This window comes from Gymnoscopelus microlampas, assembly GCF_963454915.1.
Source record: "Gymnoscopelus microlampas genome assembly, chromosome: 12".
Taxonomy (NCBI): domain Eukaryota; kingdom Metazoa; phylum Chordata; class Actinopteri; order Myctophiformes; family Myctophidae; genus Gymnoscopelus; species Gymnoscopelus microlampas.
In genome coordinates, this window is record NC_139949.1 from 36,230,374 (window position 1) to 36,281,101 (window position 50,728).

General features: G+C 42.2%; 1 protein-coding gene across 4 annotated transcripts; it reads right to left on the minus strand.

Moving 5' to 3' along the window:
• Window positions 1–25,666: 25,666 nt before the first annotated feature.
• Window positions 25,667–49,533, minus strand: macroh2a1 (macroH2A.1 histone). 4 transcript variants are annotated; one of them, XM_084074990.1, is made up of 9 exons: window positions 49,469–49,533; window positions 47,524–47,724; window positions 47,004–47,110; window positions 45,293–45,484; window positions 42,892–42,999; window positions 37,229–37,319; window positions 34,737–34,826; window positions 29,333–29,507; window positions 25,667–27,961 (listed from the first exon to the last, which is right to left on the minus strand). In XM_084074990.1, the coding sequence occupies exons 2-9, from the start codon at window positions 47,693–47,695 to the stop codon at window positions 27,796–27,798; spliced, it is 1,101 nt and encodes a 366-aa protein (XP_083931116.1). In that variant the 5' UTR covers window positions 47,696–47,724; window positions 49,469–49,533; the 3' UTR covers window positions 25,667–27,795. The 4 variants fall into 4 exon arrangements, with proteins under 4 accessions (XP_083931116.1, XP_083931118.1, XP_083931117.1 ...); XM_084074992.1 differs by lacking the exon at window positions 37,229–37,319 and adding an exon at window positions 38,575–38,674; XM_084074991.1 differs by having other exon boundaries at window positions 42,892–42,996; window positions 47,524–47,727; window positions 49,469–49,523.
• Between the last annotated feature and the right edge of the window lie 1,195 nt (window positions 49,534–50,728).

Consider the following 50,728-nt stretch of genomic DNA (forward strand, 5'->3'; position numbering starts at 1 on the left):
TGCACACTTGCAGACATATACAAGCAAGGAATGCGCGTGCGTGCACGCGCGCACACACACACACACCACACACACACACACACACACACACACACACACACACACACACACACACACACACACACACACACACACACACACACACACACACACACACACACACACACACACACACACACACACACACACACACACATCAGAGCTGCAGCAAAAAAATGAACCCCTTCTCTTCTCACATGCCATGTGCTGTAATAAAAACTTAATACGCAGTCAGATGAATCCCTTCTGCAGATGGATGGATTCCACGGATTCCTTCCGTCAGCAGGCCTATGGGTACATGCGTATGCACGTGCGGGCTTTTGCACGCACAAAGTATTCGTGAGCGCAGCGCAATCAAATGGTGAAGTTACCACTGTATGGAGACGCCATCAAACCCAACTCCCATCCCCTCCTGTCACGGTCTATGTCTCTCTCTCTCTCTCTCTCTCTCTCTATTGTGGACAAAGCACTCAACCTCAGTACTTCAGTATTCGTGGTCAAATATTACTCAACTACAAGTGAAAGCTGCTTAGTCAAATTTGTACTTGAGTTAAAATGCTAGAGTGCTGCTTTTAAAAATACTTCTTTTTATAATTGAAAAGTACAAATTACGTTTCCTTTTTAATGTCAATGCATTTCTCTATTGAAATGTATACCCCCCCCGCCCCCCCGAAAAAAAAGTTTGTGATCTACATAGGAGTTATAAGCCAGGGGTAGGCTGAGTGGTGGACATTGCTCTTGTCTTTGCATGTCTTTATGTATGTATTTGTATTTTGTTGTTTTCTTGTGTCATGTCAAATGTGTGTACTGTTATATGTTGCATACATGGCTGTTTTCTGGGTCGCAAGACAAAATTTCAGTGCAAACTGACAATAAAGTATTATCGTATCGTATCGTATCGTATAGTGATGGATCAACCCGTAGTAAGCTTGTAGATCAGCTATTGTCACTATTCTTTAAATAGGGTTTAAGTAGTTAAATTCATGTATTCCATGTATTTTTGTAAGTTTGAGTCCCAGCGGGGTCCCTTCTTAGACAGTGGAGTCAAAAGTACTATGGTTTATTTGTCTTCTAAATGTAATGGAGTTAGTAAGCTAGTAAATGTACTTTGTTACTGTCCACCCCCATGCTCTCTTGCCCCCTCTGTGTGTCTCTGGGTCCAGCTGGGGGCCACGAGGAACAGAGCAAATCTTATAAATGCTATCATTGAGTAAGGGAATGTACCTTAACTAGGTAACTCTAGATGGCGCGTCGGGCCGGCCAATGTGGACCAGCTGTGCGGGCTAATCCGTCACCTTACAGGGATTTGGGGCGGCCATGTCAAGTTTAATTGAGCATTAATTACAAACAGTGCAATTTCCCGACGAGATGGGCCCGGTGTGTGATTAGGGTGGGGGGTCTGATTTGGACCATGCCCTGAAGAGACACAGATACGCCCCATGTGGACACACACATACCACACACACACACACACACACAGCTTGTCTCTCTCTTTTCTCTTATATCTGGTTACTTACTACTGCACATGTGTTCGTTTTTGCCATTATTACCAATATTGGTTCGGTGAAATGAAAAGGATGATTTGTGTGACGCACACACGGACACAGAGGCTGGATTTCAAAGCGGACGATCTGCTCTGTCCGGGATGTAAACCACTGTTATTTTAGCCCATTGAGATGTCTTATTCTCCTAATGCAAACCACACATTTAGAAATCAGCTCAATGGAAATCATCTCTGAATACAGTCTGTGTGAGCAGAGAAGCATGACACTCCAGCGTTGTGTTGTAACAACAGAACTAGGCAACTTACGCACATGGACGCACAACTGGACGCTCAGAATGTATGGATCACAAATGGAAAAAAGCCTTGGGGGGGGGGGGGGGGGGTTTGTGTCATCTAATTGCCGTGTTTTTAACTTGTTGTACCTTTAACCACTTCTATACATTCTGGGGAAACATTAGCCAAAAATAGCCAATCTACAAGCTCCCAACCAACGCATGGCATCGTGACGCATTGGGAGCTTGTAGATCGGCTATGTTTGGAAAAGAGATACAAGTACAAAGTCTACAGTTTTAAGTGGTTAAAAATGTATGAACTATTCAATCAATCAAAAACATGCACATCTAGCCATGCGTGCACACAGACATCAAGGATGAGTTTTTTGAAAAGCACAGCTTACAACTCCAAGCCTATCAGGTATTGATTGAATGACACGGCATACAGATACAATAAATAGCCTGTTTCCAGATGAATCTGCCATTGCAAAATAAAAAATGCCCTCGGCAGATTAGGTCTGGCCCCTCTCAATAGAGATTGGATTTCTCTCCCTCCGAAGTTGTGAGGGACCAATAAGGGCCCAGTATGCAAATATGGTGCGGGTTTATCACCAAAGGCATTTTTTTTTATTTGCCCCTCGGAAATGCAGGTTCCACACAGAGATTCCAGACTAATATCTACGCAGTGACATGCCAGGCTAAGATACATACAGTATGGACCTACATTCAGACGTGCATGCATACATGCATACACCAAGAATCAAGAAGAATCTAGGTTGTTTTTGTCTCTTACTCATACAGGTAGTGACATGTTCTGCAAAGACTGTGCTAACCCAAGAACACAAGAACGTAACAACAGGATACAAATGTATAATAATAAAAAAGTAACTACTGGATTAGTTAGACAGTTAAAGTACAAGTAGAAAGGCAGTAAAAATCATACAGTTACAATATCGTGTCTCAAAAAGCGAAAGAGTGATTAACAAATAATAAGCTTAATAAGCATCTTATGGACTTATAAATGCCTTTAACTGTTAATTAATGCTTATTACAAGCACCTCAACTTAATGCTGCAGCAATTATAAACTGTATCTTTAACAGTGTCAAACGTGCAAAGAAGGCACACACATACATTAAAAACACTTGTCTATCAAACCCATGCATGCATTCAAGGGTGCAGGCAGTCCCACACAAACACCTATGTCACATAAGGTACCCGCATCATACTGTACACACCCGCGTCATACTGTGTACACACACGCACATACACACAAACAGACCTGTTTTTAGCTACACTGTTTCACACGCTTGACCTGGACCTCTGTGTAGGGTGGGGCGAATGTTTGCATGCGTGTGTCTGTGTGTGTCTGTGTGTGTGTGTGTGTGTGTGTGTGTGTGTGTGTGTGTGTGTGTGTGTGTGTGTGTGTGTGTGTGTGTGTGTGTTGTGTGTGTGTGTGTGGTGTGTGTGTGGTGTGTGTGTGACATTGAATAATATTGTGTCTGAGAGCGTGTTTAAATGAGTGCATGCAATGAGTGCACAAGTCCCTAAATGGGGGCAAGATCTTAAGATACTGACACACATGTACAGCATGTGTTAGTGTGAGCCTGACTGCTGAGCGTGAATGTCTAAATCATCATGCGTGCGTAACATACTGTAACATGCATGGAAATGCCCGCGTGTACCGCTGAGATTTGTGGGTATGTGAAGCTTAACTGTATGACTTGTGTCTGTTTCAGAGGAGATGTGCTCATACTGCACTGTAGTGGGTGGTGGGCCGAGGAAGTGACGCGCGTGTATGTGCGTGTGCGTGTGCGTGTGCGTGTGCGTGTGTGTGTGTGTGTGTGTGAATGTGTGCGTGCGTGCACATGTGTACAATATGTGTGTGTACCCCAGGTCAACCTCAGAGCACTCGCTTCCTCCTATGTAGAGATTTATGGTCTCTTCAGTCAGGGCAGGGCCTCTCTGAGAGAGAGAGAGAGAGAGAGAGAGAGAGAGAGAGAGAGAGAGAGAGAGAGAGAGAGAGAGGAGAGAGAGAGAGAGAGAGAGAGAGAGAGAGAGAGAGAGAGAGAGAGAGAGAGAGAGAGAGAGAGAGAGAGAGCGAGAGAGAGAGAGAGAGAGAGAGAGAGAGAGAGAGAGAGAGAGAGAGAGAGAGAGAGAGAGAGAGAGTGAGAGAGAGAGACTTAAGAGAGGCACAGGGGAAAGAGGAAGTGAGCGAGAAGGAGAGATGGGGAAAGAGATTGAGGGGATGGATGGAAAGAGAGCAGGGAAGGATGGGGTAGACAGAGATCGACAGGGGAAGGAGAGCGGAAGCGAGAGAGAGAGAGAGAGAGAGAGAGAGACGCAGGAGAGCTCACCAAGAACCAGGAGGACAGAGATGAAGGACGAGGAGAAAGAATGGGTGGAGCGATAGAAACAGGAGGCAGGGCAGGCAGAGAGGGCATATCGTTGCTGTCGGGCAGAAACCTTGTATCTCCATATTTCAACGTTTTCTTTCTCATAAATTAAACATTGTCATACTACAGTCAGTGTCATAAAAGAGTAGAAAAAAATTGCGGATTGCGAAAGTGGTTTAAGTGTGTCTGTGGGTTTTATAAATATTTAACCAATGGGAAAGTATTAACAAGAGCTTGTGAGTAAATAAATAACTACATTATATCCATTGGAACATGGGTTCTTTGTTTCCATCTCCTATAAAGTAACAGTTTTGGAGATACAAGGTTCCCACCCTGACAGCGACGACATGGAGGACGGGAGTGTTGGTTTATCTCTGAGTGGTGGCCCCCCCCTCAGTCAAATATACACGTCTGACCCCAATCCTTTCATCTGCCCTCATAGAGACTTATAACCACGCTGCCAGCGCTGCATATACAGTGAGAAACACACTCGACTCGGCTAAAATAGGCACGGAAGGGCCGACCGCCCCCCCCCGAGAACAAGAGGCGGGAAATGGCAGGGTGTTAAAGAGTAAACACAAGTCGATCCCGTGTGTGCCATGATGTATTGTTTGTGAAGAGAGCAGTCAAACTACGTGTGTTAGATTATGAGTGTTTCCCCTTTACGTTCAGCTGGTTCTAAGGGGCTTTTCCTACCGAGGAGAATTCTGACGTCGCACTGTGCCTTGCTCAGTTGGTAGAGAGCACTGCCGCAGGTTAGCGGATTTCACATTCGTTAAAGGTACACACTGCAAAGAAGTGTACCATGAATGATGCACAGGAATGTGATTATCTGACATGGACTCGCACTTAATGCTTCAAAGGCAATTGACATAATAAATAAAAGACTGATGCCACAGGCTGGCCATGTGAAGTCCGAGATCCACATTGGAGCCGCGCCGTTCCAGTATGGATCCTGAAATCCACAATATATTTTTTGGGCTGGCAGCGATTTTCCATCACCTTTACGAGACAGAGTTATTAAGTGTTATGACAGATGTTCGTGTCATCCTCACAACAAAATGAAAGGATCCAGGTTAAAAATCTGCAAGAGTGGCATGGAGGTAAAACACTCCACAACAGAGTACACCGAGTAATTGTCCAGCGAATTTCAGGGCCCCCCACCATGGTCTATGATAAACATAGGGACTGCATTCGGAGAGGCTTGTTTCATTAGAAGCTGACATTATATCCGGTTCATTTTAACAAGACCCGATCATAGCACAATATAACACGGGAAGGAGGAGTAAAATGTATCCTAATTAAATGCCTATAACTTGCTGGCCATGGGGTAAACAAATACATTACAGTACGTTTCCCAGACTGTGTTATCTTTTATTGGAGAAAGCAGAACGTGGATATAAGGTACTGCCTGTTTGCAGTGTTGACTGTAAAGTAGGCTACTGTACATCATTTGTGATGAGCTGCGACAAGCTCTGGGATTGCAGACCGACATACAGACCGAGTGGCTTAGCTTTTAACCACTTGAGCCCTATATACAGTTACTTATAACCGATGTGACGTGTTGTGAGTTTGTAGATCTGCTATTTTTGCTATTTTTAAAAAGGTAGTGAATAAGCTTACGCTGCTTATTCCGATCTCACTTGTAAGTCACTGTGGTATGAAAACTAAAGATGAAATTTTGCTATATAGAGACACAGCTACTGTAAAACAAAATTTGTGTATAGCATGAGGGAGCAACTGCCATGCATTCATGTTTCAACAATGGGGACTCATGCGCGCACAGCACACACACGCACGCGCGCGCGTTCCTTGTTTACATTTGGATGTAGTACTCAGTAATAAATAAACAGGAACATAAACATAAATCTAAGAGTCCCTCCCTGGACGCGGGGTGGTGAAAGGGTCCTTGGGGCCTTCTGGCTCATCCTGAGTGATTTATGCGTTGTATGGCTGCGGTAGAAGATGAAGTGTTGCTGTACAGTTTATATTTATTTTCTACGTCTTTTGTGGTTTTGATGAGCGGGGGCCAGGTGGCTGCTGGAAGTGGGGGCAAATGTATGTAAACCAACAAGGTGTTTTTGATGATGAAGCTGTGTGGCCTGCAGCATGTGCAGTATGCTGCAGCTGCCTTGCTGCCCACAGTAATGTACATGTCTACTTAAGACACACAAAGAAAGGCTCTGTTGTATGGAACAGACCATATGACTTTGGGCGAGCCATGGCTTTTAACAGCAATGCACACACTTAATAGAATGTGAAATACCGTGGGAGATGACGTGTTTCGGACGCTATGCATGTTGGGAACGATGAAGTCGGGAATATTGTACATGCTCACCCGTTTGTGCAATACTCCGTTAGGCTTAGTCTCAGGCTTATCTCACATGCTCAAGACTCAGCCAATCAATGAAGCCGATGAGTCGGGCCAGCCAATCAGTGAAGCCAATGAGTCGGGCCAGCCAATCAGGGAAGCCGGTGCCCACACCCCTCCCAAGCACACAGCGATTTGGTGCGTCCTCTGCAGATACACGGCCAGATAGATATCGGTGGTTTTTCGGTTCTCGGAAACTGTTGGTCCGATCGAATTGCCACTCGGCACTGCACACACATGCCAGGTTTGAGGCCGTTTGATCGGACAGTGCCCGAGTTATGCCTGGGACAGCCAGCCAGCCAGCCAGCCAAACAGACACAAGTTTTGTGAATTAAGATTTATCTTCTTCCTGCTCCATTTCATTTGTGGAATATGTTAAGGAATAAAAGGGGGGGGGGGAGGAAATGATCATGTAATCATGTAAAACCATGAATGAAATACCAAGGATGAAATTAAATTAATAGATAGATAATGTCAAAAACGTATACTTTTCACGGTGCTTTAAACATTCAGTAGTGATCTTTCAGTTCACTTCCTCCTAGTCTTGAATGATTTCTAGACAAAACAAAACATCAAATTGTTCTCATCATGTTGTAATAGCTCTACTGTGGGTCCGTGGCTGAGGGGTATTAGTTACAGACTAATGACCTTCATCAGCAAAAGATCCATCTTTCGAAATACAAAGAGAGAGAGAGACGGAGTCAGAGGGAGTGACAGACACAGAAACATGACAACAGAGGAACATCATTCATGCCATTTGCCACGCCTGACCGTCACATCATCCACTGCTCTGCGCCTGCCTATCTGCCATCCCTCCACTCCTCCTACCCATAGACATAATATAATGTAGACGCTGGCACTGGCCGGTGTATTGTATGTCAATGTCGCTGCCAAATTGGCAGGGAAACCTGGCCATTACTCCACTGCAAGAAGATACCTGAGATTAAAACTGTTTTAATAACCATTACCGTTACTATCTAGTATGTAAGATAAGGTGTTTTGGTATGAACAGCCAAATTATTTTCTTATTTAACCCATTAAGACCAGGAAAGCATCATGTGTCATTTTAGATTTTATACTTATGAAAATAGCAGGTCTACAAGCTCATAGCACGGCACTTGAGCTAGTAGATCTGCTATTTTTGAATAGCCAAATAAATCTAAAATGATTTCACGGATTGAATGGGTTAACCAAGTATCCTACTATATATCATAACATACAGTAACTATGTCAGACATTTGCAATAAACCAAACCACTTGAAAATAAGTTGAGAATTCAGGGAGTTATGATGATTTTAATTGTATTGGGACCTCCTGCTTCAGTAGACATGCTGTACATGAGGCATTAGGAGGCAGGGCTTACCCTTATACCCATATGGCGGCCGCATTGACGCATCACTCCAATCGCTTCAAAAGAAGGCCAATGCGGTATCTACGTGTATATATCTATGCTCCAACCATCCCGTCCCTCCTCCTCCTCTCCTCCTCGCACCCTCCCTACTCCCCTCCCACCATCCCTCAGTGTCGGCTTCTAAGATGTCGTTTAACAGCACAGTGAAGATGATCCGGTCAGGCCTCTTGGAAAAACTCTCTGTCACGTCGTCTAGACCACCTCTTCTAGGCTATGTCATCTGTGACGCTCCTATGGGGGGGAGGGGGGGGGGGGGTACGGTACCATATGCTTGTGCTTGTCCAGACCTCAGTCTTTTTTCGAACACATGTTCCACCGGCTGTGTTGGGTGATGATATACTACTACGCATGTAAACTGATCAGCACTTTGATGTGGTGTAATTGTGGGGGGGTTGTTTTAATTTCTTTAAAATTGCTGACCTAAAACAACATTATTCTCCTATGGGACAGACAGTACCCCTATGGCAGTGGTTCTCAAACCTTTTCATGTCAAGGACACCCAAACTGATATGTATTTGGCCGGGGACCAGCATCTCAAAAGATTTTGTGCCAAGGACCCCCAGAAGAGAAGATTTGTTAAAAACACAAAACAAAATTATTCAAAGTTTTCAAGATTTTTTTCAAAATAGCCAAAGCATAAAATATGGTTAAAGTGGTTGAAATGAGTGTGATGCTATATTAACTAATTTAGCTGAGGACGCCCTGGAAACCCCCCCCCCAGGGACCCCTGGGGGTCCCCGAACTCCACTTTGAGAACCACTGCCCTATGGTATCGTGCGTCCACTAATCTGGCAAGCGACAGAACAATATTATGGTTTGATTATACGATGACACAGTCAGTCTACTGCCCCGCTTGTGTTTCAGGACTGTGGTCTGATTACTTTGCTGATGAACCGTGACGTTGATAAAACCTCACAGCGTGCTATTGTTATTGTATACTGTATTTGTTATCTTCGCCAGGATGAAGGCCAGGGGGCCGGAGATTAAGGTTTTCACCCCGTCTGTGTGTCAGGAGCTAATCTCGCAAACTTTGGATTCCTTGGATCCTTGGATCCAACTCCTCATATAAGGTATATGCTCTAACTATATTTTTGTCCATTTTACATTTTCTTCAACACACTTGCTACTCCTCCAATAGATTTTGTCCAAAAGTCACACAAATTGCTACACATGATCTCTGGCCTTCTGTGATAAAACTGTCATAGAGATTGGCCTATTTTACACAAAATGCCAAGAATGATGAACACATTGTCCGATCGACCCCAAGTCATATACTGATCGGCCTCTAAACATTGTATAGTCAAAAGCAATTTAACTTTGACCCAAGGGCCCAGCTTGAGAGTTGTGCATTGAGTCTAAGAATGGCCTGTAGTTTTGCTGTTTTACCCCTGCTGGTGTCAGAAAGATTTTTTTTTCAACGCAAGCGGATGGGTTTTTGACAAACTTTAGACTTGATTTTCTTACCTTAATATACATTGTCATAAATACTATATACTTCCAGTCGCTAGTTTAAAGTCTTCTTTCAATCATCATGATATGCGTTTTGGTAAATTATGGTCGCATTTATTTAAAAATTTACGATAAAGTAGCTTATGATCTAGGAGGGTGGGATGATTTGATTGACAAGCTACACAACCAATAGCATTCATTCCTTGCCCCCGCTCTCATTCAAAATGAAGACATTCATTTTTGGAGATCGATCTTTATCAATTTAGGTAGTCTAATATCTACCTAATTTGGGGGAACAAGGTCAGAGGAGCTTCATCTGGTGTTATGCCAACAATTACATATCATGAATAGCAAAGTCAAAATATGCTTCGGACGTGAGCCCGCTACATTACATGGCTCTTAACAGGTCAAGAATGGCCATCGCAACGTGACATTCCAAACAGCCCATGCGCTGCTCTCTCTTGAGACCGTGTAATGTTAACGTACGGCTTCAGAGGCTGGGGCCAATGCATTGTGAAGGACAAACATGACACAATACCCCTTCAACCCCCCCCCCCCCCCGTACTATCAATGTATCATCCCTTCCATATGCATGTCTAGTCGGCCTTCTCAAAGTTCCCATGCCTTGGATCCATGTCCAGATCCAGAGCCTAATGTTATGTAGCTATGCAGTCCCTCAATGTGGACTTTGAACCACCATACAGTATGTCACTATGTCAAGGTAATGATGTCAGTTGTGTTGCATTTATCATACTGTGCGTGCCATTTAAGCCCTATATATTTCTTCGGGAGATGAATAGCGAAAATAGAAGATCAATGGTGAGCTTGTAGTATTTTTTTAATGTTAAACATTTTCCTTTAATGACATGCCCAAAATAGTAACGCCAGGTTGAAAGTCGCAAAGTTCTGATGTAAGAAATGTTTTATTATAAAGCGAGATATTAACCCCTTGAAAAATAATTGTGATATCTTCACTAACCGGATGATGCCCTACCATGAAAATGTATTAGTGCTTAGCTTGCAAAGTATTAATATGGTTTGTCTGCTTAGTATTAGTGGTAGAAGTGGTAAGTTGTCTTGTTGTTGTTGTTGTTTTATTATCATCACCAAACTAATGACCACTACCACCATTATAGTTATAAGCAGTGGTTCTTAAAGTGAGGTCCAGGGACCCTTAGGGTTCCTTGAGGGGGTTCCAAATGGACCCTTACAGGTCTGTAACTCTGAGAGCGTACAAATGGAACCCGTTACGGGTCCGTTTCCGTTTTCAGCTTTTTCAGTGTTTTCACCCAGCTGATTGCTGCCCAGCCTGCCCAAGTGGTCAGACCTGAGCGCCAGGGGTGGGGCAGTTAGGCGTTACATCTCTTCCTCATGGGACACCTCGACACATTACCGGGGCCAGGAATCGAACCTGGGACCCTCCACTTCCCAGGCGGGCTCTCTACCCATTCAGCTATGGCTGAGTAATATGATGCGGGTTGGACCAGATCTTGTGTGTGTGATACGTGCCTTATGTTTTTAGTGTAATGAATGAGGGGTGGTGGTGGTTGGGGGTGGGTCAGTGGGTCTTTAGTTTCAGATTGATTCAGCTGCATGTTTCTGAGGATTAGAACCAGTAGCCAGCCAGTCTAGACTGCTCTCCTGTTACACTGGACTCAGACAATGACTGCGACACATAGACACCAACGGAGGGGACACTATAGATAATATATTAAATGGGCGGGTAGGGGCTGAAAATATGTGTGTGTGTGTGTGTGTGTGTGTGTGTGTGTGTGTGTGTGTGTGTGTGTGTGTGTGTGTGTGTGTGTGTGTGTGTGTGTGTGTGTGTTAGGGCAGACAGGTGGTATTTTCGCAAATTATTTTTGCAGCGAGGGTAGGTGGGGGTTTGTGAAACGTCACACTCCAATCATACACAAGCACGTACACATATGTATGGACTTCCATATACACACATTCAAGCGTACACACAGGACAGTGGCTTATGTATCATCGGACATACAGTAAACATCATAACTGGACTAGAATAACCAATGATTAATGCAAATGTTAGTGAGCGGACACTGGTTAAGTTTACACACAGCCTACAGCCTATGCTATACAAGTGGAAACAAATAAACTACTGGTGTATGTGGTAAAACAAAAAACATGGTTTCACTCCAGTACCAGACATGTAAGCTAACCAGAAACAAATTCTGTGGCCTCTGGCGGCCATTTTGGATCCAAACCCTTACAATTAAGAGGAATTGAAGGCAACAATTAAACGCTCTGGCTTTCTGCGCCTGTTATCACATTTAGGGCTTATTAACTCCTTCACTGCTGATATGAAAAGCTTTTCGTATACAAGCTTGTAGCGTGCGATGCAATAACAGGAGCTTTGTTCCCAATTGAGACAAGCTTACCTGGAAGAGTTAACACCCTATTTCTTTACGCACCAAACATCTAAACAAACTAAATCAAGTTCTACTTTAAAGGATAGTAAATAACAGTAGCTAAACACTTACACAGACTGAACACTATGTCCCGTATCAATCCTATTTTCTATATCAATTTAATAACAAACTCCCGGCTTTTCTTTAATGGATAAACTGCGTTTAGCACCGGAAGGCTTTAATTACGCTTACATGCCCTGACAGTGACAGAATGAGTACTTTTCCATCTCCGATGAGGACCACCTAGGTCAGCAAAAAAAAAAAGAAGTAATTATCCTAACGGTAAGCTACCCTTTACACTGATCCCAACCACTCCAAGACATTCCAGCGCCTCCATTATCTCTGATTGAGCGTGTTTTCTTATTCTCTTTTCCGATCTAAAAACCCTTCATTCTTAAAAGGAAGGAATGAATGAACGAGAAAGTGAGAGAAAGGGAGATGTGGGGGGTTGCAGGAGGATGAGCAAGGAAGAGATGTTGGGAAAAGGAGAGGAGAAGAGACAAGGAAATAATGGACACGCATTCACAATCCCACAACTCCGATGCTGATTCCGATTTCTAGACCGAGTCCTAGACCACCGATTGCGTCTTGAACGATATTTTCTCAAATAGTGCCAAATCATTTCTAATCAATTTGAGAAACCTTCAAGCTCACAACGTGCTGTGTTGCGACAATACATTTCACCTAGAATGACATTCCCAAAATAGGGATGCCGGATTGAAAGTGCTAAAAAAAATAACTCGGGACACATTGGCTGCATAATTGCCGATACCAATTTCATAAAAATCTAATAAAAATATAATAATGGCCGATATATCAACCTGACTCTAGAATTGACACCAGGAAAAGGAGAGCAGAAGTGACAGGGAAATAATGGACATGCACTCGCATTCACATGTCGCGTGCACATATACACACACACACACACGCACGCACACACCCCCACACACACACACACACACACACACACAGGATTGTTGGTACACTTCACTCTGAGTGTCCATCAGCCAGGCAGTGACAGGTCCAGATCCCCTCTATAAGCTCCTAATTGTGTCTCATTGTTGCGATGGACTTTGAACTGTGAGGGTAGTAATAGATGACACCCAGGTCTGCTGACTCCAGAACCCTGTCTCACTGGCACTATGGGGTGTGTGTGTGTGTGTGGGCCTAAGGTCCTGTCTCATTGGAGGTATGGGAGGTCAAGGGAAAAAAGGCTTTGAGACTTTTGTCAGGGTGTGTCAAGACCTTCAGACCCCAAGCGCACACACGAGTGCGCACGCATGCACACACACACTCGTACAATGTCATACGTTGTACATGCGTGGGCCTGGGCCTACGCACAAATGATAAGAGACCAGGCAGAAATACAATATGCATGGACATGTGTGTGCAAGCGCACTATGTACTTACAAACATACATACGTATGCATTTATGTACTTACATAAATTAGTGTGTGCATATACACACACATCCCATTTCACCCACCTTGGCCAGACCCCCCAAGCCAAGGACCACCAGGTCGGCCTGGCCTGTCCATCTCCCTTTAGAGATTTACCTAGACCTAATCTGTCTTTTCAGCAAGACACAGATCCGGTGGCATTCATTTACCACCGTGTGATGTCTGTCTGTCTGTCTGTATGCCTGGACTGAGGTACTCTCATCACCACAGTACATTTACTATCAGTCAAGAGGAAAGCAGGTTTCATGATAGGACAAAGCTACTAGGTTGTTTTTACCTCGTATTATCTACTGGAGGGATAGAAAACTCAAATTTGTCCAGCCTTAGAGGCCAACTCCACACGGTCTGATCTATTATCCACTATAGACAGGTCAATAGGGCTTACCGTTTACAAAACTATGAAAATAACACGTCAAATCGTGATGCGTTGTGGACTTGTAGATCTGCTATTCTCCCTATGTTTGAATAACTTTTTTGGGGGGAAAATAAGCTCAAAATAGGGACGCCAGGCTGGTTAACATAGATTATTTTCTATAAATCTGATATTATCAAACATAAATACCAAACATAAATAGTCTAGATTTCTCTAGACTTGATCCCCATCCCCACTGGCGCTACGAATGAATGACCAGAGGGGGTCATATCAAAAGAGGCATGGACCCCCCCCCACCAGCAAATCAAACCCTGGGACAGACATACTGTGCTGTACATACATAAATACAGACAAGCCGTGTTCCAGTGAGCAGTGGCCTGGCCAGGGCGTCTTCCTGGTCAGAGAGGCTGCTCCACAACCGTCTTTGAACAGACACTTTGACAGGAGAGAGAGACATACTGCATGAAAACAAAAACCAGCCTGTGTCTGTAGCCCTCGGTCCGTTCATGTGGGTTCTGACATATTGGTGTCTGAGGATCAATGAGCTTGTCTTCACCCAGCTGGATGCCTGACAGCCTCTGACTTATACGGCAATCTGTCCAAGGGAAGATGGAGATCTAATGCATTGTAAACGGCTGTTATGGAATACTAGCCTGCGTTTTGTCGCTCCACTCTAGAACAGATTTTGACATTAACTGGGTCTCGTCTCTGTGTTAAATTTACTCATCATTGTTACGGCAAAGGAGTCAACTGGTCTTTCAAGAGTGCTTGGTTATACTGTACTGTAAGTAGACAATAGGAGAATACTGACACTATTTATGGTATTATATTTTGGTGGATAATTTTGCCGTTTATTTATGGTCCTTATACACAGCTTCATACGTATTGTATACCGTAACAAAGTCTCTGGATTGTGTATAAAAAGATATATCCCTGGGAAAAATAAATGTATGAATCCTTTTCACACTACAGTGTAGTACCATTAGTCCTACATAGTGTTGTGTAACATGACTGTCCCGTGTACCACAAATCCCACATAAGTGCTACAATATTAATATTGACAGGTGTAATAAACTGATATGAAATATAGGCTTATCTGACCATCATTAACAAATCTGTGGCCCTTTCGAGGTTTATGAGGATTTCAAAAGTCCAGTTCCGCGGCGCCAACATCTATGGAAATATTGCCTTTAACTATAGGTTGAGAAATGAATACGTGTGTGAGATTTGAAGGTTTGCATTGTAGGGACCAGGTGCAGGCGCGTTCGCTGCCAGCTAGCCATCACTGATTTCATCAACTATCTCATCTGGTCTCTGGGAAAATAAATCCCAACAGCCCCGCGTTGCCAACCACATTCATAATTTTCCCGCAGGTTTTGATGGTCATCACTCATCACCTGCAATTTAATCACAAACATTTGTTTACCACATGTTGTTTGTCTATGAGGAGGGCTGTATTTTATGTGATACAATTCAATAAACAAGCCCAACAACTGCTTGGTCGGTTAGTCTGCTGACAGCCCAAATGCTAGTTTTAAAAGCTATAATCATGGTTTTTGGGTTGTAGATTTGATGACATTCTCCCCTCAGTTCTATCTCTGGGATATGTTGTGGACGGTGTGAAACAAGTACGGCTACTAACGAAGTATTTACATTTCCTTTTGAGTGTGTGTGGGTGTGGGGATAATTTTAACATAGTAAGTTGTAGACAAGCATTAGGAAAGAACTACAAGGTCTTTTAAGTTGGCAGTCTTTTTAGTGACTAGCAACTTAATTTAAAGGGATAGTTCACCCCCCCCCAAAAAAAAATCTATCGATTGGTCACCCCATGGATACTTGAATTCATGGATATTTTTTTAGTTTTTGTCGCATTCCAAAGCCAATAATTTGATGACCAGGCAGCGGTTCTGGTAGGAGACCCAAAAAAAAGAAATGGGGGGGTGGGGGGGCCTGTGATGACATGACCAAATTAGTGCCACCAGGTAGAAAGAGACTGGTGCACCCATCAGGTACAGTATTCCCAAATAATTAACCTCTTTAACCCTAATTACTTGAATAGATCCCTCTACACCAAATCTCTTTACCGAAAATAGGCACTCTACAAGCTCAATGCGTCATTGTGAGCTTGTAGATCGCTGAATGTTCCCCCCAGAATAGGGACACTAGGGTTCAAGTGGTTAAAATAAGCGTTGCTGTGTGACCCAGGTCTGAACAGTGCTGCTGCTACCAGTGAATGCAGCCTTCCCTCTACAGACACAAACGTTCTTAGAAGTAACCCAGTACTTAGAAGTAACCCAGGCTTGAATCAGATATCTACTGTTTCACTCCCAGGTTCACACTGGAGAGGCACAGTTCACCATTGATCCGCTGTGTCAAATTGTTGTTTTAAGAAAGAGGCCGGACTTAAGGGCCTGTTGGCTTTAGGTTTAATTTGCCTACTGCGTCACAGAGTCCATCTTTCAACCAATATCCCTGACATCCTCTTTCTGAGCCCCTTCATATTGGCTGTACGCACGGGTGCATGAGAAGATGGGCCTGCGATAAGACTAGGGAGAACGTTTTAACCCTTTGCTTTGAGGTGCCGCCAGTGGTGTAAAGTAACTAAGTACATTTCGAGGTATTTGTACTTTACTTGAGAATTTCCAATTTTCAGTACTTTTCCTTCTACTCCACTACATCTCAAAGGCAAATATTGTACTTTTACTCCACTATAATTATTTGAAAACTTTAGTTACTAGCAAATATAAATTATTATATCATAAAACATACATTAACCACTTCAGCCCTATTTTATCCATAGGCTATTTGAAAATAGCCGATCTACAAGCTCACAACGCGTCGCAACGCATTTTGATGCCAATACTTTTGTACTTTTACTCAAGTAACATTTTGAACACAGGCCTTTTACTTTACATTTACTTTAATTTTTATATTGTGGTATTGCTGCTTGTACTTAAGTAAAATACCTGAGTACTTTTTCCACCACTGGGTGCCACGCCTGTTAGGTAGGTGCTTGTTTGGAGCGTTGTGTATTTTATAATGTACATGGCAATGATTTGAAAGTAGAACGCCTATAAAGGTGCAGTAATAGCCTAATTTAGACTTTTCTGACCCTGAGGAAGATCCACCATGGATCATGAAATGTCATCTCAGATCAATAAATAAGTCTAAAATAGGCCTATACCTCGGTGTGAAGGTTCTACTTTGGAATCAGGTTCTGCATATGTACCTCCAAAAAAGCCTCAGAAATAGCAAAAACAGACGATCTACAAACTAAAAAAATGTCACACCATGACGGGTTGTAAGCATGCAGATTGCATATTTTCACCATTCGATGTACAATGAAGCATAATAGGGCGTAAATGGTTAACTAAACCCTCCGTCAATGTATGGCAACGACTTGTGTAGTATATGTGTGTGTATGTATTTCTGTATCAATGTAGTATACATGTATCTATGTATCTGTAGATTGGTCTTCCTGACTAGATAAAGATTAGTTTTTCCACCTTACTATCTGTGTTTTGGGGGATATCCTATTATCCAGATTGTGTCTCCATATCTCCGTCTGTTGCCACCTGACTCCTACTGTAGCCTCTGGTGTTTTCAGGGGTCCCGTCTGCCGTGGACAGTGGCGTCAGTCAGACTGTGACCCACTCTGGAGTGAACTGAGTGGATTTAGGGTCACACCCTGGACATGAAATGAACACCAATCAAGTTTGTCTGTGGCTGGTATGTCCGGGTGTCTGTCATCTGCTAGTAACCGATCACCAGAAGCCTATGCCTTATGTCTTCAAAAAATAACTTCAATTCTGCATCCTCCAGTAAATATGAGGAAAATGGCATTTCACACACAGGTCTCGCCTGTGCCAGGAGGACACACCCTTTTAAAGCAGCTTGGTAGACAAACTCGCTACTGGAAACACAACACACCCACGTCGGCCTGAGCAAATGTGTGCAAGCATGCATGTGTGTGCATGCAAACAGACACATGGACAGGCAAAGGTAAAGAAACACACTCACACACACAATCCTGAGTCACGGCGCCACCGGTAGCCCGAAGGTACAACCTCATCCTACCCCCACCTTTCTTCTCCCATATGCTACCCCCAATCTCCCTTCCTCCCTCTCTCATCTTGGGTGGGGGACACCCCCACCCGAGTCACCTGTCTTCTGAAGGTGTCAAAGCTCCTCTGAAGGAGGCTGAGCTCCCGATCAGCCGCAGGGCAGCCGACCTCCCGCGATCTGTGCAGGACGCCCCTACAGGACACGCAGGCATCTCTGAGGGTCCATGTTGACACTCTCTCAAGAGTTCAACTAACACTGCGGATTTCACTGTGTACAGATGATGGATGAGCTCATTGACAATCAACCAAGAGGTTCAAGCGGCGAGTTCCTCTTTTTCAGAGTGCTCTAGTGGAAACATTACATACGTGGAGGCTTGCTTGTCTCTGTCAAAGCATCTCAGAGAAGATTACCTTCTTTCTATCAGACTCTCATGCTCTCATCTTAACTTAGCCCTCTTTCACTCCCTCTTTTGCTCTCTTACTCTCTCTCTCTCTCTCTCTCTCTCTCTCTCTCTCTTTCTGTCTCTCTCCCTCCCTCCGTGGCGAACCTCCACGCTTTGATACCCTTCATTTAGTACGTCAACGGCGATGACACACGCACCCATTCATCCGCCTCCCTCTTTAGATTGTAAAAGGCGTGTATTCTGAATCAAGCAGGAACAAGCCAGACTCGCTGTGCTCGTTCGGTTATCACCCCCCCCCCCCCCCCCCCCCCCGTTCGATAAAGCCTCCCAAACATTCAACAGCCGGAATATTTGGCCTTTTCAAAAGTCGGAGGATTCCTTTCAGAGATCACTCATACAAAGCAGAGAGACAGTATAATTTGGGCAGTGCGTTGGAGCGAGCGCGCCACAGATCCCATCTTGTCAAAGGTGAAAAGTCTTTTATGTCAAGGGAGCTATTGAGCGGCTCCCACGTCTGGTTCGGAGCATGCGGAGGCTCAAAGCCGAGTGACAGTGTAACGACCGTGTGTCTGCGGCTGAATGGCAGCCAGTTCGACAGCGATGGCTCGGACAAATCCCCCTCTATCTGGCCCAGAATCCTCCGGGGCTCCTCGGCGAGCCGCCGTGAATCACCTTGAGCTTAATCATTCGCAGATATGGCCGAGGGGAGGAGGGTGGGGGGGTGATGGAAGCTCTAGGGCCGAGAGTTTATCTCCTGGACCTGACCCTTTGATCTGGCCCACAGATTAACCCCAAACACAAAGGCAGGGTGGAGATAGGGCTGGGGTGCTTGTCTGTGTGTCTATGCATGTGTGTGTGTGTGTGTGTGTGTGTGTGTGTGTGTGTGTGTGTGTGTGTGTGTGTGTGTGTGTGTGTGTGTGTGTGTGTGTGTGTGTGTGTGTGTGTGTGTGTGTGTGTGTGTGTGAGCCACTGAGAAACCTCAGCCTAACCCTAAGAGACCCTAAGACCCTGGAAAGACCAATAAAAGTCCTTTGGTACAATTTACAACTGTCCAGTGATCTGACCTTGCTGTGCTATTCCCATGCCTTGGTGGTTCTTTAATTTACCCCCTTTCAACCTGGCGTCCCCATTTTGGGCATTATAGGCTGATGTGACATGTGACATCGTTGTATGATTTTCGTTGTATGACACCGTCGTACGACAATGTATAAAATATGGCTTAAGTGGTTAAAATCCCAATCTATTAGATAAAGTAAGTACCATTATCACACCGCTGGATTTGCTCGCACTTTATTAACTAAAAGTGATCGCTTCACCGTGTTGTCTGCCGTCACATAATGAGATGACATTATGTGGCAGTCAATTTTTGTTTGTTTTAGTTGGTAGTGCAGTATTCAGTCTATTTAGGCTGTTTAAATTCATATTGATGATTAATAATGACGTGAAAGAAATGTGTTGTTATGATGGGTTAAGAAATACTTTAAAATCTCAATTTCCAATGCAAATCAATAAAAATGTATTCTCAGCAGTTGCAGAAGAATGTATTGAATATGAATTTAAAGTTTACATTAGAGTAGACTAATCATTTATGTTTTATGACAAGACACATTCTTTTAGTTTTTTCCTGAGAAATTATCTCTTTGTATTTTTCTTGCAACGGCAGTGATTAAGTAAATAATCTCAACATTGTGAAGGTCAAATGAATTCCTGACCCATTAAACCTGTCTTTGGTGGGTGAGTCATAGGTCATGATGCAACATGTTGGAGCAAGCACTGAAACTGCAATTGAAATGTTTTAATGATTAAAATGGGTTGAGTTTTAACTCACTATCAACATACGAGCGGCTGTAAAAGTTTATAGGCCACAGAGACCTGTCAAAAGGTCAAAGAAGTAATGTTTTATCAGTTACAATCAAGCTTGCAATACTTTCAGTCATAGATATATGAGGGGTTGTCTAACTTGTCTGGGTTAACTTCTATTGGATGAAAACCTTGTGTGTGCGAATCAACAAAAAACAAACAAAACATTCAGCATTTTGTTGTGTGTGTGTGTCCGAAGCTAGTCTTGCACACAGCTTGTACGATCAGCTCCAGTTATCTTTTGTGCTTACTGCTAATAGGCAAACTTCACAAAATCTCAGAAAAAAAAATTGCAAATCTAAAACTTTGATTCAAAGTTGCGGTAATAACTGAAACTCCCTCAAGACTAGAGATATGAGCCGTTTTGCACAAGTTGCTATTCGCATTCTTGAGATTATTTACAGTCTACAAAAAAACCTATGGCTTACTTCACCCGGTGGCCAGTTTACTTTATCCCATTGAAATGAAATTCCGCTCCATTTTGACTCCTCACCGAACTGTGGATGAAGAAGACATGGTCCTGGCGACCACCCACCACCATCAATGTATCATAAAGAACAGTACACAGCCGGTGTTTGCCTGCCACTGACAGATAGACAGAGTGAGAGGGAAATGGGACGAGTTGGGGGTAAAGAAAGAGAAGTCAAGAAATTGAGAAAGAATGAGAGAAAGAAAGAAGAAAAAAGACAACGTTTCTGGTCGAGGTTTCTTCTCATCAAAGGGAAGTTTTTCCTTGGCAGTGTTGCCAAATTCTGGCTCAAGGGGTCTTGGCTCTATATGTAAAGTGTCTTGAGACACCTTGTTGTGATTTGGCATTATAATAGAGACAGACAGACAGACAGACAGACAGTCCAGTTGTTACAGTTGACATCATTTTTTAATGTAAACCAACTGGAAAGCAGTAAGAAATTGAGAAGTGCAACTCAATACACACAGTAGTTATTTATTTTACCATGTTGAACGTTGGGTAATTTGCGCATACAGGGGGGACGGTAGTATTGCTACTTAATTGTCCGGAGAATATATATAGTCATCCGTCAGACTGCGTCTCATAATTGGCGCTAACAAGGGGCATTCTACTCTGGTTCATAATCCTCAAATCCCCCTGCAGTGCTGTGCTAGTCACACAACCAAGCGACACGGGGCCAGAGATCAGCAGTCTAAACACATATTACAGCCTTGTTATCCCCTTTTGGACGTAAGACTGGTGGCTCTAGCAAAGTCCCTCACACTGTGACGGGGCATCTGGGATCAGGCCTGAATATTGCAATGGGCGTCTGTCTGTCAGGATGCTGGAATCCAGAGAGAGTCGGGTGTTCTACGGCTGAGCCAGGCATCCTCTGCCTTCCTCTCCCTCTCCAAAGCCAAGGCAAGAGGGCAGCAATTATTCCTCTCCTCCAACCCCTGTCCCCGTCCCATTCGACAGCGGCAACCGTCAACCCTGACTCACACATCATTACGGCCGCTAAAAAAAAACTTTTATATTTCTTCTCCCAAACAACTTTATGTTTTCGTGTGTGCTGTCAGACAAGGTTGATGTGGAGTGGATAGCAGGCACAAAGGAGGGTAAAGTTGGCCCCTCTGAGCTCCACAGATGAAAATGCTAAATCACCATGCCTCTCCGTTGCAGCTGAGGCCTATAGGCGGGGGGATTGAATTTAATTTATTCTCCTAAGCCGGGGAATCAGCCCATCAAAAGGCACCGGGAGATCAGGTTTCCTGCATTAAAAGGCCCAACAGCGTGATGTGGCCAGGCCGGGATTGGACGTAACCCTTCAGAGGTGGCAGGAGAGTGGCAGAGGAGGCAGCCCTCCATGTCGATACTAATTCATCTTCTGACACTTGCAGACCGCAGCCCCCAGTCACACAGGCTCAATAAGGACTTGTGGATTGAAACCGACATGGTGTGAATGGGTGCCACTCCCTCCCAGCCCCTGGTAGCCGTTAGATATCCCTTCTTTAGCCTTGTTTAATGGCTGTGGATCATGGGATTATGGGACATGGAGTTATAGTGGGAAATACTATAGGAGCAGACCTGGCTTCGCTTTACTGTAACATTATGAGAAAATTGATTATTACTTCAATTTTTTGAATTTTAGGCAATTAACCACTTTGAACCTGGGCATCATACAGTAGGTGCAATGTTTTTTTAAACTTCAGAAAATAGTGAAAATATTCTATCTACAATCATACAATGCATCATGTTGCAACATGATGCATTGTATCGGCTATTTATCCCGAGCCAAAGTATAAAATAGGGATTAAGTGGTTAACTATCCGGAGTAATTCACAACAAGGAATCACGCTCTAATTAGCAGGCCACATGGCCAGGGAACACACGCACACGCGCACACACACACACACAAAAAAAATGCATAACTTGGAATTGGAATCAAATCATGTTGTGCAACCATTCAATAAAATATAGGAGTTACCATAAATCAGGCAAGACATAGCACTTGTGAGCATGGAGCGGACAGCCATGTTGGACGTCAGGACAGCTACATCTATCCATGTAAGCCACAACAGAAGTAGCCCCCATGCTGTAGGTTTAGCTTTGATTGAAAGGAAAGTCGCTCGTAATGCCATATTGGCAGTGAGCAGCAACGTCATGCGGTGAATGAGTTAGGAAAAGTCAGCAAAATAAGAGCGAATATATGGTGAAAAAAAATTGTCAGAATGATCAAAGATAAGGTTGATTGGTTGATTATAAGTATGTGGATTACAGTAGGATAAAGATCTGGGGGGAAAACTGTTCACAGAATATATTTTCTATGCTGACTTGGAGCAGAGTCAGAGTAATATAACAACATAAAAAGATAATAAAATGAAATGATTTTACTTTACAGTTCTTCATTGCTTGCTTAACTTATGTGACACTGTTTAGTCACATATACCGAATATCTATATGTGATACTATCTGAATAGTCATTATACAATAAACAAACATCTGGTGCTGAGGGTACATTGAAACAAAGGCAATTTGCAAGTGCTATTTGACCCAGGTCTGACATAGACCAAGATTTTAAAACATTTTTTTTTACATGCTGTCTAATGTGGGTCAAATAAGGTCAGAAATTAGATTTTCTAGGTTCTCGCATAAATCCATCCTTTGAGTTTTCGGAATTTGTCAAGGATCTCATGTGACTTTGTCTCTCACCACATCACAGCAGGCGCTGACCAAAAGCAACCAAAGACTACTTGTTTAAACTTCATTGACAGGCACACCAACATGCTACCGCATCCACAAATATCCTTCACAGCTGCTATATTTGAAATGTGAAAAGTCACTTTACTGCCAGGCTTATGCAGGATTCCGTATTGTAAACTTATTTTAACATGAGATGTAACTGAAAGCTTAGTTTTTGTCAAAGTGAGCTCTGGTGTCTCTCAAGGGTCCTTGAATGGATCCCTGTGGGCCCCCAAAATGAAATGAGCAATAATTAACTAATTTTATGTTCTGTCACAATGAACCAGTGTAGGCTTATGAGAAGATGACCTTATTCCTTGACTTGCTTCACTCTCACTGTAGGGCCTACTGTTAAATCCTCAAACATTAGGAGTTTTGCAATTTTGTAGCAGATCATAGCACAGCCTTCTCCTACAGCACTCCAGTGGACCAGGTCTAATCAAATGGGGCTCCATGGCTTAGTGTGCATCTATTCTGAGCTCCTGGAACTGAAAATGTTCTGGGAATGCCGGCCCTCATCGACTACCTGCCCCTCTCCAACAACAGGAAAGAACTTTGCACTATTTAATGCAACTCAAATAGGACTATGCGGAAATATTGCCAGAGCAGTACTTAGAGAGGTAAATCTGGCTTTCATAGCTTTCATATATGTAGCATAAGCTATATGAAATTGTGGGAGGAGGTTTTAGCACTCACATTATGTTACATAGTGATAGGGATGTCTGTCTTTCTGTTAGTTGGACTTTTAACATTTATTAGACACTACTCCAAAATCACGCAAAACTTTTACAACACATAAAAATGCAGAGCTGCCTTCTCTTTTTATTCATCAACTTCTAAAACCTGGCACACATCACCCAACTAAAACTATGAACCCAATCTAATTGCATTCCGACATGTAGCTAATCATATATTGGGACAATGTGCTTAAAGGGATAAATTGAAATTTCCCATTTTAGTTTAAATCGTGGTTATGCTATGATTTAATCAAGCAATATCTGCATAGGGAACACAGAGACTAATATATATTAAAGGTAATTTCGTCACAGGATAAAATATACATTGGTCTAAGAGGCCATTTACAGGACAACTGAAAGGGCAATCTGTAGAACGTTGTTTTTCTTGGAATTTCTTGGTGAAGAGACGTAACCAAAAAAAGAAAATAAAGTCAAGGTATCCCTTGAAGGGAATAAACCCCTTGAAACAGGCTGTTGTTGTTAAGAACGGCAAAGGTTGGAGTCATAAAGGACATAATATTACATTCTTCTTATGAACACAGATCTCTGATGACCAGCGTCTTACCCCGCGTCTACGCTCCGCCTTGATCTTCTCCTCTGTTTGCTTTACTTTATTTTGTGTTTTGTTCTCTACCCCCGCAAGTAATTTTTTCGTGCAAAGAATAAAATTTCATCTGCGCGGGCTCTGAGAAGCGCGGCCTTTGGATTGGCCCCTGCTCCGTACAGATGCTTTGAATTTACGGGGCTTTTCTGGCCTGCGAGGGGGGGGGAGTAGAGAAGGATGGATGGATGGATGGGACGGAGGGTTGAGTGGAATAGAGAGAGAGAGAAAGAGGATGAGGGTGGGTGGGGGGTTGGGGTGGACCTGCCTGTATTTCCTGTGGATTAGGCCTCAGATGGACGCCCTCAGAGGAGGTCCCGACTCCTGGGTCCCTGCCTCCCTGGCTGGCTGGGAAAGTGACCCCCGGCTGACTCCCTGGTCCTCGGAGTGCCCTGCTAACTTTGCCCTGGGATGGTACTCGGACCCGGGACTCCGTCTATGAATAGTGGACCTCCACCCGGAAGGAAGGCTTGCATGCCACCGCCAGCACATCATGTGGAACTTGTATCTGGAATTGTACAGATACACAGTAAAAGCCTGAGTGTTTATTTAAGTCTGAGGGTAGGGTACAAAGGTTTCCTTTATACACTCTCAGATTTAATGTAGAACTCCGAATTTTATAGTTTAAGTTCGGACTTAGCCACGTACTCACACTACTGAGTGGTCGTCACTTCTGAAGTTCCAAAACGGACTTGGGCCCTCACAACGATAGACCTGCAAGAAAACACACACACACACACACACACACACACACACAATGTTCTTCCGTGGGTTAAGGGTGTACACCTTACGTCATGACTTTCAATGCAGCTGCATGTTATCACTCTGCCATTTGTCCTGTCGCTCTCCATATTATAATATCTAATAAGGCAGAAATGCCATAAAAAAATATTTAAAACACACACATGCAGCTTTTCTCCAGGAGGAATAGTGAAATTTTCTATTAAAACAAAACTTTGCCTGATACTCACCCGCACTTTTTCCACACACATACCGTAGCTTTGAGGGCCAAAGTTATTATTTTTATGGGGCCCAGAACTCTTGGCAGGGTCCCAGCGTCTGCATATAATACAAAATGAGCTCATAATTTCGACAGGAACCATTTCCATGTTTTTTAAAGGCATTTTATTATCGGACTGTGTACAGACCTTGTGTTTGATCATTGATTGTAGCAATTATTTAGAAAGCATTTTACATTTGTCATAAGAAAGTTATTGAAAAGTCCAAATGCAGCAAAGCAGTCAGGTCTCAAGTGTGTGCCCGTTGTGATCCCAAATCCAAGTCAAATCAAACCAATGTCTGGGTAGGACCTCCGCATTGAATGGGTTAAGCCGGCACAGAACATGGCTCAGGTGGAGACTCAATTTCTGATTCGAGAGAGCCATCTAGTGGCGTAGGGAAGATGACCCGTCCTTCAACAAAACAAATGCAATCGCATTTCTTTATGGCTTAACAAAAAAACTCATTAATTTAGCTTTTTTCCCCTTCAACATTACCAGTGCCTTGTAATCAGTGTTAAAATCAAAATATTAAATAAAAATTCTATGTTACAGTTCAAATATTTTACTATAACTTTCACAAGTACTCCATCTATAATAGTACACACAATATAAACCATTTTGTCCTGCAAAAACTTTGTCTCCAATTTGAATCTTTGTGTTAATTGCTAACAGGAGTACAAAATATTTTTATATATTTCTCAGACCAAGACCAATAGTAGTCATTTATGTACATGGGTCTCAATAATCTTATAATTTATTATATTTTTTCTTATTTCTAAAAAGATTACTTTTGGGATATTCAAGGTTCCTGCAGCACACAAATGCAACAAAAATCTTCCTCTCCTGTAAAGAAAGGCAACAAACCGATGGGATTTCACAACACGCAGCACGAAAACTAAATCTCTTCCATCATTCCTTCCATGCCTGTCTCCTGAAGACCAAATAACCGCAAACCTTACGCCTGATTTACACTTCGCTGCATGCCAGTGTCTCACACAGAAAAGGGCGGATCTACAAGCTCACAAAGTGGATCAGTGCGACGCATTGTGAGCTTGTAGATTGGCTATTTTCGGTGCGAGACACGATATGCAACCAGGCATAAATCAGGCTTTATCTTTCAATTATACAGTATAATCAAACGGCAAACCTTTTTATATACACAGCACCATCAACACGAGAGATGTTCCAATAAAGCAAGAACTGATAACCAGAAAGTACACTGTAAGTAAAACAAAAGGTCAGAATATTTTTTGCATTTTGGAGTTCAAAAGAAAGAGGATAGTTACAGCTTATAAACCGCTTGTCACATGCATGAACCCGTATTCATGTTTGGCTTTCTTCCGAAGCCTTGTAACCAAGGACTAGCTATCTTTACGTACAGTATGTCACACTAAACATTACAACAACGGTTCCCAACCTTCGTTTTGGATCAAGGCCCACTTGAAAATCTTCTAAGTTCTGAAAACTATTTTTTCAAGATTTTAAAGAAAAGAACAATGTAAGGAATGATAGCCAGAACTCACGTTCTGTTCAGCTGAGTCATGACACAGCTGAATTGTATCACTTACAGTATGACTACGCTGAGGAAGGCTTTGTCACGTTGCCTGCTTGATTAATAAAATGAGAAGTTCCTGAAATGGACAGAACTGCTGGGTATCATTCCTTACATGATATACATTTGGGCAAGTTATTGATATCGTTTTTGTGCGTAGAGTTTGTGCTCGTATTCCTTCTAGTTTAAAGAAAAAAATACCATGACTTTTTTTTTTTTTTTTTTACATAATAATTTTTATTATTATTAATGTTATCAATGAAGTCTTAGTGTTTTGCCGATTATTTGGGGGCCCACTAGCAATATCTTCACGGGTTGGGAGTCGCTGCATTAGAAGTTTATCCTTAAACTTTAAAAGATAGCTTGGATCTCTTTTGTGGAACACCGTTTGTATGAAAGCTGCAGGAACAGCAGTGCATTTCTACAGTACATTAACACCACAGAGGAAAATAAATCCAGAAAGGATTATAGGAGAAAATAAAAATAAAGACATAATGCAAATCAATATCCCGGCCTCTTTTTTCTTCATCTTCTTTTTTTTTAAACAAACACTCATAAATATCTTTCCCATTTTCTGGCAAAACTAAAAATCTTAAGAAAACTAAAATAATAAATTCCCCGCGCCCGTGACAAGAAGACGAGGGGTATTTGGGAGTGAACAGGAGGGCAACAACAGAAGTTATTTTAGCTCGATTCCAGCTTGGCCATTTCCTGCACATAGATCCCTATGCTTTCACTGTCAAACAGCACAAAGTACACCGTCTTGATGGTGGAGGACATGGTGGCCACGAAGTAGGTAGAGATGGCCTTCAGGATGAGCTGTGCAGCGGTCTGCTTGGGGAAGCCATTCCTACAAAACAACAGGCACCACATCATATGATCTGCATCTAAAGGATGCAACAGTTAATCAAACTAATAGATTTAAATTGATTATGATTGAAAAATAAACCTAATTTATTTGGGCATGTCACGGGCAAAAGAAATCTAAAATTGCTCACAATGTGTCGCTATGTAACATGTTGTGAGCTTGTAGATCGGCTAATTTAAAAAGGTAGGGTAAGTGATTTACTTTTGTTAAAATAGCTCTATATTCTGATAGTACTCATTGCTATAGTGTGTTTGTTCAGTAAAAGGAGTGTCCCATGTCTCTCCAGCTCTTTATTAAACAGAAAATGCATTTTCAGTGCTCTATCCTGATTGGCTTAAATGTTGTCACCTACCTGAAAATGAATTTATATTCTGTTTACTAAAGAGCTGGAGAGACCCCTGTGACCAAACAAACGCTTTATAGCAATGATTACTATCAGAATATAATACTTTAACCTTTAACTATTAAGTGGTTAATCGATTTTTTGATATACTGTAAATGTTTTTAAATATATAAAAAACACAAACTTCTCAATTATTCGATTAATCAAAAATGATCGCTAAGAAAATGCTCGATAGTTGCAGCCCTGGTTGCAACAGACATACATAGCTGTACAGTTTACTTTCCAAACAGTGTGCCGAGAGAGAGGGAAGTTATTATTTTTTAATTTAATATAACAGTGCTTTGGGCACATTCATTCACTAATTTCCAAATACAGAGACAAAGTCTATACCCAAGAGAAATATATTCTAACTGCTTTCAACCTGACGTATTTTGGGCATATCATTATAGGCAAATACTTTAAATTATTATAGGTTTTTTTCCCCCCAGAAATCCAAATCCAAAATAGAAGATCCACAAGTTCACAACACATCACATTACAACACGTTGTGAGCTTGTAGATCAGCTTCTGTCATTATAATTACAGGTGTGCCTTGAGATTTTGACTTCTTCATTGGTGTGCCTTGGGCACAAAAAGTTTTAAAACCACTGGTATATAGCATACTATTGACTAAATGGTGTAAAATACGTACACACAAACATTACCACACACAGCTACATAAGTAACTGGTACATACTGTATGTTGGTGCAATTAATTAGCACATCTACAGTACACTGGCACAAAACAAACATCACAAAAACAAAGCTACCAACATAGCTTGAACCGAAGCTGTTCCAGAAGTGGCATCCACTCCTCCAGATGTTACCAATTTCTTTTCATTAAGAGTTGCAGCAGGCAGTTTGATAATTAGCATGGCAACATATGCAATTCAATACTTCAGTTCAATATAATCCTACTACTCAAGAGTGTGTGTTGTGTCTGTGTATGCGCGCACGCGCTTTCTTCCTACCTCCCACTGCCAATAGACGGGAAGGCCACTGACTTGAGCTTCTTTTCGTCAGCCAGTGCCAAGCAGTTCTTCACCGTTTTATCCAGAAGCTCTTCACACTTGTCAGAGCCCCAACCTGGACTGTTGCAGTGGATGACGTACTTAGCAGGTAGACCGAAGCCAGCAGACAGCACAGCTGAGGGATGACATAAAACATTAACACTTAAACCCTATACTTCATTGGCTGGCCCCATTCTACTAGTCCCTTCCTGTTTTTGCTCTAAACTAAATATCTACAAGGTCACAACACGACAAGTTTTGAGCTTGCCGGTCGGCTATGTTACGGATGTTCACCGCAGAATAGGAACCGCTAGGATTGAAAGTGTTAAGCATTAAGACATTACGACACAGAGCATTAAGACACATTATAAAAGGACATTTGGATACAATTAAAAATAAGACGTTAGGATAAAAAGATTATTGTGCAGATGACATTTTAAAAAACGGGTGTCTTGTTATTTGTTGTTATTTTTTTACTGCACTATTAATACATTATTTTGGGGGCGTGGTGTGCAGACCTTCTCTTTTTCTTTACAGTTTATCCATTTTGCTCCAGCATGCGTCAAAATGTTTGGATGTGCGTGCACCTCTTGACCGCTAACCTTTTAGATTAAGCATACTGGATTTAAATGAATTGCTTTCATTAATTAAGTGAGAGTGCAGTGAGTTGAAAAGAGAAAGAATGCAGAAGAAAAAATGAGAAAGGGAAATGGCAAAATAAAGGAGGAGGTGAGAAAAAAGGGACAGACTGGTAGAAGAAATAAACAGATGAGGTTAAATGAAGGGAATGAAGGGAGAAAGTGAGAGGTGGTAGATAGAGAGGGGAATTAAAGATCAGCATCTTTACATTATCATGACTGCCAAATTCTCTATGCTGACGTTTTCGTCAAAGTCTAAATATAAGCAAAATAATACAATTAAGGCCTTTTGCAGACATTCTTATCCAGAGTGACTTAAAAGTGTGAAGTAAGCAGAGTAAGCATGAACCCTGCTGTATATGCAGTAAGAAAGGGGCTACTGTATGCATTTGTTGCCATGCTTCACATGAATTTCCACAAGGGACCAACCTGCTCATCAAGAGCAGAAAGGGGTTCAGTGTCTTGCTCAAGGACACTTCAATACAAATTCAGGAAGAACCAGGGATCAAATCCGGGACCTTTCAGTTCCCAGACGGCCACTCTACCTCCTGAGTCGCTGCCTGTACACGTTTTAACACAACTGAAAAGCCAAGAGGTCCACCGGGAGAGTCCAACATGTTGAAAGAACAGTTTTCTTTGTGCAGCGAAAGAAGAAAAAAGAAAATTGGAGAGCTTAATGCTGTTGAGACCAGGGTATTAGACAGAGGTGGGCTGGAGAAATCACTTCTGCAGACGAGTTGGAGTGAAGCCACGAGGAGAGGAGTGTAAGGAGAGAAGAATTGAGATTAAAGGAGAAGAAAGATACTGTAAAGGAGGAGGACAGGCAGAAATCTTAGAAGTATGAATGGCAGTGAGAGAAGAGAAGAGAAGAGAAGAGAAGAGAAGAGAAGAGAAGAGAAGAGAAGAGAAGAGAAGAGAAGAGAAGAGAAGAGAAGAGAAGAGAAGAGAAGAGAAGAGAAGAGAAAGCAGACTTGACTCATCGTGATCTTGGAGCCTGGATGTAATTGAGAAACAGTGCAGCTCTGTGCTGGTTCAAACATCTAGGTTTGTCTGCCATCAAACAGCCGGCTGTAAGACACAGTAACTCAGCCAAAGCCCTTGACGCTGTGAAGTGAGAAAGCACTGTAGTCATACTTCATTAGGCCACACCGCTAGCGTGTGACAGGATCGGACCGAATTACAGACTCAAAGTCGGGGACAAGCTGATTTCCAGATGGCACAGAGAGACCTAAGACATGAGAGTGAGTGCCAGTTAGACTGTCTGTGTGATCTTCTTGTGAGGAAAGTGGATTGATGATGATGATTGTATTTTCATGATTGCCTGTAAAGTTGGAACTTGACAAAAAATAAAAAAAATAAACCAGGACGAAACGCATGTAAAACGGGTTGGTGTGCGAATACTGAAGAGTCGAGAATAGACTAGTAAAGACAGAATAAGAACAAAAGAACACCAGTGTGAGTAAAGAATAAGTTAGGAATGGTGCCTACTGCGGTGAAGTGGTGTTTGAGTGGAACATTAGGGGAATATTTCTGGTGTACATCCCCTTGAATTAACCTATAATTATTCAGTTTAAGTTTTAGAACCACTTTGATGTCATGTTTATCGCCAATATATTATTAATTTACAATGGTACTATATGTTATATGGACGCCCCCCCTCCAAACCCAAACACATACAACTTTGGAAAGGGCCTTGATGTTGTACACGATGGGTAAATTATTTTTAATGTTAACTCTTGACCCTGGGTTGTTATTCCTTAGACAGATGTTTGTTTTCTCATTGTCTTGTCTCCTTTCTTTTTGTAACTTGATAATTGTTTTATGTTGCTGATTGCCTGTCTTCTTGTGTGTGATATTGATGTATTTTTTAAATAAAATGACTGAAAGAAAGGAATGACTAATTTTGACATCTGCCTGCTTGCATGTTTATCTCTATATTAAACCTGTCGTTCTTCACTTATGCACTCTGTACTCTGCCTGAGTGAATGGAATTAATTTAAGAGGACTTGATGTCACATCAAAAGCGGAGAGATAAGTGGTAGAGTATTATAATATTTTTTGGAATATTTAGCTACCATAGTCACATGCACATGCATGGCATTAAAAACAGGAAGGTTGCATGCAGTGGCATAAATCAAGTACTACTTTTGTCGATATTTAAGATTGTCTTCACCAATAAATATAAATTAGGTTTTATAAGTCTTAGTGGAAACACTGCCCACGCGGTCATATACAAGAACTAAGTGTACAACCTTGAGTTTCAGAACTGATTTTACTGATGCCTTTTCAAGCCTTACAAGGCCAGGCTCCCATAGTTATTACATTTTACATATGTTAGTCTCTTATAAGCCTGAACACAGCCTGAGATCCTCAACCAAGAAGACTTGTAGGACCCTATTGGTTGTTCATTACCTGGGGGGCAATTGGCCGGCCTGGGCACGAGGCTATGGAAAGCTGTGGTTGATGATCTCAGTAAAATAAAGTAAAATCAATGTCATTTTTTATATCGCCCCTGAAAACGTACTTTTACGTTAATGCTCTTTCATAGGGCTTATTTATTTTGTAACTCCTTTTTTGCCTCTCTGTTATCCATGCTTATCTTCTTAAATGCTGTTTTTATTAGTTTTGATATTTATTTTTATAGTTGTATAGTTTATTATCACATTCTTTATTGTTGTTTTTTTTTATTCTACGGGCAGCTTTCTGGGAGATTTTAATTCAGTATTAAAAGTGTGAACCACAACTCAGTAATTCAAAATCCCGACCTCCCTTCCTTAAAAAAACAGGCATTGTGAGTGAGGGTAGTGCTCAACTTCTTTTTTTCCCCTTCCCTTAAGTATGCTGGGAATTTATTCGACATTTGTTTTGAAGCAGGTCTGGTCCAGTAACATTGGGCTCCAGCAGGCAGAACAATTTCTGACTCCGAAAACCGACCCAGATCCCCCAGAAATCCCTGTCAGGCTCTGCTGGCTTGGGGTTCAGTCACCTGGTAATCTACTTATGATCTCCTCAAGGAGAACCCAGATTAGGACGCCGTGCTAACTTGGCGGCGTGTGTGTGTGTGTGTGAGCGTATGTACGCATGTGTGTGTGTGTGTGTGTGTGAGAGAGAGAGAGTGAGTGAGAGTGCGTGGGTGAAAGACGCAGAAGGAAGGATGAAGGTGTGATGTGTGTCAAAGTATGAGACAGAAGCATAATGAGGGAAAATGAGTAAGAATAAGTGAAGGTCAAGAATAGCTGAAAGCGACAGGGACGATGAATGTGTGTGTGTGTGTGTGTGTGTGTGTATGTGTGTGTGTGCACGTTGGTGACGTACGGTACATGTCCACACACCACAGCAACTGGCAGGAGTGGAGGAGGGCTTATCCATGCAGTTATTATGATATGTAATGAAATGTAATGATGAACAGAAGTAGTTTGGCGTGTTTGGTGTGTTTTGTGGAATACTGTGACATTACCACTGGAGGGCACTCAGTCTAACTAGCGCAACTGCGATATACTGTACTATTTACAAAAAAGGCCACCAATTTTTTACATGTGCACACGCCATGTCACGTTTGCCATCTTGAAAATGTTCATCTCTGCTGGGTACATGATGTACCCAGTCTGATGCATGAAAGGTGCACTATCAGAGTATCCAAACTATGTCACATGGGTTTATATCCAAGATGGTGATGGATGTGGTGAGGATTGACTTTAAGAGACTTCATTTGCCATTTAACAAATGCATAGGAATTCTTTGAGCATAGCTCTCAAAGTCATCATTAAAGAGAGAGGAGAGAGACGAGAAAGAACATACATCCTACAATACTGACCGATAAGAAGTGGACCTTTGGACAGATATCTGGGATTGTAATTGGGAACCTCCCCCGCCCCTCATTGCCCCCAGAACAAGCTATATATATTGATCATATGCCTCTATATACACACTGTACTGCTACCCTCAGTGTGAGTAAGTTTGGTGTGTACTCAATACAAGAGCAATAATTTATTTATTCATACAATTGCACTGTAGAATATAAATTATTGTGTATGCTACTACCCTCTATGTACACTTTAAACATGGGCAATAATTACAATTTCTTTACAGTATTTCTAGTCCAGTCAGTGTATATTGTACTGCATATCATATAATTTTAATACAATTAATATTATTTTCACTTATCTTTAGAATAATTATTTATAGTATAAGAATTTCACTCACTTTAATTTGGGGTTCGGTTTTAACAGGATTTAAAATGAGATTTAAATCAGTTATTGGAAAATAAATACATTTAATTACATACAATTTAATGAAATCTAATTAAATGTACACATCTACAGAATACATAGCTAATGTGTGGATTTGATATCAAGTACGTTCAGGTGGGAACCAAGGCAAATTAGGTTAGCTGTGATTGAACTTAACTGCTTGAACCCTACAGTATATAGTTAATTGACTGGGCTCCCCCAGGGCTCTGTATCAGGGCTGCGCCTGTTTTCAATCTACACAAAATATCTTCGGAAAACAATAGCTGAGCTATACAAGCTGCTAGTAAGATCTGCTTTTTTCGGCGAATTAATAAAGACGCTAAGGGTTCAAGTGGTTTATTTAACATACTGACAACTATGGACATTTTTGCTTACGCCAGCAAGGGCTTGCCTCATTGAAAAGGTCACTAGAGTGGGACACTGGAGTATCTGACTTGAATCCTTTGTACAGGCAAATATTCTTCTACATGCACTTACCACCAGCCACCTCTAGAGGGCCATGTTTCTTCTTCAGCTCCTGGACGGCTTCAACAAACTCCTTACCTCCCTTCTTCTCCAGAGCATTACCTGTGGGGGGGATGAGAGAGGTCTGGGCTCAGTGTGGGTCTATATACTGTAAACAGACCGCCGGTGAGGGAAGGCGCGATGTCCATGCACATGGATGGGAGAAGCAGGAAGGCCGCGCACGCACGCACACACACACACACACACACACGCAAAATGCGGTCACTTCCTCTTGCCCCTTTGAATTTCTGCTTCTGCCATCATACTGTACCTCCCATACAGCAAAGACAGGGATCCGATGAATAGCTACCGTACATGAAACTCTTTGTTTTTTGGACTCTCCAATCCTTAAATCTGTGAACTTTGGTAGAGCCTTGAATCATACAGCTAGCACCACCTACAGTAGGCATGATTAAGTCCGAATTGTGTGTTGATCGATCAATCGATCGATGGATAGACAGTACCGGTATATCCATTCACACAAAACATACACATACATTTTGTTTTTGCTTACTTCACCTACTGGTGTCATCAATCACATCATACTGATAGTGATCTGTTGCAATAGAGAACTTCTATGAAGGGTATTATGAATACAGCCATACACTTCCCCACACTTATGTATGTACCAGTACTAACACACTCTCATTCACACACACACACACACACACACACACACACACACACAAACACACACACACACACACACACACACACATAATGTGTGTGTGTGTGTGTGTGTGTGTGTGTGTGTGTGTGTGTGTGTGTGTGTGTGTGTGTGTGTGTGTGTGTGTGTGTGTGTGTGTGTGTGTGTGTGTGTGTGTGTGTGTGTGTGTGTGTGCGTTCCTCGATCACAGAGCACAGCAGCATTTGGATTAATATCATGATAATGGAGCTGTACAGTACAAACCCAAGGTTCTACTAAAGTTCAACATCACTTCTAATTCATCGCCTCTAATTAAACACGGTCACCCCTGCCACCACTGAGTTGTTTGTATATTATTAGCATGGCATTGATGTTTGTATGTCATTAATTGAAGACACCCCCCATGTCAAATTGATTAATAGAGCTTTACACATAAGGACACCACATGCGATGTCTTCCCAATATTTTGATAGTCGACAAGTTCTTTACACTGGTTTTGTAAGCATTGTAAGCTAAACAGATCTGTTGAAATGTGTATTGAGTTGAAATAATTTGATGCATATATAATTATACATAATATTAAAGTACGTTTTCATACGACAGCAATCTAAATCTTCAAAAATGTGCCAGGAATATAAGAAACTGGAATGTACCCAGATTTCACAAGCACAAACGAATACTAGATTTAGGACCGGATTGATCAAATGTTCTTCTAAAGTTAATATTTATTGAACTGAAACCAAAAGAGAAGGGAAGTGACGGCATCCACACAAACCACATCTGAATGTTCTGGCAACACCGCTGAACAGACACACGAGCAAAGTTAGTAAAAACCTGTTCTTCACCACAGCAGAGTGACAGAGCTAATTAATTCAGATAAACAAATATAACACAAAATCTGCTTTTGAAGTGTTAACAGCTTGTGCTTTAATTGGCTGTGTTAACTCAAACAAACTTCTAGTTGCGAAATGTCCTCTGATGAACCCTGCGGAATTTGATATCTTGAGAAAGAATATTGTATTATTCATAACAGAAGCTGACAGCAGACATCGCTCAAGGAAGGTTAAGCCTGATTCATACTTCGTCACCAGTGTCACATGCCGAAAAATAGCAGATCTACAAGCTCACGACGCTTCGCTCTGCGACGTGTCATGAGCTTGTAAAGATCTGCTATTTTCAGCAAGCAACAACATCTTACGACGGACAATAAATTAAGCATTAGATTGCAAAAGAAAAGAGCGAGACCCCAAACAACCCACACTGCAGTTAATGGGAACAAAAGGACAAACAGCGCGATTCACTGAATTTGACAGTGACGTGACATGATATGAATTACTTACTGTAGCTTGTACTGTAAATGTGCACATGTAGCACAACTAATGTCTCTTTCCATTTCTGCTGACGCCGAATCCTTCTGCCTGAGAAACTACAGCTGAATATTTAATACCATGATTGTACCAGAAGCTGGTACAAGCACTTACACTGTAGTGATAAAAATCTATTGATTACTTTTACTGTGTGACGTATCCACTGCAGGGAGGACACAATGTCGGGACCAATGGTCCCTTTTGCTGATGGACACAATCTTGTAGAGTGTAGAGTCTACAAGATTGTAGACTCTACAATCTTGTAGAGTCCCTCTAAAACATACTGTGTCTTAGACATAATGCTGTGTGAACATTTCGTTCGCAGACTGCAGTGCAAGCTACCAGGAACCTTTTGAGACAGGGAAGGGGAGAGTGGGTGAGAGACAGAGAGAGAGTGAGAGAGAGCAGTGCACGAGCAGCCGTGGTCTCGGAGGTGGCGATGGTTCCATTACCTACTTCACCACCTGTATAGAGGGAGGAGTTGGTCGGGTGAACGACAGCGTCGCTATCCACGATGGAAATGTCGGCTTGCACAACTTGCAACTACAGGTGACAACGACAGTAACAAGAACAACAACAACAGGCGTCATGGTGGTCAAAACACAGCGAGTGACGAGGGGCAACAAGATGACCAAATAAAAAAGAAATATATATGCTGTGACTGAATGGCGTTACAAAAACAGGAAGTAAAGAAGTGTGATCATTCCTTATTGGCTGTTGACATCACAACACTCAAAGAGGCGACTAGGAACCTGGACTTGTGTTCAAGGGTTATTCCAAGGGGCAGGATCACATAGCCAAAAAAAAAAGAAGAGAAAACAGTAGACTTCTTGGCACTCTCGTGTAGCCAGACATTTCTGAGATCTCTATCTACCAATACTAAGGGATAGAACTGGACGGAAACCATTTGGAGATTTGAAAAATAACTGCATTGCAGAACTAATGAAAAAACATGGTCCTTCTTATTGGGACGGTATGTGGGCTGGTTTTCAAAGCATGATGTGTAGGTTTTTTATCTACCGTTTTCTCTGCAGTCTAACCAGTACATTGAATTTAGATGTCACCTGATGTATTGGTAAGCGGAGATCAATGATACGTCTTGCTACGCGAGACTAAATTCTTGGATAGAAATTGTGTCATCAATCATCAATACAACCAACATTCCATTCTCAAAAAAATCAGGCAAGGTTTCACATTTTCGGGCTAACTATATAATCCTGATCTCTGGAATACTCCTCTTAGAAACATTAAGAACCCAGAATTTGAGGATCACATTCCAGGCTGCCTGCACTTACAGCAAAGCTGCACTCGACAAATCTGCATGCAGGTTTTCTGTTGAAGCCATGCCAAGCAGCCATCTTTAAGTGGTGACTTGTTCCGAGGCACCAACGTCTCAACAACAACATCTTCTCCTTACATAACTGCAATGTAAGCATGTAATTGATATATAATGCAACAAGGCCGACCTTTTTACCTCCAAGTACTAGAGGATGTGCAATTGTGGCAGCCTGGAATGTACCTTAAAACATCTATGACAGGCAGAATAAGCGAAGCAACTGCTCTGAAGACATTTAATAAAATCCTTGAATGTCCCCAACAGGTCATTTTTTCAAGTCAGCTTTTCCACAGGGAAACTGGATTGAAGACTTAATAATTCATAATCAATATTTTTCTATAAATCACCCGTTAGTGATTGTACTTTGCATCCAATTGAGTGCTTTGACATCACAGGAGTTGTTTCAAGGATTTTTTTTTGCCAGCAGGGAGACAAGAGGGGCTGGGGGATGGGGAGCCTCACCTAGATCATCTTTAAGTTCAAGTTCAGCATTGGTGGGGTTGATGACCCCCTCCACATCAAAGCCAGCCATGTTACTGACCTCGCTGTGGATGAGGTTGAGCTGCGGAAGGGGTAGGGGTCAGGGGGTCAGCGCAAGAGGAGGAGCAGTGAGGGAGGAGGAAGAGGAGGCATGCCATACGGGGAGGAGGGAGGGGTCAGGGAGAAGGAGGGAAGGAAAGGAGGAGGCAAAGCCATTAGAAAAGATTCACACACACACACACACACACAGTCACACACCATCACCTTAGGGATAGGGATACTTTAACAATTTGGTCCAGTGATATTCACCTTGCCTGGACGCACATAGTGACTGAATGTTGAATCCTTTTTTTTTTTTTAAAGTGATACGCATGACCTAATTGTATAGTCTGTTTTTGTAAAGTATTTGCTGTACTTTGTCCCATAACAAAGTAGACTGTCCTTGTAAAATACGCAAGTATGTATTCATGCATCATGTTGCTACGCAGAATAATGATTTCGAAAACACAGGGAATGATGTTAAAGATCCAAAGTGCCTAGGGACTCTGCATGGCAGGGGCGTCCTACTCCCTGAGCCAGGCTTGCACTTGACAGCATAGCTAATGGAAGACTTGAACACTGTGATGCTGATTGCCGAGACAGCTGGACAGACACTTCACAGGGGTTGTCAAGTGGGTTCCTACTACCAACGTTTCGCTGATTTAAACCCACGACGTCTCCAGTAGGCTAAGCAGTGTATGCTGGTGTCCTAGAGACATGGTCAATACGTCTCTGACTCTGTAACAAACAGCAACAAGACAAATTCCTGTCAGTGTATTCTGATCATGAATCTTGCAGTTATCTGTGCCTCTCGTTTCCAAAAATTAACACCAACAGTGCCAGCAAGCCATTAAAAAACTAAACTAGGCAAGAAGACAAGACCTGGTTACTGTACACGCCAGTGGGGCTATGTGTTGGTGAATGATGATTAACGTACACAACTATGTGTTTTCCATAACAATGGTACAGTTGGCATGCAGTTCAGTGCGAGTTCTCAAGTCCATTTAAAATCTTATACAGCTTGTTCAGGCCTAGAGATTCATCAGCCTGTGGTGGACGGAACAGCTGTGAGGAGGACTGAGCCGAAATCCCCAAGGAGAACCAGAATGCTCATTCCCCCTTTTCTCCACTTGTCAGAGTGACGGCACAGTTGGGCCTGCTATCTCAGTAAAGGCCAGAACACTGCAGTACCTATTATGTCCCGTTGGCATTTAATCCGTGCACACAGCTCGTCTAGCTTATTTTCTAGTAGGGACTGAACATTTCCTAGCAGAACTGGCTGAAGTGAAAGCAAAAGTGCACCGACTGTGCAAAAAGTACTAGTAATACAAAGTAAATTCACATAAGTTTGATGAGTTGACTCGTCAGTGCAGCCACCTCACGGCGCACCAGCAGACGAGAGCGTTAATACGAGAGCATTAAGACCACAGCATTAAAACATTACGAGAGTATAAATACAAGAGCATTAATGGGCCTAACATACCTGAGAACAAACGTTCACCGGTTCGTTCGGAAACGGCAACAAATGTCAGAGGCCTAAGAAATGTCAGTAGGACCGGGCCCCAGTAGGGAACAGAAAACTCACTCGTGCATGCCTGGCTGTTTCAACCATGGCCAGTCAGTGACTCACCCAGCCAGCCAGTCAGACAGACAGACAGTAAGCAACATGAACTCATATTGCCCCCCCCCAGGGTCTGGCACAGATAACATCTTTCAGAATTAAGTGAATAGTGCTGAATGTGAGGGAAGATGAAGAGGCAACTAAAACTCAAACTGTCAAAGTATCCCTTTAATGACAGGAATTTCCAGGGGAATGTATTAAAGTCTGTTAGTATTGCAGGGTTCAAGATTTATGAATCATTCATTATTCCTTCAAGTTGAAACAAATCACTTATTGAGCTACCGCAGAGCTTGAATTTTAGACTTGATTAAGAATTGCCCAGTGGGAACGGTGGAACAGAATAATGATGTGCATTTGACTGAGGCAGAATAATACAGTGCAAGAGAAAACCCAAGCAAGGACTGGTGTAGCTCACATAATTACTAGACTGTAAAATATCATGGTAGACAGCAACATTTATTCTGGGCTTATTTTGCTAATCAGTGGGAGAGTTAATTACTGTTCATCTGATTCATTATCTTGGATTGATTTTTAGCAACTCCAGCAATCTCCGATTAGCTACCTAGTCAAGTCCTCGATATGCCGTTTTTATGGCAAGGGAGAATATTGGAGTGCATCCAAATGATCTACTTGTTCTTGTAGAATAATCACTTTTTAAAATCCAATTGACTTAATGCGACTTGGCCTTTTAGTCTATTCTGTTTAAAATGCATAAAATATGTAATATGTTGTAATAAGTTGTAATAAATGTCTATATAATGGGTCAATGGAGCATACCAAATCTTCCATTTCAATCTACAGTATGTGGCCCATCTAGAAAGGTACAGTATAAGAGGTTGAAAACATTTCATAACAATGGCTGTGAATCTGATTTCAAACCCTGTAGCATTTGATGCATTTGGTGAGATTCCTTCCAAAAATGTGGGTATTTGTTGATGGGGGAAGGCAGCGAGTGGCAATCATTGCTACAAGCTGTCTGGGGAATCCAAAAATAGTGGGTGCGTGTCACCGTGCATTAACCGCTTGAGCCTGACACGTCATACACAGAAAATAGACAATCTACAAGCTCACAACGCATGGCACTGTGATGTGTGATGTGTTGTGAGCTTGTAGAACGGCTATTTTCACTGCGCAACACCGGCACACAACTTGTATAAATGAACCATACAGTAAGCCTAGGTTATTTCTGATAACTATAATGACATACCCCAAATAGGGACGTCGGGGTTAATGTTGTTAAACGCAAACCAAATCTGTAAAAATAAATTACTCAGACTATACTAGGTGAACACTGTGGGCAACATCAGCTCCCGATTTACCCCAAAGTTCGTCCTTGTTCTATTGCAGCAGCCTGGATTAATTAGCTTGCTAGCATGTGACATAAGCAGCAAGTGAGCTCACCAAAAAAAAAGAAGCACAAAGCGTTTGATTGTTTTAACAGCAGCGGCAAAGCAAGGAAGTACACATACACACGTTGCCATAGCATTCTTGGGTGTTGCAGGCAGCTGAACTTGTACAGTTCAAACAGTGTTGTGACTTATAGGAGTTCCTTTCATACATGTGTGATCTTTTTTCCTGTCGGCCCATGACCACGGTCCCAGATTTTCTTGGATAAACGGAACTAGTTTAAAAAGAGTTCCGGTGGTGTTAAGGGATTAGCATTTTCCACCTTACACTCTGGCGTTTATGCACCCCAGGGAACCCAGATGAACATCACCAAAAAGGAGGAGGCAATTTCAGGCAATATTCAATTAATTACCAGCCCAGAATTGAAAACGCATACTGTCTTTGTACTGTACCTCCTCTTGACAGTTTCTATTGCTAAATAGACAGACCAATCAGAGTACGACAAATGATCCTGTACTGTAGGTCCTGGTTTAAATAAAGTAAACTGCATTACTTAAAGTGATTGAATAAAATATTACTTTATGTTGCCACTTTAGGTCACAGTTTTATATATATAAACAGCCTCTTTTCTTCTTTAGTAACGTAAGTGCCCACGGTACAGTATAAGTGTGATAATGCACGATGAAGCATCCCCATATTGGATAAAAACAGACTCGGCAGAGGAAAGTCCATATCACACTTCGAGTTCCTCACATCCGCCTCATCCATTCGGACACCTTGTTGTGCATTATCACTTGCTTAATTCATGAAGAAGAAAGCATTTTCTTTGTTATCGTCTCATAGTTTCATTTCATTTACTGTATTTTAATTTCATGATTTAATCAATTATAAAAAAAATATAAAATTTCATAAAGTAATCAATTGTCATAAATGGTGAAAATGGCAGATATACAAACTGTCAACGCGCTGTGATGCAATGCATTGTGAGCTTGTAGATCACCTATTTTCACACGCCACCATTGTACAACATAGTATAATTATAGGGCTTAAGCGGTTCATCAGGCTAGTCGATTATAACAAAAATTCATTGTCAAATCATTGATATATCAAAACATATATATATAAATGAATAAAAACGTAATTATTTGATTAACGTCATGTGCAAGATTAAGTCTGTGAAAGGTTCTAAATGTCGGTTTCGATAACTTTTTCGGTTAATTGCCCAGCCCTAAGTAGGTAGCACAGACCCGTCTGGTGCTAATAAAAGTGCTACATTGACAGAGGATACATACCTTTTGTCCCAGGAAGAGACTCTTGCTGGAGAGCACGGTGAAACCATCTCCTGGACTGCCCTCTGTGGTGCTGTCTGCTGACGCCGATTTGCTCACCTCACCCTGCTTCTGAAAGGAACACATCAATAAGGTTGTCACCATCATAAAATTGTACATGACGACAAATTGTCATACAAATAATTGCGATTAACGATAAAAAATGTTTTTGCCATTGAATGGAACATATCCATATATATCTGAAATCTAATCGGAAAATCTATGAACAAGTCATGTTTAAACTTGGAACGGTTCTGACATTCTGCAAAATGTCAAATAATTTTGATCACGCGATTATGTAATAATTGTGACAGGCATCCACATCAACTCAGTTTTATTCAGACATCACAGACCTTCCTACATTACATTTTTAAGATGCAACTTTTCAACATTGATACAGCACTCTTCCCCTCCCCCCACTTAAAGTCATATTGTGTAACATTCATTTCAGTCTGTCTTTCTTTGGCGACACCTCTTGTAGCTCTGTTGTCATTGCAGCGTTTGTCTATAGGGGAAGGAACGCTCAAAAATGAATGCTGCAGAGTGCTAGCTTCCGAGGATATTTTGGAATGCAACCACACGTCCTCAGAAACGGTATTTATTAAAAAACATACATAAAAATATTTACTTCCAGTGCCTACACCATTTTGCCGCGGGTGTCGGAGCAGACTCTCACAAATAAAAATAGTGTTTAATAATATTTAGAGAAGTTGACCAAAAAACACATTCATGCTGAAGGGTTATTTAGACCCTCCAGAAAAACGCAGGCAAATCCTTGATTATGCGGGCTAAAATCCTAGATTTTGCAATGAAATATGTGGGGGTTTTCTGTGATTTCATGCGGTGAAATTGCGTTTAGTAGGAAAATATCCGGAAAGTTTCGAAATATGCGAAAAGTTGCGCAATATGCGAAAAGTTGCGAAATATGCGAATATATGCAGCGCATATTTCGCATATTATGCGATGTGTTGCGCATATTATGCGTTGCTATGCGATGCGCATATTATGCGATGCTATGCGATGCGCATATTATGTGATGCTATGCGATGAGCATATAATGCGATGCTATGCAATGCACATATTATGTGGTGCGCATATTATGCGATATTATGCAATGCGACGCGCATATTATGCAATGCGACGCGCATATTATGCAATGCGATGCGCATATTATGCAATGCGCCCTATAAGCACGTTTTTCTGGAGGGTCTAGTGTGAAAAATAGACCAGTGGAAGATTATATCACAAATAACTTTTGTTGAAAAAGTTACAGAGTATGACTTTAAGCCCTATATACTTCGTCACATCACAACATATTGTGAGCTTGTTCCACCAATTAAGTTATCAATTATGTTGTTGTTGTGAATTAGCTTCTACATTTCTAATGCACTGTGCTAAGTTATGTTTCAAATGTTGAGCACAATAAACAGGAAACAGAAAACATTTGATTAACAATAAGATAATACAGATTGAGAGAAATGTGTGCAATACAGTGGCTCATGGAGCTCTGAGCTACAGCAGCAAAGGATGATTCTGTAATGGAGATAATGATGCAACTTGAGGCAATTTGTTTCTCATACCAATATGAATACACTTCATCACACAATGCTAAGTACAATGCTCATACAATGCTACTTTGGTTGGATTTCTTCCTCTTGCTCCATCATTCCTTTCATCATTATTTCACCTCTACTAACCCTACTGTATCAACCCAATACAAATCAGACACTGTATAATAACTGAAGGACCATGCTCCAGGTTGACGTCAGGCTAGCTGCTAATATGAAGCGCAAGAGCCTCTCAGTTCAGGTGTACGCCGGGTTCAATAACAAGCACATACTGTTTCTAGTTTGCGATTCTGCTGAGGCACAAACACTATTGACTTAGTTTCTTGATTATAAGTTCAGGCAAGTTCTGAGGTTTAACTTTTGACAAATATTGTCAAGGAGTAAACACGAACAAACAGGTGAAAAAAGATGTGTCTGTGTTGTTAATGGACAATGACATGTGGTAGACACCAGTATGGTCCTTTAAAAGGAGTACTTCACCTCAAGTGTTTTAAGATTCAAGATAACTTTATTGTCTGTCACAACTTAAGTAACAGACAATTGTCCTTCACAAGGCTCAGCAATGCACATTTGGAATACATTTAAACACACACACACACACACACACACACACACACACACACACACACACACACACACACACACACACACACACACACACACACACACACACACACACACACACACACACACACACACACACACACACACACACACACACCTAACATACAATTGACAAGAAAAGTTGGTCAGAATACACAAATATGTTCAGTCACTCTTTCAGTCACTCTGTGTACCTTTGCCCTTCCTCCTGTCTTCTTTCCACTCAGCTTCTTTGTCACTGGCTTCTTGGCTGTCTTGGGTTTCTTCTCGGGAGCGGGTGAGACGGGCGTCTCCAGCTTGCCCTTGGCACCTCTCTTCTTCGCCAGCAGCTCTGGGTGGATGTTGGGCAGGACGCCACCCGCTGCAATGGTCACGCCCTTCAGCAACTGAGATATACAGACAGGGCAAATATCAGTGGCACTAGATCGCAACGACACTGTGGTGGTCAGTCATTAGATTACCCACAAGTTACCAATGGACGCGCATGACATGAGCCGTTCTATTAACCCTACCTCATCTATTAACCGTAACCCATTAAACACTTAACCATATGATCCCTAGCGTTCCTGTTCTGGGGAGAAACTTCGCAACAATTGCAGATCTAAAAGCTCAAACACGTGTGTGACGCTTGTAGATTCAGTATAGAGATATAGGGTGCGTTCGGAAATACAGCACTGAGCGCACTGGCCAATACAAACTAATAGGCGAGTGCGCTCCGCTGCGCAATTTCCGAACGCACCCTTGGTATGAAGGGAGAAAGGTAGTGGGTCTAGTATAGAGTAGCGGAAATGCCTATTTTAGACAATTGTTGCGTTTAATGACGTCCCCGAAATAGGGACGGCAGAGTTAAAGTGGTTAATTTATTGTACCTATCTTACTCCTGCATCGTACTGTTTATGCATCTATATAATGTTACTGCTCCACATGCACTTGTGTACGGCACATTGTGTATACTTTCTGTAACTGCCTCATTTGAAAGTCATATAAGTTGGTATTCAAGTAAGTAAGTAAACATTTCATTGTGCTCAAGATGTGGAGCAGGTGCACTTCATCCTCTGATTGCCTCCATGGCTGTGGGTGCTCAGCTTTAGTCAATACTAAAAAAAAATAAACACCAGCAAAGAACGTGGAAATAATGGTACTCATTATTTCTATTAAATTGATTAGTTTGATTAACTGCTGCACCCCTAATATTGATCTGTAATTATATAATGACAAAGCAAACTTGAAACACCGTTAACACTGATTATAGATAATAATAATAAGGGGATCAAATGACTGTGCTTAGTCATAGAGAGAGAAAATTGCTTTAAAAATCCTTGTGTCCTGTGTGAAATAATTAGCAAGGATGTGTACACAGATGGTCTGGCACAACAGTAAGTGTGTGTGTATACATGCACACTAACACTCCAGTCTTACACTGATCTAACACTGATCTAATACTGTTGATTATTATTAATGGTCATGTTGTAAACAATAGCATCTTATTTAGATTTAGGCTCTTAATCCGACTAATCATGCCTCATTAAGACGGCTGGATGTTTAGACAATCTTTTGATTTATTGGAGCATGTACTCCAAATGCTTTAGTCTGATTTCTTTACATTTTGAAAATAACTTGCAGATGCATGAAGTACTTTTCACACAGAACATGGTGCATGGGAGAAATCAAGACATTTGAAACACAACTTTTGAATAAAATCGTGTAAAGCAAGGATATCAAACTTACAGTATCAGACTAAAACATGTAAATGCTTCAATCATGCCATAGTCAGATTATTCCCAGTAATTGGAGCACGAGCGCGCATGTACACACTTGTCAAGTATAAAAGTGACTGGCAGTCGTAGACGACTGTTGATAAGGTACAGTCTACCAAACGTATAGTTGCTCTAAGAAACAATCTACCTGATTGAGCTCCTCATCGTTGGCGATTGCCAGCAGGATGTGTCGCGGGGTGACCCGACCCTTCTTGTTGTCTCTTGCTGCGTTACCCGCCAACTCCAGGATTTCAGCTATTGTTACAAAACAAACAACAATAAAGATACCACAGAGGCGAAATCAGCAAAACATGATTGATGATACAAAATAGGCTATTGTGAATAAAGTATTGTGAAAAACTGTGCTTTACTAACAAAAGGTAGAAATCTCATTATGAAACAAAAGCTGTTTAAATAAAATTCAATTAAACCCGATCACAGCAGCCCAGCCCCCTCACCGGTGGCAATAATTTGCTATCTAGCATAGGGCTTGAGGAATTGGCTTGTGAGTGGCTGAGATGGGGGACAGGAGCGCTCGTTTTTCTTGACGTGATAAACGATTCCGTCCACCATGGCTTGTAAACTCGGACGGCGTGCTTGTCTGCCTTGCTGAAGTAACGAAACCAAGCTCCCCGTTTTTCTCCTATAAAAAGATATATATAGCTCACCGGTGAGGTATTCGAGGACAGCGGCCATGTAGACAGGAGCCCCCACCCCGATGCGATACTTGGGCAGGCCCCTCTTGATGTAGCGGAGCATCCGTCCCACAGGGAAGATGACCCCCGCCTTGGTGGACCTGGAGGTCTTAGTCGACTTCTTCTTTCCTCCTCGGCTGGACATTGTGCTGAGAGCACTGACAGCGTCAGGTTCTGCTGCGACACCCAGGAGGATAACATAGACAACATGCAACACACAGGCCTGTTAAATCAGGGTCTTCTTTTAAATCACGTCTTTCCTCGATTTCAAATTGTATTGTTCGATTCTCTTAACATTTTATTTCTCACTGCACCTTTTATATTTTAGCATACGCTGTTTGACTTCTTTCATTTGGTTGCTGATTTTGATAACTGCTTCATAAATAACTATCATCATCATCCTCATTATGGCAACATCGAGAGAACTATTTCCCTCTAAAGCGCCTGGACACCGGGGTGACAATACATCATTTGAGTCAATATTTTTACAGGTAGCGTAAGTGTCAATTGACTTTTGAATGGTTATTATGTGGCCTGGTGGTCTGACAAGCAGGTGAAATCAAAGTTAATTGCTTCTAGCCATAAAATCCGCCAGATAGGCTGGTGTTAGAAAGAGACCCCCAGGCCGGGAGCAAGATCACAATCAGTAGGTTGTACACTTTGTGTTGGAGGATTTTGAGTGATTCCCGAGGGGAAATTACTTCTCTGCACTGAACCAGCAGTGGCTTGCTCAGAGTGAGCACGCGGGGGAGCAAGTGCCTTGCTCAGGGGCACTTAACCAGGCAACATGAAGCTGCGGAGTGCAGATCAATCCAGGGTACTTCTGATTCTCTAGGCTACCTCCTGAGACTGCCTCTGGAACCTCATGTGACCCTGCTGGCCTGGGACTGAATCCCACCAGAGCCTTCATTTGTCCAATGTATAAATTCAAGACTAAACATCACCCAGATTACTAAACAGCAGTGCATGACCAATTATATCAAATTCACATCTGACATATTTTTCAGTTAAACCTTATAAATAATTCAAATCTTTCTAGACCATAAATTATTGAACCAAATGCCTTGAAGAATAAGGCTGTTAGCAATATTTGTTATAGATCATCAATTAGCCTAGGCCTGGCTACAGCTTTAATTGCGAAATTTCACATTTTCTAAACCTTATTGTCAGTCTTTCTGCAGCAATTTAAACAACATTTCCAATGTTTTGGCAAAAACAACCAATTTCCTTTCATTACATTTTTTAAGAGCATAATATGCTCTTAAAAAATATATATTATATAACGAGCATGAAATAAAAGTCATTGGGAGAACTATTCCTCCCTGCGGACCCTGCCACATCTGGACAGGTGTAGGTGGGGGTTGTTGGGGGGTTACACAGTAGTGTCGCTTGCCAAAAATAACAGATCTACAAGGAAAGGCAACAACCGCAGCATAGCTTGGAGATCAGTTATTTTTGGCAAGCGACAACATCGCGCGATGGAGCGTAATAATAAATTGACGCTGACAAGCGGAGCGATTTCCGCGTGTCAAGAGTCCAGTGGATCACGTGTACACATATTTACAATATTATGGGATTGCACCATTAATTCCATTCCGTTCCCAACAGTGAAACTGCCGAACGCCCCCAAACCAAGTACATCAGCCCATAACACAGTGAATATTTGGGGGGGGGGGGGGCACATTTCCGGGGAAAAGGGGCAAAAATAAATAATAACACACGAAATGTCATCAGTGGCAGGCAGCTGCCCCGACACTCATTGCCTCTCAACACTCCTCGGCCCCCCCCAGCATGCAAGGAAATAACACCAAATGACAACGTTCGCACGGGAGAGTGGGACCTGGCGCAACGGTGCGGAAATCCCACCCACCCTCCAACCAACACGACGTTTAACCACCCGACCCTGTGAATTACTTACGGGAATACGGCACAGCAATATGTCTACACGGTCCTCTGATCAGTGTTCCGTCAGGTAAAATAATCCCGACAACACGCTTGTCAAGTGGCGGCTACGTGAGGGTGCGACGTCCGGTTGATGGACTTCAAAATAAGAGCATACTGGGTGAAGTTGTATTTGGAGTAGACCAGGGGTCTTCAACCTTTTCAGCCCAAGGACCCCTTAGCTGAGAGACAGATGAAGCAGGGACCCCCTCTATATTATATAGCATTGTGTTTCAGATTAACATTTTTTTTTACTTGGTCTGCTCTTTTTTCCCTCTACACCTATACCTCTTTGCCAAAAATAGCAGATCTACAAGCTCACAACGCCTCGCAGCGCGAGGCGTTGTGAGCTTGTAGATCTGCTGTTTTTGGCGAAAAGTTTTCCTCAGAAAAGGGATGCTAGGGTTCAAGTGGTTAATGCGAAAAAATAAATCATATCACACGAAAAAATTGGCGGACCCCCTGTAGTAACTCTGAGGACCCCCTAGGGGTCCCGGACCCCCTGTTGAAGACCCCGGGAGTAGACGAACCTGTAACGTGCAGATTATCATCCTTTTACAGGTCCAATAAAGACCATAAAAACAACTAACATATTTTTCTCACCAATCATGCATTGTAAATGCTAAAATGGTTTACATTATATAAAATAAGTAAAAGACTATGTTGAAAAGTATATTTTCCCTGTAGAACAGGACAGTGCATCAGCATTCCAATGGAAACAATGCACTAAAAACCATAACTCTGTTACTGTAATTCTCAAGCTTCCTCAGTTGTACCCCAGGACGGGGACCAAGTGAGTGCTTATCACAGCTGATCGAAGGCTGTAGGCCTACTGCACCTCTTCACCCACAGTAAGGCCTACTATGTGTGTCAGGCGGTGCAGTGGCCTGGCATGGCCCGCAAAGTCTCTGACAAAATGTTGATAATAGAATTCTTGGCCCTGAAAACTGCCGGACAGCCCTTTACGGTCAGGGGGCCTATGGATAATTCCTGGCTTTTTTGTTTTTTGAACTTGGCGTAGAAAAGGAATTATCCATAGGCCCCCTAACCCTTTACAGTGGCCTGGCCACCTAAGCTGGGTCAGTGGCGACCCTTCTCTGCTGAGCATGTGACCCGGGTCCCCCTCATGTTTTCGCTCTACACTACATATACAGCTGAACCAACTGAAACCAGTGATGTGGTCGAGCGTATCTTCAATGTGGGGCAGTGGGAAATGACCCCCCACCACCCATGGTCT

Excerpts from the sequence above, each read along its gene's own strand:
- macroh2a1 (XM_084074992.1), bottom strand. The coding sequence starts at position 47,695 with ATGTCCAGCCGAGGAGGAAAGAAGAAGTCGACTAAGACCTCCAGGTCC. Across the intron at positions 45,485-47,003 it reads ACGATGAGGAGCTCAATCAG|TTGCTGAAGGGCGTGACCAT; the intron begins GTAGATTGTTTC and ends TGTATATCTCAG. Across the intron at positions 27,962-29,332 it reads CCGTCTATTGGCAGTGGGAG|GAATGGCTTCCCCAAGCAGA; the intron begins GTAGGAAGAAAG and ends GTTGTTTTGTAG.